General features: G+C 48.5%; 1 protein-coding gene across 4 annotated transcripts; it reads right to left on the reverse strand.

Annotated features, from left to right (window-relative positions):
* Positions 1 to 14,324: 14,324 nt before the first annotated feature.
* On the reverse strand, positions 14,325 to 48,246 carry LOC123111086 (outer envelope pore protein 37, chloroplastic). 4 transcript variants are annotated; one of them, XM_044531767.1, is made up of 8 exons: positions 47,839 to 48,246; positions 44,376 to 44,522; positions 19,764 to 19,853; positions 19,362 to 19,532; positions 19,184 to 19,278; positions 18,823 to 18,943; positions 18,539 to 18,695; positions 14,325 to 14,420 (listed from the first exon to the last, which is right to left on the reverse strand). In XM_044531767.1, the coding sequence occupies exons 1-7, from the start codon at positions 48,229 to 48,231 to the stop codon at positions 18,564 to 18,566; spliced, it is 1,149 nt and encodes a 382-aa protein (XP_044387702.1). In that variant the 5' UTR covers positions 48,232 to 48,246; the 3' UTR covers positions 14,325 to 14,420; positions 18,539 to 18,563. The 4 variants fall into 4 exon arrangements, with proteins under 4 accessions (XP_044387702.1, XP_044387703.1, XP_044387700.1 ...); XM_044531768.1 differs by lacking the exon at positions 14,325 to 14,420 and adding an exon at positions 15,683 to 15,702; XM_044531765.1 differs by lacking the exon at positions 14,325 to 14,420 and having other exon boundaries at positions 18,459 to 18,695.
* Positions 48,247 to 72,089: the final 23,843 nt, after the last annotated feature.

The raw sequence follows: 72,089 nt of genomic DNA on the forward strand, positions 1-72,089 counted from the left end.
AACAGTAGGTAAAACAACTAAATAAATGCCTTTTAGATTTTATAAAAATACAAACTATTTTAAATAACCACCAAAACTTTTGTGGCAGTGCCTAAATTTGCATTGTAAATTATGGGCCAAGTCTCTTATTTTACAAAACCCTTTTGTTGTTTAAATTAAATACTAAACAGAAACTATAAAAGAAAAGGTAAATAAACAAAGCAAAGGAAAAGAACCCCCCCCCCCGGCCTAACTAGGCCTCTTGGCCTAGCTGGCCGCGACCGGCCAGGTCGACCCAGCCACCCACCCCGGTCGTCTTCCTGTTCAAGCGACCCCGTCGCTACAGGCGGCGAGTCCCCGCCGGATCACCTCGCCGGTGACGCCCCGAGGGGATAAGGCCGACCCCTCGGGCTCCTCCCCCCTGCTCCACTCACATCGGCAACCACTCGCCCACACCCACTTGCCTCCTCTCCCTCCTGCTCCACCTCCCCCTCCAGATGCATCTCTCGCCGACGCGCCCGTCACCATCGTTGCTACGCCACCGCGGCAGCTGTCCTCTCCGCGTCCGCAGCTCGTGTCCACGAACCCCGCTGGCCTCCGCTTCGTCTTCTGGTGCCCTCTGCTGATAGAGGCGGAGAGTGTCCCGATCTTTCGATGAGATGATAACTATCGATTTGGTGGAGATGACTTTGACGATCCGACTACAAACGTGCACGACGTTGCGCCTTAGCAATCGCTAAACCAACTCCGAGAGGTTATTGACCACGCCGGAGCACAATCAACCTGACCACGAAGGTCTATTCCTGCAAGCAATCGAAGAACAAGCAAGAATATGATAAAAGCAATCTGAATATTGCGAGTATGTATGAAGTATTGATAAAGGTGGGGATCCGTAAGCGGTCTAGGTCTGGTCGTTGGACACAAACGAAGTACACGAAGTTGCAATGGCTAACTTTTAACTAAACAAATCCCAAGGGAAAAGCTACTAGATGGATCTACTTATATAGGAGCAAGGGGTGGCGGCCAAGAAGGTGGGAGGACGTCCCAAGTCAGCCTAAAACTAACCCTAGGTCATACAAGGCTAATGGGCCCAAGTGGTGGTGACGTAACACCTTTGGACTTGTAGTTTGACTCGGATTCTGGTGCAACGTCAGATTGTTTCGTCCATAACTCAACGCTCCGAATGGATTTTAAGGTGATTCCAATTGTGCTGGAAAGATCATGAAATCTACTTTCCAACAAAAAAAGAATCACCCAATTCGGAGTCCGTATGAAAAAGTTGTTGGCGTTTTGAGTCAGGTATGTCTGTGCAGTCCGAATCTGAATCCAGAACGTGAGAGACTTGGACTCTATCTTCTCTTGGCCCAAAAGTGACGTCAGAAGACTTTTTGAACAGCACCTAAACTTCTCCTTTTCCCTTATCTTCAAATGTGGATTGTACAAATGTCCCATACACCTGCAATTAGACAAAACACAAAAGTATGTGAAGTATTTTTGTTCTGGATAACATAAATATATTATTGAATAGTTTGCACTAGAAATCACCTGACAAATATGCATGTATGCAATATTTTCGGTCTTATCCAAGATAGTCATGTCCTCATCATCCTCCCCTTCTTGAAAACAAAGCCGTCCTCGGCGTTGCTTAATCTAAAATGTGGCTAACGAAAGAGACAAGGTGTACATGTTGTATATGTATACGTCATCCATTTTTACTTCCCTTGATTTTTGCATATATGACACATGAATAGATGAGTAACTTGCATAGTTCATAAAATCTAAAGCCAACAAATTAGCACAAGAACTAGAAGGCATGAAAATATTGCAACTCAGTTTGCACATATAAGTGAAGCTCTTATTTATTTCAAAAGATTGACAATGTTTATCATTAAACCATCCCAACATTGGTGAATAAACCTTATTTGAATCAAATTTACATGCTACAACATGCTTAGATAAGCAAACATGCAATGAGTCATTCGACACAGAATCATCACCAAGATTAGAGGTCATATCAAAATGATTAAACATTGATTCTTTTGCATCAAAAATTAATTCAATGGGTGCTCTCAAAATTGTTGGTATTTCAGTTGTTTGATCACATGGCAAAGTCAAATTATCAACATAATCCTCTAAAATAGGTGGTGTGATCAAAGTAGTGGGTAGCTCAACACATGATGTATTCAAGTTAACTAGGCATGCATCATTCTCATGTAAAAGTGGAAAATCTGTACCTTTGTCATTACCTCTTATAGTCAACTCAGATGATGCAGGCACTCTCGATGGTGATGTGTCACATGGTGGAGATGATGTAGTCCTCGCAACAACGGATGTGGTTGTCATAGTACACATAGTAGTTGAATAAACATCTGTATCAACAGTTGAAATGTGCATCGTGCGCTTGTTCTCCTTGTGGGCAACACGTCGTTTTATTTCCTGTTCAGCTTTGCAAGCAAGACGAAACAAATGGTCCATAGGATAACACTCTTCATGAATTAGTATCTCCTAAATATTATGGTTTAATCCTCCCCAAAATCTATCCATAAAATCTTCTTCACTTTCTTCTAAAAATGAGTGCAACAAAGTAGTTTGTAAATCATCATAATATTTTGTTACGGTGTCACTACCTTGTTTTAAATGTTCCAGTTTTTTAATCATGCCACGAGTATAATAAACATCGACGAATCTATCTCTCATGACATGTTTTAAATCATCCCAAGTATTAGGTACATAATCAGGGTGTAACCGACAATATTCACTCCACCAAACTAGAGCATAACCAGTGAAAGAACCAACCGCAACCGTAACTTTTTACGTTCATCAAAATTATGGGAAGCAAATATATTATTTATGTCTAACTCCCATTCAATATATAAAGCAAGTCTAAAATGGCCATTAAATGGTGGTATAGAAACATGAACCTGATCATGTGCATTTGGATATTTGTGCACCTCTCGTGACGGTTGTGGTATTTGCATAGGTGGTGGCATGTCTCCCGCGATCGACAAAGCCCATGAATTGACTCTGGATCCTGTCATGATTAGTAGAACAAGAAACAAAATCCAAAAACAATGTTCCTATAACTACTATGATGTGGTGGTAAAACGCTCACAGTAAAGCAAATATCAATGTCTTACAAGTTCTTACCATGCAGCAGGCGGTGATCGGCAACCAGCGGTGTCAAGTAACTCCGAATATTGAGTAAAGCGATTGCCAGGGGAGCGTACGTATACACGGTGTAGAAATATGTGGAGCTGGGTTGGGTATATATGGTAGCAAAAGATTAGCAATAATCAATTCAAAGATGCAATGCTGAATAAACGCTCAACGACGGTACTGTGCTGGTCCTAGGCTAGACCGGACTAGAGACGCGAGCCTAGAACACTAATGAGGTCACGGCGTAGCACAACTAGCATCAATGAAGGATACTAAGTAGCTCTTGACAACAAGATATAAGTAAAGATAATGATGAAAAACAACTGCCAAGCAGGATATACAACAACTCTCTCTCCAACTTTCCTCTTGAAAAGTTTGAGCCAATTTTCTGATAGATTCTTTCAAAGAATGCTACTAACTCAAGCTTTCCAATGCAAAAAGAATCACTCAATTCCGAGTTGATATGAGGAGTCAAAGAATTCTAAAACTGGCCTGAAAAATTGAAACAAGCTGTGTTCACGAACTTCAGAGGGCAAAAACACCTATTTAGAAGCCGATTTTGAGGTGTCAAATATTGAACTAGCTTCTGCAACTATTTAGATGCGGCTCGTCTCTAGCTTCAATTTGAGTACTCAGGGAGTCAAAACGGACTTCGTATGAGGAAGATACACCTATTTTACTGAACAGTGCGCAAAACAGATTCCAATCCGAATTCAGGTACGAGATTGATTCTAGATAGATCCGATTTTTTTCCTCTCTCTTTTTTTTCCTCACGTTTTTTCTTTTTCTTACTCTTTTTTTTTCTCTGACTTTTTTTTTGCTTTTTTTTCCTGTGTCTGTTTTTTTCCTCTTTTCAAGACAAATTAGATAAGATGCAGATTGGATCAGGCGAAGTGTGAATGACCTCAACTATGATTATGACAATGAACAGCGCGTAGCACGTGGTGGAAATTAATAGATGGGATGGTGGACAGCGGAAGGATAATGATGCAGCGGCGGCGTGACTAATGTGAACAGAACTCGAAACTCTAAAGGAACTAGACACTAAGACCAGCAACTGACACGACGATGCAACCGATAATTCAACTATGCAAGCAATGAATAGAAAAATTGCAAAGGTTCGGACTGGCTTGGATAAAGGATGAATAGATCTAACTTTTTTGTGTGGTTTTTCTTGGACAATAGGTAAGAAAATAAATCTAATCTAGGAAAACTGGAAATTCTCACCGAGCAACCTGAAAACTGATACCACTTGATAGAGGCGGAGAGTGTCCCGATCTTTCGATGAGATGATAACTATCGATTTGGTGGAGATGACTTTGACGATCCGACTACAAACGTGCACGACGTTGCGCCTTAGCAATCGCTAAACCAACTCCGAGAGGTTATTGACCACGCCGGAGCACAATCAACCTGACCACGAAGGTCTATTCCTGCAAGCAATCGAAGAACAAGCAAGAATATGATAAAAGCAATCTGAATATTGCGAGTATGTATGAAGTATTGATACAGGTGGGGATCCGTAAGCGGTCTTGGTCTGGTCGTTGGACACAAACGAAGTACACGAAGTTGCAATGGCTAACTTTTAACTAAACAAATCCCAAGGGAAAAGCTACTAGATGGATCTACTTATATAGGAGCAAGGGGTGGCGGCCAAGGAGGTGGGAGGACGTCCCAAGGCAGCCTAAAACTAACCCTAGGTCGTACAAGGCTAATGGGCCCAAGTGGAGGTGAGGTAACACCTTTGGACTTGTAGTTTGACTCGGATTCTGGTGCAGCGTCAGATTGTTTCGTCCATAACTCAACGCTCCGGACGGATTTTAAGGTGATTCCAATTGTGCTGGAAAGAGCATGAAATCTACTTTCCAACAAAAAAATAATCACCCAATTCGGAGTCCGTATGAAAAAGTTGTTGGCGTTTTGAGTCAGGTATGTATGTGCAGTCCGAATCTGAATCCAGAACGTGAGAGACTTGGACTCTATCTTCTCTTGGCCCTAAAGTGACGTGAGAAGACTTTTTGAACAGCACCTAAACTTCTCCTTTTCCCTTATCTTCATATGTGGATTGTACAAATGTCTCATACACCTGCAATTAGACAAAACACAAAAGTATGTGAAGTATTTTTGTTCTGGATAACATAAATATATTATTGAATAGTTTGCACTAGAAATCACCTGACAAATATGCATGTATGCAATATTTTCGGTCTTATCCAAGGTAGTCATGTCCTCATCATCCTCCCCTTCTTGAAAACAAAGCCGTCCTCGGCGTTGCTTAATCTGAAATGTGGCTAACAAAAGAGACAAGGTGTACATGTTGTATATGTATACGTCATCCATTTTTACTTCCCTTGATTTTTGCATATATGACACATGAATAGATGAGTAACTTGCATAGTTCATAAAATCTAAAGCCAACAAATTAGCACAAGAACTAGAAGGCATGAAAATATTGCAACTCAGTTTGCACATATAAGTGAAGCTCTTATTTATTTCAAAAGATTGACAATGTTCATCATTAAACCATCCCAACATTGGTGAATAAACCTTATTTGAATCAAATTTACATGCTACAACATGCTTAGATAAGCAAACATGCAATGAGTCATTCGACACAGAATCATCACCAAGATTAGAGGTCATATCACCAAGATTCGTGCAGCCGCTGCTGCTCCTCCACCGGCCGCGCCTTCTCCCCCTCGTTGGCACTCGCCCGCGCCTGCTCGGCGTATCCCCCAGTCGCCGCGCCCCTCTGCGGCCTGGCCGCGCCCGCACCGCGGTCGTCGTCGCCCTGCGCCCAGACGCGCGCTCCCCGCCACTGCATCGCCCGCGCCACAGCTCTGCCCATCGTTCCTCTACATGTACTGCTACTAGCTACTGTACATGTTGCTAGCTTTGCTATTTCCACAATGACTAACCTCATTTACAGCCTCTGATCAGCGGTTAAACAACTACTAACAGGCCTAAAAATAATATGAGTAGAAGGTATGCATGGCAAACTCCATTTTATCCCATCGGACCAAATCCTTTTGATGAATAGATTAAATCCTACAAAATTCACAAAATGACATCTTATGTTAATAACTCCTAACCTACTAACTTGTGTGTGCTGTGTGTGTGCGTCGTGCACGTGGCCGAAGCTGTGGCCGGCCCTTGGTTAGATTAGTAGTACTAGTTAATTAGTCCAACAGTAGATGACATGTGGACCCATGGTTAGTTTAAAGAAAAATAATTTTTCAGAAAAGTCTAAGTCAATGACATGTGGCCCCCTACACTGTTCATATGTGGACTAGTCAACATTTGACTGGGTCAACCCAACCCCACTGGTCCCACTGTCATACACTACGGCTAGAATAGCACTGGGTGACAAAAGTATTTTGCTGTTTTATTTTCAAATTAAAAGAATTCTGTGAATATAGAAAATCATTTTAAACTTTGTAAAATCATAGAAATTAATCTGTAACTCGGATGAAAATGTTTTCTACATGAAAGTTGCTCAGAACGACGAGACGAACCCGGAAACGCAGCCCGTTCGTCCGCCACGCATCCCTAACCTATTGAACTCGCAACTTTACCCCTCCGGCTCCTCTGCCCGAAAACGCGAAACACCGGGAATACTTTCCCGGATGTTTACCCCCTTCGTCGGTATCACCTACCACTACGTTAGGTCACCCCTAGCACCGCATATTGCCGCGTCTTTCTTTGTGTTACATTTGTTTGCTCTGTTATTTATTGTGTTCCCCCCCGTTACTTCTTTCCGGTAGACTCTGAGACCGGTGCCGATGTCCGTGTATTCGACTACACCGAAGATGACCCCTCCTTGCCAGAGCAACCAGGCAAGCCCCCCCCCCTTGATCACCAGATATCACCTATTCTCCTCTATACTGCTTGCATTAGAGTAATGTAGCATGTTACTGCTTTCCGTTGATCCTATTCTGATGCATAGCCTGACATTGTTGCTACATCTGTTGATACCTTACCTGCAATCCTAAATGCTTAGTATAGGATGCTAGTTTATCATCATTGGCCCTACATTCTTGTCAGTCTGCCTTGCTATACTATCGGGCCGTGGTCACTTGGGAGGTGATCACGGGTATATACTATACATACATACATACATATTATACAGATGGTGACTAAAGTCGGGTCAACTCGTTGAGTACCCGCAAGTGATCCCGATGTGGGGGCTGAAAGGACAGGTGGCTCCATCCTGGTAGAGGTGGGCCTGGGTTCCCGACGGCCCCGACTGTTACTTTGTGGCGGAGCGACAGGGCAGGTTGAGACCACCTAGGAGACAGGTGGGCCTGGCCCTGGTCGGCGTTCGCGGTTGCTTCATAATAACACGCTTAACGAGATCTTGGTATTTGATCTGAGTCTGGCCACTGGCCTATACGCACTAACCAACTACGCGGGAAAGATATGGGCACTCGACGTCGTGGTATCAGCCGAAGCCTTCTTGACGTCAGCGACTGAGTGGCGTGCGCCGGATTGGAACGTAAGCCTGCACTTGTATTAAGGGGGCTAGTTCTGCTTCCGGCCGCGTTCACAACGTGCAGGTGTGCAAAGGGCGATGGGCCCAGACCCCTGCGCCATAAGAGTTAGACCGGCGTGCTGACCTCTCTGTTGTGCCTAGGTGGGGCTGCGACGTGTTGATCTTCCGAGGCCGGGCATGACCCAGGAAAGTGTGTCCGGCCAAATGGGATCGAGCGTGTTGGGTTATGTGGTGCACCCCTGCAGGAAAGTTTATCTATTCGAATAGCCGTGTCCCCCGGTAAAAGGACGACCCGGAGTTGTACCTTGACCTTATGACAACTAGAACCAGATACTTAATAAAACACACCCTTCCAAGTGCCAGATACAACCCGGTGATCGCTCTCTAACAGGGCGACGAGGAGAGGATCGCCGGGTAGGATTATGCTATGCGATGCTACTTGGAGGATTTCAATCTACTCTCTTCTACATGCTGCAAGACGGAGGCTGCCAGAAGCGTAGTCTTTGACAGGATTAGCTATCCCCCTCTTATTCTGGCATTCTGCAGTTCAGTCCACTGATATGGCCCTTTACACATATACCCATGCATATGTAGTGTAGCTCCTTGCTTGCGAGTACTTTGGATGAGTACTCACGGTTGCTTTCTCCCCCCTTTTCCCCCTTTCCTTTCTTTCTGGTTGTCACAACCAGATGCTGGAGTCCAGGAGCCAGACGCCACCGTCGATGACGACTACTACACTGGAGGTGCCTACTACTACGTGTAGGCCGCTGACGACGACTGGGAGTAGTTTAGGAGGATCCCAGGCAGGAGGCCTGCGCCTCTTTCAATCTGTATCCCAGTTTGTGTTAGCCTTCTTAAGGCAAACTTGCTTAACTTATGTCTGTACTCAGATATTGTTGCTTCCGCTGACTCGTCTATGATCGAGCACTTGTATTCGAGCCCTCGAGGCCCCTGGCTTGTATTATGTTGCTTGTATGACTTATTTTTGTTTTTAGAGTTGTGTTGTGATATCTTCCCGTGAGTCCCTGATCTTGATCGTACACGTTTGCGTGCATGAGTAGTGTACGATTGAATCGGGGGCGTCACAAGCGCACAAGGCCCATATTGTCCTGGTTAAAGTTTTCTTCCCACTGTTTATAGTAAGCAGAGCGAACCGAGAACACCCCATTCTTTGTTAGATTCCATGCAACAAAATCTTCTGTCTCCAAATGAAATATAGGGATTTGAAAGATACATTCAGCGTCAATGTGCCAAAAATTCTCTCAGCTCAGCTGCTCATCCCACTCTCCAGTGATTGGGTCTAATAACTCACAAACCCGGGTTAGCACTTGATTGCCCCGAATTGTGATGATTTTCTTGGATGCACTATTTGGTATCCAACAATCGTTCCATATGTTTATCTTTGTGCCATCTCCCACTCTCCAAATGCAGCCGTTTTTTGAAAGTCTGGATACCTGCCCAAATACTTTGCCACACGTAAGAGGATCCCTTTTTAAGTTCACAGTTGAGAATGTCTCCCGTAGGATAATATCTTGCTCTAAGGACACGAGCACACAAGGAGCCATGGTTCTCAATGAGCCTCCAACACTGTTTGGCTAGCATCGCCAAGTTGAAGCTATGGACATCTCTGAAACCCATACCTCCTCTCTCCTTTGGCAAACACACTTTCCACCACGCGAACCAATGCATCTTACGATCATTTTCCCCATCACCCCACCAATAGTGCGACATTGTGTCAGTGATCCCCTTACAAACTTTTTTCGGGAATTTGAACACACTCATCGCATATGTTGGTATGGCTTGGGCCACCGCTTTCAGTAATGCATCCTTTCCTCCATAGGAGAGAGTCCTCTCTTTCCAACCATTCACCATAGCCTGAATCCTCTCAATAATGTGTTTGAAGCAGTCTACTCGATCTACTCCAATCATGGACGGGAGCCCCAAATATTTATCCGAGAGGGATTTGTCATAATGTTCAAAAATTGACAAACTTCGGCCTTTACCTCCACATCCGTGTTCGGACTAAAGAAAATTGAACACTTTGCTTCACTCAACAATTGTCCTGAAGCTGCACAGTATTCATCCAAAATCCCGCGTAATTTGTTTGCATTTAACGCATCTGCTCTCATGAGTATTGTTAGAGTTGTGTCGAATATTAATGTACAAGTTAGGTTACAATTGGACTTGGAATCATACGGTGTGTAGACAGGATATGGAGTCGTGTCCAAGTAGGACACTTGTATCCTAGGCCTCTCATATATAGCGGGGGTAGACACACGATGTTACCTATGCCAACATAATAGCACATGCTCGCGGGGGAGCCGGCGGCATGTGCCGGCGCCAGGGCGGCCGAGGTGCGGTATTGTGACGGTGTCACGGGGAGGAGCGACCGTAGTCAGGCCCGGGGATGTAGCCATATCGGTGAACCTCGTTAATAAATCTCGGTGTCGTGCTCGTGTGATTGCTTGGTCCTCGGATGATCAATGGTATGCCTCGGATCTATTCTAACAAGTGGTATCAGAGCTGGGCCCCAGTCCGCCCTGTTTAGGGGGATGGGGTGTTAGAGACGTTGGCCATTGGGTGTTGCCAGTGACTTTAGTCCCACCTCGGATATGGGAGGGGCTAGGACCACCTTATAAGGAGGAGTGCCACACTCCCTTCAGGCTAGTCTTTTGGGATGTGGTGGGCTCTTTGCTTGTGTGGTGTGTCCGATGTGCACCGGAAACGTCTGAACATATGCCGGAGGTTGGGAGCTGGGCCTGGGACGCTAACAATTGGTATCAGAGCGGCTGTATCTCGACGAGATCAGGAGCGTGCGGCGGCGGTGTAACATGTAGCCGCAAGGGCGCGCAAGCAAAGCGCTAAGGCAGCGGCCCAGCAGGTGCAAGCGTGTGCGGCTGGTGTGTTTGTGCGTCGGGTGTGGGGCGACGTGGTGGCCACTGCTGGACCAGGCGGAGACTCATCGGCAAGAGGCCAGGCGGAAGCTGGCAGACCTAGCGGACAGCAGCGAGACAAGATCGGCAGATCAAAAGCTGTGGCGGAGTTCGTAACGGGCACATGCGACGGCAGGAGCGCTGGGGCATGCGGCGGCCGAGCGCGTTGCGCTGACGGGCACGCGCGGCCTGCGGGCCAGGGACCCAAGCTGGCACTAGTGCTACGGGCCCTGCGGGGCTGGAGCTCGGTGTGGCCCATGGCAGGAGGCCTGGAAGAGCAAGGCTCAGTCCGAGCTAGGCAGATCCGCGTTATCGTACATGATGTATGAAAGGAGCCAGAGCTACATGCGGGAGATTTGTTAAAGGAAAAAAGATGCTGTTCTGCTGCGATCAAAGGGTGTCGCTTGGTGTGTTGTCTTGTCACCAGGGTGTGAACATTGATGGCCATGGATCCATCGAGTACGTGTGTAAAGATGAAAAGAATAGTTCAGGAAACTTGTGTGTGGTGGCTTGCTACGGGTAAACAAGAAGGTTCCGGATGCTATTTCTTTTGGAATTCTTTGCTTTGTACATGGATTGAAGATGGTAGGAATACAGCGACGGCGTTGTTCGGCATGATGGTCGAATGGAAATCAAGACAGGCGACATGTGTATAAGGCTCGGAGAAGTTTGGAGCGCGTCGTGCTGGGACCATGCATACACAGGGCGTCAAGCAAGGCACGGAGTGCGGGCGGACACAACGCATGGTGGAGCATGGTTGCAGTCGGATATTTTTGGCTGGTTCAGACTGGACTGTCTGACGGATCAACGGAGATGTCGGTCAAAGCAGAAGACGGTGGTGATTTCAGTGACGACGACATAGGAGCGTTATGCTGATGATGGCCGACTTCTGGGGCATGGAAACACGTGGTGCAGGCCTGAGAGCTTGTGCGGCTTCGACAGACTATGGCATGGGGTTGATTCAAGACGGTGCACATGAGAGCTTGGAGTCGACAGGGTGCGGGAGGGTGGCACGTACAACCACCATGGAGTCACGTTGAAGATGGAGTTGGAGTCTGATGGATGACTACACTCTGTGCTGATGGAGGGGCTACGACATAAATGCATGGAGAGTCGAAGCCTATTTCAGCGGGATACCGAGAGACACGTGGATCGGACTGGGGCCCAATGGTCCAATGGAGACGTGATACTCAGCATCGGTCGGTGATGATCGATGGTTCTCTGCAGTGGGAGTTGAGACAGTGGGGGCTAGCTACCCGGGAGACTCGACCAGGACAGTAGAGGCTCGACGCGGTGATAGCGGCGAGGCGTGCGGTAAGCACGGGACACAGCGACAGGCCAAAGCACTGGTGGTCAGACATGTGGCCAGACAAAGTGTGCAAGGGGGTGCTGAAGTAGTGTTGACGAGTACCGGATTCAGGTTGGTGACTGGGTCTATCGGTGCCGGTTGATGGACAGGAGTTGATCATGGAGAATCTGAGAAAGTGGCGGAAAGTCTGAAATTGTCAAAAAGTTGGGAGAGTACACGGCCGTATATTCTTTGGTGTTCAGTACACATTAAAAAGTGCGGATGACAAGTACAGAAGGAGGCGGAGTGCTATAGCTATGGGACATGTCAAAGACTACCCGGGAAAAGGATGAGACAACTGTGAATTTGACTCAGGGTGACACAGGGCGACAGTGAAATTCCTTCAAGTTTCAGACAGACGGTCAAGAAAGAGCGGTGATGTTGAGTTCAGGTAACTCTTGTATGTGACATCCAATATGTGAGTTGTTCATTTTCACGCAGATAAATTATCGGTGTGTGATGGCGTTGAACGGAAATTCCGGAAGTTGGGAGCACAAAGTAGAGTAATGACAAACTTAATTTTGCTCGAGTGTTGACTGTCAAGAAGACGAGAAGGGACTACAATTGCAGGTGGAGTCATATGGAGTCTGGGAGTAGCAGCGGTGCTCATGGCGTATCTCAAGTCCAATGTACATGGAGGTTCGACGCACGGACGAATTCAAGGTGGTGGAGAATATTCGCCAAGGTGGAGTTTGTTAGAGTTGTGTCGAATATTAATGTACAAGTTAGGTTACAATTGGACTTGGAATCGTACGGTGTGTAGACAGGATATGGAGTCGTGTCCAAGTAGGACACTTGTATCCTAGGCCTCTCATATATAGCGGGGGTAGACACACGATGTTACCTATACCAACATAATAGCACATGCTCGCGGGGGAGCCGGCGGCATGTGCCGGCGCCAGGGTGGCCGGGGTGCTCGTGTGATTGCTTGGTCCTCGAATGATCAACGGTATGCCTCGGATCTATTCTAACAAGTATAATTGAATCATCAGCGAACAATAAATGAGAAATTATTGACGCATCTGCTTGTTCTTAGTTTGCCTACAGGAAATAGAACCTCATGGTCAGGTTGATCATGCTCCGGCGTTGTCAATGATCTCTCGGAGTAGGTTTAGTGATTTGTTAACGCACGACGTCTTCGTACGTTCATAGTCGGATCGTCAAAGTCTACTCCACCAAAAACTATAGTAATCATCTCATCGAAAGATCGAGACCCTCGCCTCTATCTGGTGGTATCAGTTTTCCATGTTGATCGATGAGATTTTTCCAGTTTTCATAGTCTAGATTAGATACGTTCTCATACCTATAGTCCACGAAAAAGCCAAAAAAATAGTGTTAGATCATCCTATCTAAACCCATCTAGGCCTTTTTGCAAATTTTCTCTTCAGTGTTTTGTTTTGTTAAATTTGCGATTGCTTCATCGTGTCAAGTTGCTGGTCGTCATGTTGCCGCCGCACAAATGTTACCTCCACTGCCATATACCTCCACCACATATCCGTCGTCCCATAAAACCACCATATATCTGTCGCCCGTTCCATAAAACCACCACATATCCGCTGCCATAACACCATACATTTCTGATAAGAGAACAAGTCAACCTTTTCATGGGCATCATACTTGCATTTGAAGTGGTCAACATACTCCACCACTCCATCCCAAAATACGGTTGAACACATGTCAAGACCCCGACTCAATGCCACATCGATCTAGCATGTAACACCTCATATCACTTTGCGGCCTCACGCACGGTATTCCCACGGGTGTCGCCCTACCTTTACCCGGGACCGTTTGCGCCTTTTGGCACACGTATATGACAGTGTCGCTAGCATCTATATGATAAGGAGCCCGGGCTGACATGGCTAGTCGTAAACCCAAAGTGGCACAAACTTACAGGGACAGGCATCCATGACCCAGCATCGAACGTGTCGGTCATCAGCGAGTGAATTCAGGCTGTAGCACTGGGCTAGCAGGACTCCGGTGAACCGGGCTGTAGCGGGCTAACAGGACTCCGGTATTCATCGCGTGACATTTCCCCGAAGGGACAGACACAGGAACGAAGAAGGACACATGCCGGCCAGCCTAAGTGTTCCGGAGCAGTAGCAAGCTACCATTGGAAACACTAGGAGACATTTCCCGGTAAGAGAGGCTACTAAGGATAAACAACTAGATAGTCAGATCCCACACATACCAAGCATTTCAATAACATACACACAATATGCTCGATATGTGCAAACACAACATGGCATCACAACATGACTCTACAACTCAAGTATTTATTCATTAGGCTCCGAGGAGCGAGATATTACAAACATAGGTCTCATGACCCAACATTCAGAGCATACAAGTCAAAGCACAAGCGGAAGCTATCATGTCTGAGTACAGACAACTATAAATGAAAAAGGCTGAGAAGCCTGACTATCTACCAGATACTGCCGAGGGCACAAGATCGTAGCTGAGGTAACAAGCTAAACGTCGAAGTCCAAGCGGAACTACTAGTGAGACTGAAGTCTCTCTGCAAAAACATAAAATAGGCAAACGTGAGTACAAATGTACCCAGCAAGACTTACATCAGAACTAACTACATATGCATCATTATCAACAAAGGGGTGGTGGGGTTTAACTGCAGCAAGCCAGCTTTGACTCAGTGGCTATCCTAAACTACGACTGCAAGCGACTCTTTTGAGGTGACGCACACGAGTCCACATATTCACCATATCAATACACCACTATGGATCCGCTCCCGTCTCCCTACGAGAACGCCATCCATAGCACTCACGCTTATCTTGCGTATTTTAGAGTATCCACTTTCACTTTGTCTATGAACTGATATAAGCAATCCAGAAGTCCTTTTCCGCGGACACGGCTATTCGAATAGATTAGGTTAACCCTGCAGGGGTGTACTTCTTCATACACGCTCTCACCACTTACCGTCGTTTACACGACATGTACTCGGCAACCTTCAAACGGAAGCCCAACGTGGGTGTCGGCCACGACCTACCTAATCACCTAAGTCTCTAGTCCAGGTTTATCGCCTATTCGGGTTCCATCCATGAGGAGATCCGGCCGGAGTTTCGCTCACAGCCCCAAACGATGTGAACAGGGTTCCCGAGACACCAAACGGGCGCCTGGTACACCGTGCCACGTGCCTACCGCATCACAGCCCACCCCTACGGTCAGCGCTGCCCACGGCCTCCAGCATACTACAAACACCAGAAACTACTTGCAACTCCTGGACAGAGGACAAGGGTGATCAAGAAGCCGAGAGGGTCCATTGGTTTCGAGCCCAATGCGTGGTAGTAGCTGAATCATGGATCACAAACACAGAACTCAGTTCCTGAGGACGGCTGCAATGAGACAACCCACCATGTACTCCTACATGGCCTCTCACCGCTACCTTTACCAAAACGTGTTCACACACTTAGCTCACACACAGTAGGACATGTTCACACGCCTCTGATTCATCCCCGATGAATCAGACCTGACTCAACTCTAAGCAGTAGCAGGCATGACAAACAAGCAAGAATGAGTAGGCACAACAGGGCTCAAACAACTCCTACCCATGCTAGTGGGTTTCATCTATTTAGTGTGGAATGACAGGTCATGCAAAGGATAAAGGGGTTCAGCTACCGCAGCAAGTAACAGATGAATCGTTGTTGTCCTAATGCAGTAAAAGAGAGCAGGAGCGAGAGAGTGGGATTGTATCGGAATGAACAAGGGGGTTTTGCTTGCCTGGCACTTCTGAAGATAACATTGAGTCTTCATCAGTGTCAACGATCACAACGTCGGAACATTGTCTACCGGGAGGGAACAGATACCGGCAACAAAGAAGAACACAATCAATGCAATGCACAAAATGATGCATGCTATGACATGGCAATATGAATGTGCTTTGAGCTAATGCAACTAGCAACAGATTAAATGAAGTTGGTTTGAATACAAGATTCAAATTCAAACTCCATATGTGATTATTCAAATGCCATTTAATTGATTTGTGCTATACAGCAGCTATAAGTTGTTCTAACATGCATAAAAATGGTGCAGATGGATTCCTTGAATTTTTCTGATAATTTTTCATATATAAATTATTTAATTTGGAGTTACGGTTGAATTACTATGAATTTTTGAAGTTTTGAACATTTTCTGGAATTTCCTGAATATTTAGAATTAAAATAATTCCAGAAAATGATTTAACTGCGTCAGCCTGACGCCAGCATGACGTCAGCGAGTCAATGGCCAGGTCCAGGTCAAACCTGACGTGTGGGGTCCACACGTCAGTGACACAGGAACTAATCCCGGTCAAACCCAGCGCTGACTGGGGTTTGACCAGGGGTGGGGCCTACTGTCAGTGGCTATAGGTGGTTTAGTTAGTTGGATTAGCTCCTAATGACGGAGCCACGTCAGCTCCCGCCGGAGTTTCGCCGGCGACGACCATGGCCGACGACGGAGATGCAACGTTTGCTCGCTACGGAGCACCATTCGACGCGTGGTTTGCTCCTACGGGTAGCTGAAGATGCGCCGCATCCAACTGGGCGAGCGGCAGCGGCTGTGGTGGCCGGAGCTCGCCGGAAACGAGCTCGCGGCGGCGCCGGAGTTCGGGCGCCGATCGATTCGACGCTATGGTGCGCTACGGGAGAAACTGGTGGGTGCTGCGGGCTCCTGAGGTTGCGGTGAGCACGACGGTGGGCTCGGGAGCGAGCTGCGGTGGCTGTGGCCACGGCCACGCCATGGCCGGCGGCGAGAAGCTCTCGGCCGCGGTGGTAACGGCGGCTACGGAGGGAAATAGAGCACGGGGAGAGAGGGGTTCGGCAGAGGAGCTCACGGCGAGGTCGACGAGCAGCTCGGTGGGCTCGGTGAGGTGGCGGAGACGGCGAATCGACGAGCGGCATCCGGCGGCCGTGTGTGAAGAAGACGGCTCGATGACGGCGATGCAGGGCGTCCGAGGTCGCTTGACTCGTCGGAGAGGATGAGGGCGAGGTAGCCGAGCTACTGGGCACGCCGAGGGTCGAGGGGGAGGCTCTGGGTGCGGCAACGGCGAGCGGCGGCGATGAGCTCCGCTCGGGCTGCGCGAGAGAGAGAGCAGAGGAGGGGGAAGGGGTCGAGAGAGAGTGCGAGGGGGTTCCAGGGGGTGGCGTGGAGCTGCGGGAGACGTCCAGGAGAGGAGGAGGCAGCCAGGCAGGGAGGAGGTGGCCGGGGCGCGTGGCCGCGCGCGCCACCGAGCAGCTTCGGGGCGAGGGGGAGGAAGACGACAGGGGGAGAAGCGGCGGTGGGCTGGGCCAGCTGGAGGAGCTGGGCTAGGTGGGGCTGAGGTGAGCGCCAGGTAGTCCTCTGCTCTTTCTATTTTTGTTTTTATTTATCTATTTTGTTCTGTGTTGTTTTAGTTTAGTAATATACTAAACCATTTTATAAAATCCTGAAAATAGTTATGTGGCTAGAACTAAAATATACCAAACCACATAAAATGTTCCAGTAATTATTGGACATATATTATTTATATATCAAATATATATCCAATGCAAATAGCTATTTATTTAATTCAAAGGCCCAAAATAATTAACTCTGAGATACCAAAAATATTGTTTTGAGTTTTACCTCTTTGCAATATTTTCAAAGACTAAGAGAAACATTTTCTTGGACTTCTTTGAGGAGATTTTAATGTTGATCATTTTTAAAAGGTTTCTGAGGCTTTGAAAATTCCTCAATTCAAATTTCATTTGAATTAAAACATGATGCTCACATGAGGTCTAGCCTAGTGCATAACAGGACCAGGGATGTGACAACACATGCCTCCCCCATCCGGAAGTGTCATCAAAAAAGCTTAGGACGGAATAGCGAGTCATTGAGCTAGAAATAATAGTTGTAGAGTAGGCAATGGTTGTTTTCTTTATTACGATTCAACGCCGGAGCATGGCCCGGGAACGACCCCCTAAACATTGGCCGCTGCCTAGCAATGTGCTCATTGACGACCAAAGTAGCTAACACAACATCACTATAATCGTCAGACGATTCTTCAAACAAATATCAACATATGAAGTTATTTAGAAAAAACTCATCCAAGTTGTCCAGTGATGAAACAGTACATCAATGGATTGAGGCGGGCATGGACAAGTATCAGCCGAGTCGGGCAAACAGCCGAACTCCTTGCAGGAGGGTGGGTGGCGAGTCGCGATCGATGAATGGAGTCCATGGAGACGGAGGCAAAGGTTGTCGAACCTTGTGTCCTCCGACGATGACCTTAGAGGTAGTGGTGGGCTGTCATCGACCCTAGGATAGGCAGGCCATGGAAGAAGCGGCCAGAACGATGGCAAAAAGGGCGTCGACGGAAGAGGCGGCAGCAGGGGTGGGGCGATGGCGTAGAGGCCAAAAGTGGGATTGCGGCAGCGATGGCGATGGCAAAGAGGATGGGGTGGTAGTTGGGGGATGAATGGTCTATGTGCCATAGACGGGCCGGGCACCGCGGGTGCACTGTTCACTTTCCGTAATATTACACTTGTATATGCAAACCTCCTATCAAACGCTTCAGTTTAACTTCAACTGGCGACAAGGAGGAAAATACGTAACATACTAGTCCTTTCAATTTCCACACAAAGTGTATGCACATGCAATGCATTCATATTTCTTATTGTTGCTCACCTTCTCTGCGCAATAAATATCCAAACTAAAAATCCCATCTTTTCTTCACCCGGAACACTAGAGTTGAATTCTGTATATTGTTCTGAGGGACTTTTATCATGAGTTGGACTTTTGTCTTCAGGGGGGCTTCCTTTGTCTTGCCGCCTGCGTCGCCAACCTGCATTACATGGTGCAAATCTATATGAATCCAACAAAAATATATAGCAAAAAATAATAACTTAACTCCTATGATGAGCTAAATTAAGCTGCCTAGTTATTGTTGTCAGTTGTGAGTAAATCCTTACCCAAACAGATGCCCAGCCAAGCCTTTCGTCCGACCCATAACCTGCTTTCCATTTGACATGCTTACTGGCCTTTTGTTTATAGACAGCACTCCAGTAGTTTGTGTCAAAATGGTACCGGTAACTGAAGATGATAAGTATCGTTAAGCAATGGACGTAACATATAAACAGGGTGCTTCAAGCTCCCTGTGCATTGGAACGCAGAGCAAGGTTACGAGTGCACCGCTCAAAACAGTCTCACAGATCCAGGAGGCAAATCATATGATGTTTCTTTTCTAAGCCTAGATCAGCTACTCTACATCAACCTGTAGAGCTACTGGATTCCATCAAAAAGATGGAAATCATTCACACCATTTTTATTTACCTGAACTTGTCTGAAGGAGTTAACTGGCGTTTAAATGCAAATGATAGTGAATTTGATGGTAAAGTGAGGCTGGGAATAAATGATAGCTCATCATCCTACAAAATAAAACAAATGATCCATTACAAGCAACATGACGGAGCAAATATTCATTAAACAAGGCCAGCTTAGGGATGTTTACCTTATAGCGATACTTGATATTCATCATATTATCATTGTACAATGCAGTGCAAACTCCATTCAGAACATGAGACTTCACTATACCATTTACTGACAAAATTTTCTCACCCTCATCCAACTTCTTCTCCTTAACTGAAACTTCCCCGTTAGGAAACAAGAAGGTTGCTCTTGGCTACACACAAGAGATATCTATTATCATGGTATCTAAGTAATAAACTCAATTAGCACACTAAAAAGGGTTGCAACGTTCACATGGTCATTAGTACCAAGGATTTGACAGCTTCTGAAAAAATTGTCAACACAAGAAAGGAATGACAGCATACATATAGGAAGATCTTTGTGATTGCATAACACTAGCTGTGTTCAGCTAAAAAAATATTCCTCTGGGATACAAAATACTGACCAATCCATCAGGAGGAACCAGCGATGATAACTCAATTTTGCATGGTGAATCTCCCAAATTAGTAGTTACTGCCACTTCTCCTTGTCCCTCCTAAGAAAACAAATGATGTCACCTATCTTATATGATATATGATGTACACTATAGAACAACAAAATATAAGATTAGCATAACATTTTCTAACGTTGGGTAAGCCTTCCATTAGATTTAGAAGAACAAAGGAATATACTGACCATGTGCTAATCATTACTCATATTTCATTTAGAGCAAATAGAAGTGGCTAAAACTATAAGCTGAACGAGAAAGCTAATTTCCGTACGACTGGAATTTAGTAATATAGGCGCGAACGAATCGATAACCCTCCGATTGTCATCCCATGCTCCGAAGGATCGCGTATCCTGCGGCGGGAGGTTCTCTGGCAGTTCCACCAGGCGAGTCATGCAGCATGGGCCTGCGGCTCGTTGACTAGGTGGGCTCTCCACGCTCTAATTTTTTAGCTCGACAGAACCCAGACGCGAGAAAAATAAATGCACGATGGGAGACTCGATCCCGTGACCATGGATATAGATAGCGTTGATGACCAACTCCTCTTGGTTACATTGTTGTCCTGCCACAAGAAATCAAGCTACTTTACCATCGTACCACGCACGGTCCATTTTCAGCTTTACTAAGTCATTTAATATTGCTAATTATGAATGCCTCCAGTATACTAGTAGGCGCGCTAAGACTACCACGGTGGGAGTAACATAGATGGTAACATCACACATCTCTAGGCAAAACAGATAATGTGACGAGTAATTAATGAGGAAAGAGGGGCATGTGGTAACATAGCTACTCACTCTCTCTCAGTTTACAAGGCGTGCGCGTACGCCTACGTCGTCAATTTGACTAACCTAATAGAAGTCATATATTACAAAAAACATATCATTATAAACTTCAGATGTTCTATTTTCAAACGGTATATTTTTTGTGTTATATAGTTTATCTGGAAAGATAAGTTCCTGCCGACTGGACATTAGCAACAGGCACTGACGATGTCTATCTCCGTACGTTGGTTTCTGTTTATCGGGAAAAAAAAGGCAGCAATAGCGCTCGAACTCGGAACCTGGACGTCTACTAGACAAACATGCCACCCCCGCTGACCAACTGCACTGCCATTTGTGTTATGACTGGCGCTAGGTGTTCTATTCATTACCACAAGTAGTCCACTACTCTGGTGCAGATATCACTCGCAATTTTCCTCAAGAAAAAATTGGTAAAACTCGAGTTTTTTTTCTGGAAAAAAAAAACTGTAACACTCGAATTCAAGTACTTGCGGGAGGGAGAAAAATATTATTCCCATATTGAGATTCAAACTATAGTTACTGTAAACGAAATGAAGACTAGTAAGCTATTTGACTTTTTTACCATTCAAACCATTTGTATTAGTGTAAAAATATATTTTACTAGGATTTCCTCCTAGTGTTTTTCTCATCAGCGTTGCCCAATTCATTCACTTCGGAATTTTGTATTCAATTTTCTGTATCACAATTTTTTCGTTGTTGTTATCTTTCTAGATCACATCGCTCGTATTTTGATACGACAAAGCTAAAATCTGACCGATCAGAAACTCGCAACAGACCCGAACGATGTGGATCTCGTCCATTTCTCGATCGGACAGGGCTGGCGATCTTGTGATGATTTTGCGTTGCACTTTCCTGACTTAACCGCCGTAATCCTGCACACATTGATTGACTTCCGTACTAATTTGATCATGACCGGCCCGCTCTCCCGATGAAATCGCACGCCAGGCCCAGCCGTCCCCTTCTTTTCTCTCTCTCTCAAAAAATCTGGGTGCGAAAAATATAAGTGTTGGGTGTGGGAATCGAACCTAGCACGTGTTGTGCTTATACCCATCACCCTTGACATCTCACCAACTGTTACTTATCTAAAAAATGGTAACAAGGTTAAAAAATGGTAACAAGGTATTTGAACCTTTTTCCTGCAATATGAGCAAAAAAATCTAGTTCTTTTCTTGGATTTTTTACCAACCCGTATCGAGTTGATCACATCGTGGTAATTTTCACGCCCCGATAACTTTTGTGTGAATATCATAGTAACTCACACATCGCATACGTAACTTTTATGTCAAAATCATGTTAAGTTGGTGACTCACATATCACAAACCTCTAATAACTTATGTATCGCGGTCCTGATAACTTTGGCATGGGGAGTGGGGGTTGATTAAATATCCCCCCGGTAACTTTTGTGTGAATAGCATGATAACTCACACATTGCAGACGTGATAACTTATGTGCACTCACACGTCGCAGACATGATAACTTATGACCCCAGTCCTGGTAACTTTGGCGACCGGGGGGAGGGGAGTGGGTTGATGAAATATACCCCCCGGTAACTTTTTGTGTGAATAGCATGATAACTCACACGTTGCAGACCTGATAACTTATGTGCCTCGGTCCTGGTAGCTTTGGGGGGCGGGGGTGATGAAATATACCCACGGTAACTCACACGTTGCAGACATGATAACTTATGTACCTCAATCCTGGTAACTTTGGCGACCGGGGGGGTTGATGATACCCCCCCGGTAACACACACCACAAACCTCACAACTTTTGTACCCGAGTCTTAGTAACTTTGGCGATGGGTGTGGGATGTGGGAAGGTGTTTAAAAACACCTCCGGAAACTTTCGTGTAAATAGCTTGGTACTGTACGCACCTTATACGTGATAACTTATGCATATATACCACGGCAACTTTGATCCGGGGTGGTGGGAGGGGAGAAAGTAGTTTGAAAACATACCCCTCCCGATAACTTCCGTACAAATGTCACGATAACTTCCGACGCTTTGACCTATAACACATTTTTAAGTTTTGAAATATGTAGAATCAAGGACGCGTCCATTTTTTTCCTTCTAATGCATGCATCCATGTGCATGTGAAGAGAAAATTACAAGAACTATCTTTTATGTCCCAGTAATTTCTATATAAATAACATGATAACTTATATACAGCCGCATGATAACTCGTGTAGCACATGCGTGGTAACTTTTGACCCAAAAAAAATATCGTCGAAACATACCAACATGGGATCTAGTTTCGAAGGTCTCGTCGCGACGAATCTTTTATGTGAAAACAGTTTTTCAATCGGACCAACGGTTTGAGCTACAAAATATTTTAAATTTTCGCATTGGGAAGAATCTTTGATGACATCATCAATTTCGTTTTTTCTGCATGTATATGATTAGTAGCTGCTAATTAACTGCTCATGGACGGTGGACACCAGAAAAAAAGAAAGAAAACAAGATGAAGCTAATGCATGCATGCAAGCTAGGGAGGAATCGTGCGGATTTGTTGCTTAACTTCCGTACGTGCGGAAGTTAGCACAGTCCTAAGCATCTCCAGCCGTTGGCCCTCCAGGAGGCACCTAAAATCACCGCCCGGGGGCGAGCCAGCGCAAAAAACCGGCCTGGGGGCGAGTTGGCCCCCAGTCGCCGGCCCCAGGGCCGCCCCCAGGCGCGTTAAAAAAAAAGAAAACGTTCGGCGAATTCGTTTAAAACACGGCTAAATTCAACCAAACTTCGGCGAGTTCATACATATTTAAAAATATTTTACACAAAAGGAAAAAAACGCTATTAGGCCCGTCGTCGCCTCGCCGCTCCTCGCCGCCCGCCGCCCTTGAAGCTCTACATGCCGAGGCGGCTGTAGAACTGCGTGTAGTCGCCGTCGTCGTCATCGTCGTCGCCGCCACCTCCTCTGCGGCCGCCGTCCCTGCTGCACCCCTCCCCAGGTTGGCGCGGCGGGTTGGACGGTCCGGGGGCGTCCTCATCCTCGTCGCTGTCGAGGATCACCACGCCGTGCTCGTCCTCGCGCCCACGCCTGCGGGCAGCTATCTCCTCCAGGGCTCGGCGCTGCCGGACCATCTCGTCGCGGAGGTAGTCGTCCCGCGTCCACTTTAGGGCCTCCTCATTGGAGAAGCCGCGCCGGGCTATGGCGTCATACTCCACAGGGAGGTTGGGCTCCGGCTTCGGCCTGACGAGGACGAGGCGTCCAGAGGCAGGGGAGGGTCGGCGATGCGGACGCCGGAGCTGCGGGTGCACTGGCTGACCGGCGTGTCCTGGGGCTCCGGCTTGACGGAGGGGGGGCAGGGGGAGCCGGTCGAGGAGGACGCCCCCTGCCTCGGCGTCCAGGAGCTTCCACGCCGCCGGGAGGACGGTGGAGCGGGTACTCCAGCCTGGGCGTGTTGCCGCCCTCGATGTACTCGAGGACGGCCTCCAGCGTGCGGCCGGGCACGCCCCACCATCGGCGGCGGCCTTCGGAGTTGAGCCTCCTAGAGGGCACGACACCGTTGGTGGCCTCGAGCTGCTCGGCGTGGCGGCGACAGAAGTAGGGCTCCCATAGCGGGCTGTCGGGGACGTACCGTGGCCCTTCCCTCGCCGCCTGCGGCAGAGAGGCGCGGATGCGCGCGATCTCCGCACGCCGCGCCGCCCTGGTGGGCGGTGGTGGCATCGGGACCCCGCCGGCGCTGATCCTCTCACACCCCGGGCACCCGCATGTCCGGCGGGACCGGGTACTCGGCCTCAAAGAGGAGCCGAGCTTCGTCCTCGTGAAGGTGGCGGTGGCCGAAGCCGTTCGCGGCCGCGCCGTTGCCTGGGAAACACTCGGCCATGGCTCTGGAGACGGCGAGGGAGAGGGAGGAACGGGGAAGGAGCGGGCCTCGGCGGTGCAGTGTCTATGCGTTCACCGGCGCGCTAGGGGCGTCTTATATAAGCGGAGGCGCCGCGCGTACGCGTGGCGGGCGAGGGACGCGCGTCGTCCGGTCTTCACTGCGCCGCCCGTGAGGCATCAATGGAGGAGGCTGACCGGCGCGGCAGCGCACGGCAGCTTTGGCATTGATTCGCCACGGGAACCGAGGCGATGAGGACGACGAAGCGGCGAAAAGAGCCAAGTCGCTGCCAAGGAGGGCCCACCAGTTTTCACGCCAAAAACTTTTCGGCCGGCGTCCCCAAGCGCCCCCCAGCGCGCCGGGTTCGGCCTGGGTCCGCCGGCGCCAATTTCGGTCCGAGCCGGCGAAAAAGGGGCCTTTGGGGGCACGACTGGGCCTTTTTTCGGCGCCGGCGCGAAAAAATCGCCTGGGGAGGCCGTTCTGGGGGCGAGGCTGGAGATGCTCTAAGCTGAATGCCAACTTTAGAATACTGAGTGATGTTATATAATGGTAGAAACCACATCCCAATACCTACCGCAAGCAGAAGAACAGGATTCACACTCTGACGGTTGAGGGCGCCACTCTAACCGACCAAGCAGACTTGGCCGCGGCGGCGTTCGTGCACTTCGACTCCCTGCTAGGGACGGATCACCCCCGGGATTGCGTCCTCAACCTCGAGGACCTCATCGCGCCATCCAACCTCGACGACCTGGACGCCCCCTTCAGCAAAGACGAGATATAGCAAGCTGTCAAGCGACTGCCGGCGCACAAGGCGCCCGGCCCAGACGGCTTCACCACAAAGTTCATGCGCTCCTGCTGGCCTATCGTGAAGCACGACCTTGTCCGCGTCTTCCAGCAGCTATATGCGCTACGAGGAAGGGGTTTCAGCTGCTTGAACCAAGCGCTGCTTACGCTGATGCCAAAGCGAGCTGACGCAGCTGGGCTGGGGGATTACAGGCCCATTAGCCTAATCCATCTCGTCATGAAGATCTTCACAAAGGTGTTGTCCCTTCGACTAGCACCCAAGTTGAACGAGCTAGTCAGCCCCATCCAGAACGCTTTCATCCCGGGATGAAGCCTTCACAACAATTTCGTGCTTGTCCGGCAATCGGCGCGCCTTGTTCATCAGTTGGGCGCCCCGCGCATCCTCCTGAAGTTGGACCTTGCGCTGGCATTTGACTCCGTGTCATGGCCGTTTCTATTCGAGGTCTTGCGCAGGTATGGCTTCAGTGATCGCTTACTTGGTTGGCTTGCTACTCTCCTGTCGTCGGCAAGCACAAGGGTTCTCCTCAACGGCGTGACGGGACCCGCGATCTGGCACCGTTGCGGGCTTCGTCAAGGCGACCCTGTGTCACCACAACTCTTTGTGCTTGCCGTCGACACATTGGGGCGCCTCTTCCGTCGCGCGACCGAGCTCAAAGTCCTGCAGCAACTACACCCTTGCCGTGCACTCCCCGTCCTCTCTCAAAGTCCTGCAGCAACTACACCCTCGCCGTGCACTCCCCGTCCTCTCGTTGTACGCGGACGATGTCATACTCTTCTGCCACCCCACGACGCACGACACACTCGCCGTCCGAGAAATCCTGCAGCTATTTGGCCGAGCGTCAGGCCTTCGGGTCAACTTCCTGAAGAGCACGGCTACGATGATCCGATGCGACGGCGACATGGCTGCCCCGGCCATCGCCAACCTTGGCTGCCCAATCGCGGCGCTGCCCATCACCTACCTGGGGATCCTACTCACCCTTGGACGCCCATCCGCTGCACAACTGCAGCCCCTAGTCGACAAGGCCGCTGGCAAGCTCCCCGCCTGGAAGGCGCACCTCATGAACAAGGCCCGACGCCTTGCCTTTGTGAAATCGGTGCTGAGCGCGATCCCCATTCACCAACTTTTGGTGCTCGCGCCGCCAAAAAAGAACCTCAAAACTCTTCGAAAAAATCCAACGAGGATTCCTATGGCCTGGCCGCGCCGAGGCGCACGGTGGCAACTGTCACGTCAATTGGCAACGCGTCTGCCGCCCGACCCGGCTTGGTGGGCTCGGGGTGCACGACCTGGAGCGCACGGGCTTGGCCTTGCGCACCAAATGCCTTTGGTTCGCCCACACGGACGACAACAGGGCATGATCTGGCCTCGACCTTTAATTCACTGCAGCGGAGCGCGCCTTCTTCGCGTCCACCACCATGATCCTTGGCGACGGCCAGCGTGCGATGTTCTGGAAGACCGTTAGCTCAACGGCGCGCCATCTCGGAAATAGCGCCACAACTGCACGCCCTCATCCCCAAACACCGCCGGAAGAGCAGGACGGTGGCAGACGGTCTGAATGCGCACCAATGGGCATCGGACATTCAGGGCACCCTTGGCATCCGCGAGATCGGCCAATACCTGCTTACTTGGCATGCGATCAAGCACATCACAGTCACTGCCGAGCCGGATCGCCTGCATTGGAAGTGGAACGCGGCGGGTACCTACACAGCCCAGTCCGCCTACCTCGCCACCTTCCATGGCTAGACCTCCTGCCCTGCTTGGAAGCTCACCTGGAAGGGCTGGGCGCGTGTGAAATTCTTCCACTGGCTTGCCCACCTAGGACGTTGCTGGACGGCCGACCGCCTTGCTCGCCACGGACTGCCGCACCCTCCTCGCTGCCCGCTTTGCGACCAAGCGCCTGAATCAATCCAGCACCTAATCCTAGAATGCCCCTTCTCCAAGCAAGTGTGGCACGAGATATTGTCCTGGCTGCGCTTGACATGCAGCGTGCCCTCCAGCGAGGGATCCCTATCAGAGTGGTGGCACTCGGCGCGGCGAAACACGCCGAAACCCATGCAAAAAGGCCTCACCACCGCAACCCTGGTGATCCCTTGGATGACCTGAAGCATCGCAACGACTGCGTGTTCAACAGCGCAACCCCATCGACCAACTCACTGATCGCTCGGATCAAAGACGAAGCCAAACTCTGGGCAAGAGCTGGAGCCCGTGGCCTGCGTGCCATCCTCCCTCAAACCTGGGACGTCCACTGATTTATGACTGTAATCGTTCCTCTTAGGAGGCTGTAACAAACTCAATCTTTTCAATACAAAGAAACGCAAGCCTTTTGCGTTTTCTCAAAAAAAAATGTCAGACGAAAACATTAGTTATTTTAGCCGGCAGATTAGATGGTATGTATATTAATCATCAGATGCTACGGCAGAGAACCAAATCAGGAACAAGTTGCATGTTATTCTCGTTGTTCAGGGATATCTGTACCACTGGTCAAGCCCATAAATCCAACTTCCAACAAATTACCTATTGTTCACAAAGGAAACATGGTATTTTTTCTCGAAGATGCATGAGAACTGTGTATCATTGCATTAAGGATAAAATATATATTTACTAGGAAGACCCGACACACACCATTCAACCTAAAACTGCAATGGGAAAAACATGCACCTGCAACAAAAACCAACGACCCGAGTAACACCAAAAACGACCATTAGGTGGCAGCAGCAAAAAATGATTGTGCTTTGGTTTTCATAGGACACGACAAGACTACACAATGATTGTGCTTTTCAAACAACCAAAATATCAGTGGATACGATACCTTTTGTTTTAGAACAATAGGGAAAGATCCCAATGGACATAAATTCCAGGAGGAGCAGAAATAGTCACAAGCCGTGAACAAGCCTCAACAATTAATAGGAGAAAAATAGGTAGCATATACTGAGTTGTTTCTTTTCTACAATAGAAAGAATATCTCATTTTACAGTAGAATGTACAAACAAGTGTTAATTACTACATAGTATGCAAACATAACTAATGGGGATTCCCTAGCAAAATTCAGGTACATAATTTAGGCTCGATTTCATTAGTGCACATTTCTATGCCAAATAAACTGAAATAATCAGGTCATTATGTCAATAAAAACGAAAGATTTTTATATGCACGCATGCTCGAATTTTGTATGCACACCAAGAGGCTTGCCCGTTTTGTGCCCAGGAGGAGAGCATAAATCACATCCTACTGGACTGTGTTCTTGCGAGGGAGGTCTGCACCAGTGTTTACCTAGCTCTCAACAAACCGGATTGGGTCCCCCCGAGGGGATCAAGATTGGCGGAGTGGTGCACTAACAAGCTTGGGGCTGGCCTAGGCAGGTAAGGCGTACAGGTGATCTTCCTTCTAGTAATGTGGAAGTTATGGAAGCACCACAATGCCTTTGTGTTCGATGGAACTTCACCATCAATGTCACATAATAGAGGTTGAAGGTAGAACATGGAAGCAAGCGGGAATCTTAAAGGGAGATGTGGAAGCCTTGTTTGGGGCTTTGGTGAGGTGGGCTAGCATAAGAAATTAGATTCGAGTAAGAGGGTGGAGTTGGTGTTCATGTAATATGTAATCACCAACGTGGAGCGGCTCTTTACGATTTTACCCCATCCTCTTCTTTAATATATAGCCCTGCTCAAGAATTTGTCTAATTAACCTATTAAGTTGCCGATTAATCCCTACTCGTAGGGTCACCGAGTAGCCGGTAAAATGATGAATCGTCCGATTAATTGATTAACTGGTTGATTAACTTGCCGATTAGTTTATTAATCCCCTACTTGCCAGCCGACCGAGCAGCTACCAATTAACGATTTCCTAAACAATGATATATAGTAGGGCACACTCGTGCGTATTCGAGGAAAAGGAATCATTTCATGATCAAACGCAGGTCCGATATGTGACAAGTATGTGACTTTAGAAAAACCTTTTGGGGTTGACCTATAAATACGATGAAATAGATATAGTTGCTCATCAAGTTGCATTTGCCATAATTAATTCATCCTGGTGAACTAGAGACAAACCTTGGAATCGAAAGGTTTTAGACTTAGTAGAACTAAAACCGAGTACATGAAGTGCGGTTTCAGTACTACTAGGCATGAGGAGGAGATTAGCCTTGATGGGCAGGTGGTGCCTCGAAAGGACACCTGTCGATATTTGGGTCAATGCTGCAGAAGGATGGGGATATCGATGAAGATGTGAACCATCGAATCAAAGCCGATGAAGTGGCGTCAAGCTTCTGGCATTCTCTGTGACAAGAGAGTGCCACAAAAGCTAAAAGGCAAGTTCTATAGGACGGCGATTCGAGCCACAATGTTGTATGGCGCTAAGTGTTGGCCGACTAAAAGGCGACATGTTCAACAATTAGGGGTGGCGGAGATGTGAATGTTGAGATGGATGTGTGGCCACACAAGAAAGGACTGGGCCTGAAATGATAATATATGAGATAGAGTTGGGAGGAGAAGCTTGTCCGGCATCGTCTGAGATGGTTTGGGCATATTCAACGCAGGCCTCCAGAAGTTTCAGTGCATAGCGGACGGCTAAAACATGCTGATAATGTCAAGACTCAAGAGAGGTCGGGGTAGACCGAACTTGACATGAGAGGAGTCCGTAAGGAGAGATGTGAGGGACTGGAGTATCACCAAAGAAATAGCCATGGAGAGGGGTGAGTGGAAGCTTGCTATCCATGTGCCAGAGCCATGAGTTGGTCGTGAGATCTTATGGGTTTCACCTTAGCCTACCCCAACTTGTTTGGGACTAAAGGCTTTGTTGTTGCTGTTGAACTAAAGACAAACTAGGTATTTAGAGATAAGAATGAAGTGTTTTCCAAGTGGACAATAAATATTGCAAGTGCAAATGTTGAAACTTGGAAAATTGAAAAGGAGCTTCATGAATGCCATGAAAAATCATGAAAGTTGAAAAGCAAGTTAGTTGCATCTTGATCAACTTGTTACTGAGTGTTGGATACTAACTAGGCTTCAGCCTGTGCTACATCTCCTAGCCCATGTGGCCCATCTGTCTATTGGTGGACAGAGTATATAACTTGGGAGAGGGGGCTCTCTCTTGTAACCCTAGGACATTACAGCAGCTGGCTGCTGTCTCTTAGATTAGCCACTCCTTCCTTCCTTTCTACTCCCTCTGTAAACTAATATAAGATGATTTAGATCACTAAAGTAGTGATCTAAAACGTCTTATATTAGTTTACAGAGCATGGTATCAGAGAGGCTGGCCAATCTGCTGTAGGTAACAGCAGATCCAAAGGATGTTAAAGGCAGTGGTGTAGGTGGCAGCAGATCCAAAGGAGGTTGAAAGCAGGGTGTAGGTCGCAGCAGATATAAAGGAGATTGAAGGCAGTGGTGCTTGTGGTGGAGTTTGTGTTGCTGTGAGTGGAGATGGCACAGGATCTGGCCAAGGTAACTCGACAGGTTGGCCAATCTGCTGGCTGCAAAGGCAACAGATGGGTCACCCTCTTCTGATATTTCTGGGGAAGGTAGGAAGCAAGCCCCAAAGAGAGAGAGGTGGCCGATCTGCTGTAGGTAACAGCAGATCCAAAGGAAGTTAAGGCAGTGGTGTAGGTGGCAGCAGATCCAAAGGAGGTTGAAAGCAGGGTGTAGGTCACAGCAGATATAAAGGAGATTGAAGGCAGTGGTGCTTGTGGTGGAGTTTGTGTTGCTGTGAGTGGAGATGTGTCAGGACTGCAGAGGGTGCGAGTTAGTTTCAGTTAACTGTAGCTGTTCCGAAAGAGAGATGGACGGTTGAGATAGCTCCGTACGCGATTGGTTCGTCGCTAGCCGTTAGATGGCACTCTAGCGTTACTTTCCGTTACTGTTACTTTTCATGTCGTTGCCGTGAGCACTGCGCCTATAAAGACAGCCGGGTTGTGGCTGGCGGAGTATCGAATCTTCTCCTTGAATCGCCAAGATGGCCATTTACACTCACAGCTAATACACATACAGCCCGATCTAGGTGAACCTTCCCCAATTTGTTCCTCGAATTCCCCTCTCCTAGTTCGTTCCTGTTCTTAGGTCCTGACAAATTGGTATTCAGAGCAAGGTTATTCCTCGGCCACGAAAATTTTCATCCACAGTAAGAGTAATCCCACCCAATTCCCTCCCCTTTGAGTAGATCGGGACTGAGTTGAGCCGCGGCGGCGCGAGGGCAGCGATCGGTTCCAGGGTGGCGTTGGTGACGGCGATCTGTACCAGGAAGGCGATAGAGGCAGAGAATTGCTCGGCTGCAAACCAGTAGCGCGGAAAGGTTGCTGGAGAACAATTCTCTGGTGGTAAAATTCCTTGTCCATCACTGGTTCGTGCAGTTTTGGAGGAGAGGATCGAGAAGGCGGCAGGATCTGAGCAGAGGGCAGGGTTTCCGAATTAATTCGGCTGTAAAATTCCTTACCTCTCCCTCAGATCAAGGTGATGGGGCGCGCCAAGAACATCGATGAGGCGGATCTGCAGGAATTGTTGTCTCTTCGTGACGATGTTAGGATCATCCAGAAGGACCAGTCGCAGATGCAGGCAGATATGGCGAAACTGCATGATGAGGTGCATTCGGTCAGTTCCAAGCAAGGTGACATCTCCGTGCAGATGGGCAGTGTGGAGCAAGTGGTGCTGGACTTGGGCAAACAGCTCTCCACGATCAATTCAGTGTTGCAGGCGTTAGTGAAGGCACCAACAAATGGAAACACTACTGATATCCCTTCAAGCTCTCAACAGCAACCAAAATCACCAACAGTTTCGCAGGAACAGATGCAGAACCAACTGTTGAGAACAGAGCAACTAAGAAAACAATTGGAAACTGAGAAGGAAAAGACAAGGCAATTGGAGGAACTGCAGCAGCAGAACTTGCCTCCTATTAGAACCAGTAGACCAACTGCTCCACCAGGGTTTGCTCAGCAAGGGAGACAGGAGTAGTTAAGTCCTTTGGGCACTCCAGTTACAGCCAGACAACCCACTCACACACCTGCTTTTCAGCAATACTATCAACAAAACAGAGATAGACAAATGTGGCAGGGATATGCAAAGACTTATGAACAAGATATGCAGTGCCAATTCATGAAATCTCTGACTAAAGGACCTAAAATAGATTTTCCTAGGTTTGATGGGGAAGATCCAGTGGGATGGATCAGGCAATGCAACAAATACTTCCAGATGTCAGGGGCACCAGAGGAGTATAAGGTTTCCCTAGCTCAATTGTATATCATAGGTGAAGCTGATGTGTGGTTGAGAAGATCAGGGTTGCTGAAAAAGAAAGTATCCTGGAAGGAATTTTGTACAGAAATCAGTAAAAGATTTTCTGCTCATGGCTCTTATGATCTGACAGAAAAGTTCAATTCAGTGAAACAATCTAATAGCACAGTATCTGAATATACAAAAACATTTGAAGACCTTATGGCTGATGTACAAGAGGAAAATCCAGAACTAGGAGAATCTTGGTTTGTGAGATGCTATGTCAATGGATTGAGAGAAGGCATCAAATATCAAGTTAGACCACTGAGGCCTCAGACACTTACAGATGCTTACTGGCTAGCCAAGGATGTGGAACCTTGTCATCCTCCTGTCAACAGTAACACCAAGAGAACTAGTGCTCCATACAGCAATTATTATCCAAAGAGCACTGTTGGATATCCACCAAAACAGAGTACTACTCCTTCCCAGCAACAAATTCCTGTGAGACATGCTGAAGTTCCTACTGGTAATACCCAGAAGTTTAGGAAACCAGGAGAATGTTGGAGATGTGGAGATAAGTGGGTGCATGGTCACAAATGCAAGCTAGTTCCAAATGTACATGTTATGCAGCAGGAGACAGAGGAACAACCCACTTATGATCTGGAGGATCAACAGCTGGAAGAGCAAAATGAACCAACATCTGAAGGGGACCAAGCTATGTTCATATCTGCTTTTGCAATGGGACAACAAATAGCAGTCCCAACTCCTACAGTTATCATCCACATTAATGGAAAAAGAGCAGTTGCTTTGTTGGATTCTGGCAGTACCACATCTTTTCTCAATCAGGATTTTGCAATCAAGGCAAATTGCAACCTGCTGCCTGTTAAACCCAGGAAAATTGCAGTGGCTGGTGGTGGAATATTAGTATCTGCTGCAGTGGTACATAACTGTAAGTTTCAGATTGCTAAGATGGCACTTTCTCACAATTTCAGAACATTATCTCTTCCAAGCCATGATGCAATTCTTGGCTATGACTGGGTCACTGCTGTTAGTCCAGTTGCTTTTGATATACCTGCTCAACAATTCAGTTTCTCATCTGGGGGCAAACAAACTGTATCAACAGCTATGTTCACAACACCAGCTAGTGTGAAAGAGATTCCCCCCAAGAAAAGGGACAAATTCTTGGACAAAGCACCAGAAGTGTTCCTATGTCAGGTACATAACATACTCATGGATGCCCCTGAAAATTTTAAAACCCCTCCACAGATACAAAAGCTGCTCTTGGAATATGCTGATCTGTTTGAGGAACCTAAAACATTACCCCCTCATAGGGCATTGGACCATAAAATCCCATTAGAACCTGGAGCTGTTCCACCACAAATGAGATCTTACAGGGTTCCCCAACACCAGAAGAAAGAAATGGAAGAGCAGATAAGAAAATTGCTAGCTGCACACTTAATCAGACACAGTCAAAGTCCCTTTGCTGCTCCTGTACTGTTAGTTAAAAAGAAGGATGGATCTATGAGGTTGTGTACTAATTATAGGAAGCTCAATGCCTTGACCATTAAAAACAAATTCCCTATACCTGTTACAGAGGATTTGTTAGATGAGCTACATGGAGCACAGTATTTCTCCAAATTGGATTTAAGGTCTGGATATCACCAGATAAGGATGGCACCTGAAGATATACATAAAACAGCCTTCAGAACATTCCTTGGTCACTTTGAGTTTCTGGTCATGCCTTTTGGCCTTTCCAATGCACCTGGCACATTCCAAGAACTAATGAACACTATTTTTGCACCATATCTGAGGAAATTTGTGTTGGTCTTCTTTGATGATATATTAATCTTCAGTAAAAATCTCAAGGAACATTTAGAACATATCAAGCTGGTGTTGGACACTTTGAGAGAACATCAGCTCTATGCCAAGCTGTCAAAATGTGTATTTGCAGTACAACAAGTAGAGTATCTGGGACATGTGATTTCTGCAAAGGGTGTGGCCACTGATCCACAAAAGATTGCTGCCATAGTTGAGTGGCCTGTTCCAGAGAATATCACCAAACTTAGAAGTTTCTTAGGGATAGCTGGACACTACAGAAGGTTTATAAAAGGATATGGTGTCATATGTAGGCCCTTGCATGATTTGCTAAAAAAGGGAAGTTATTCTTGGCTACCTGAACATACTACAGCACTCCAGCAACTCAAGCAAGCACTCACTACTGCTCCTGTCCTAGCTCTGCCAAATTTCTCCCAGCCCTTTGTACTGGAAACTGATGCATCAGGCAAAGGAATTGGGGCTGTCCTCATGCAGCAAGGCAGACCCATCTCATACTACAGCTCTTCACTATGCCCTAGAAATGCTGCTATGTCCACTTATGAAAAAGAGGCCCTGGCAATACTAGAAGCATTGAAAAGATGGAGGCACTATCTGTTGGGAAAAGAGTTAATCATTAAAACTGATCAACAGTCACTGAAGTTTATTACTGACAAGAAAATAACAGAGGGAGTGCAACATAAGTTGATGATGAAGCTACTAGAGTTTAACTTCACTATTCAATACAAGAAGGGCATCCAGAACAGAGTAGCAGATGCTCTACCTAGAATTCTGCCCCAATGCATGGCTGTTTCTACTGCTACTCCAGCTTGGGCAGAGGACCTGGTGGAAAGCTATCAAAAAGACCCTGTGTGCTTGCAGCTATTGGAAAAACTGCTACTGGGAAAGGATCACACAGTGCCTGGTTACACCTTCTCAGCAAGCATAATCAGGTATAAAGGAAAAATTTATGTGGGCAACATACCTGAGTTAAGGAGCAAATTATTAGTAGCCTTGCACAGCTCTCCTGTGGGTGGTCACTCAGGAAGAAGAGCAACTTATCATAGAGTGAAAAGTATTTTTTATTGGCCAGGATTGAAAACTGATGTGGAACAATTCATTGCTGCTTGTCCCATTTGCCAGAGGGCTAAACATGAAAATTGTTTGCAGCCAGGCTTGTTGGAACCACTCCCTGTAGCTGATATGGCTTGGCAGCACATCTCCATGGACTTCATTGAAGGACTGCCAAGTTCTCAAGGGAAAGATGTAATCATGGTGATTGTGCATAGGTTCACAAAGTATTCCCATTTTATACCACTATCACATCCCTATTCAGTTCTGAGTGTGGCTCAAGCATTTGTGGATAATATAATCAGATTACATGGCCCTCCCAAGCTGATCATCTCTGACAGAGATAGAATATTTACTAGTCAACTTTGGAAGGATATTTTTTCTGCACTAAAGGTTGAATTGAGGTACAGCACTGCTTATCACCCACAAACGGATGACCAGACTGAACGAGTAAATCAGTGCTTGGAAACATATTTGAGATGCATGACCACCAATGCCCCTAAGAAGTGGTTTGGTACAATTCTACCTATCATACAGCAATCAAAATGTCCCCCTTCCAGGCCCTATATGGATTTCCTCCTCCTCTCATCTCAGAGTTGGCAATCCCTGGACCAGATGATACAGAAGCTCAAGACTTCTTAACATCCAAACAACAAATCATTCAGCAGTTAAAGGACAATTTGGTGGTAGCACAGAACAGAATGAAGAAGTATGCTGACACCAAGCGAGTGGAACGAAGTTTTCAAGTGGGAGATCCTGTGTACCTTAAAATGGCACCATACAGACTGGCAGCTTTTGGTTTCCGAGGGGCACTGAAGTTACAAACAAATTCTATGGTCCATTTTTGGTCATTCAGAAGGTGGGCAATTCAGCTTATAAACTGCAGCTACCCAGCAATGTGCAAATACACCCAGTATTCCATGTTAGTCAGTTGAAGAAGCATATTGGGGATAAATCCATTCCGGATCCCAACCTACCACTGGTTAATGCAGATGGATCGATCAAGACAGGACCAGAAGAGGTGTTGGAAGTTCGCCAAGTACCTAGACACAATGTTCCTGTGGTGCAGTGGCTCATCAGATGGATAAATCTGTCACCAGAAGATGCTACGTGGGAAGATGCAGATTTTATCAAGTATACATTTCCGGAATTCTTCAAGGCAACTACTAGTGCGTGGCGGGATGCATCAACAACAGCGCCGTGAGGACACGTCGAAGCTTAAGGGGGGAGCAATGTCAGGACTGCAGAGGGTGCGAGTTAGTTTCAGTTAACTGTAACTGTTCCGAAAGAGAGATGGACGGTTGAGATAGCTCCGTACGCGATTGGTTCGTCGCTAGCCGTTAGATGGCACTCTGTAGCGTTACTTTCCGTTACTGTTACTTTTCATGTCGTTGCCGTGAGCACTACGCCTATAAAGACAGCCGGGCTGTGGCTGGCGGAGTATCGAATCTTCTCCTTGAATCGCCAAGATGGCCATTTACACTCACAGCTAATACACATACAGCCCGATCTGGGTGAACTTTCCCCAATTTGTTCCTCAAATTCCCCTCTCCTAGTTCGTTCCTGTTCTTAGGTCCTGACAAGATGGCACAGGATCTGGCCAAGGTAACTCGACAGGTTGGCCAATCTGCTGGCTGCAAAAGCAGCAGATGGGTCACCCTCTTCTGATATTTCTGGGGAAGGTAGGAAGCAAGCCCCAAAGAGAGAGAGGTGCAGTACAAGCTTGAGCTCATGCCAAATGAGATCAAGCTGGATGGGGTTGGAAACTACCTGAGTTGGTCCAGGAGGGGGATGCTAATTTTTAGGATGAAATCGATTGAAGGGTATGTGTTAGGAAAGATCAGTGAAGCCCGAAGAGAAGCTGGGAGAGGAGTGGAAGAAATGAAATGCTACGGATTCACTGGTACTCACTTGATTGCTGAATTCCTTGACACCTGCTGTTGCAGCACCAGTGGAAGCGCTTTCCACGTCAACAGAGGTATGGGATGCCCTGTCAAAGATGTATTCAGGCAAGGGAAATGTTATGCTGGTCTCTCAGACTGAAGACACAATACACAACCTGACTCGAGATGAAAAAACAGTGAAGACATGTGTGGGAGAGCACCGTGCTCCAACAGGCCCGCAAAAACACACGGATGCAAGCACATTGAACGACTACCAGCCAATAAGCCTTATCCACCTGGTGGCGAAGATCTTCGCCAAAGTACTCTCCCTTTGACTTGCCCCCAAGCTGGATGGCCTTGTCAGCCGGAGCCAAAATGCATTCATCGCCGGTCAAAGCCTACATGACAACCTCGTTCTAGTCAAGTAATCGGCCCAGCTTCTCCACCAGTTGGGTGCCCCGCGAATCTTGCTCAAATTGGACCTCGCGCGTGCCTTCGACTCCCTGGCTTGGCCCTTCCTCTTGGAGGTCCTGCGCCAATATGGCTTTGGGAACAGGTTTCTGGAGTGGATCACTATCCTCCTCTCATCAGCGGGCACACGAGTACTTACGAACGGCGAGCCGGGCCCACCTATTTGGCACCGCCAGGGTGACCCGTCACCGCAGCTGTTTGTGCTCGTTGTCGACATCTTATGCAGGCTCATCAAGCACGCAATTGACTTGGGAGTCATGGCTCAGCTGCACCCGAGGCGTTCAATCCCCACGATGTCCCTATACACCGATGACGTGGTGCTTCTCTGTCACTGTTTGTCCAGCGACAGCATCGTCGTGTGCGAAGTCCTGATGCTCTTCGGCCGCGCCTCCGTCCTGATGGTTAATTACGTCGGGAGCTCCTCCTTGCTGTTGCACTGCGACAAAGACGAGGCGACGGCTGCGCTGGCGCACCTTTGCTGCCCTACTGTCGACCTACCGATCACCTACCTTGGGATCCCCCTCACAATATGCCGACCGACTGCCACCCAACTGCAACCCCTCGTCGATGGGATTGCCAGGCGGCTCCCCACATGGAAGCATGGAAGGCCAACCCGATGAACAAAACTGGGTGTCTCGCGCTAGTGAAGTCAGTCCTAGATGCCATCCCCATGCACCAGCTCCTCACCTTCGTGCCGCCGAAGAAGACGCTTCGTCAAATCAAGAAGATTAGGCGCAGCTTCTTGTGGGTTGGCCGCGCTGCCGCCAACGGTGGCCACTGCCACATCAATTGGCGCCGCGTCTGCCGTCCCATATCGCACGGAGGCCTGGGTGTTCAAGACCTGGGGCGCTCTTGCCTTGCTCTAAGACTACGCTGGCTCTGGTTCTCGCGCACTGACCATGAGCGCATGAGCGCGCCTGGAGTGGCCTGGACCTGCAATTCTCTGCCGACGAGCGAGCGCTCTTCTTCGCGTCAACCATGATGACTCTCAGGATAGGATCAACGGCATATTTCTGGGAGGACCGCTGGATCAATGGGCAGTCCCTAAGGGAGATCGCCCTAGCCCTTTACAACTGCATACCCAAGCGCCGCCGCAAGATCTGAACCGTCGCTCAAGGTTTGCGGGGACATAGCTGCTAGAGACATCCACGGGACCCTGGACATACACGAGATTGGCCAATACCTGCAAGTTTGGCTGGCGATCGAGCACGTCATGCTCTCGAACACCCCTAACCAGCTTGTTTGGAGATGGACGGCCTCCGGTACCTATTCTGCTAGCTCATGCTACCTCGCCACCTCCCAGGGATCCACGACTTGCTTCTTGTAGAAGCTCATCTGGAAGAATTGGGCGACGCCGCATGTGAAGTTTTCCCACTGGTTGGCCAACCAGGACAGATGTTGGACGGTTGATCGCCTTGCTAGGCGTGATCTCCAGCACCAGCCACGATGCCCACTCTGCGACCAAGCCCCTGAGACGATGCGTCACCTCCTTCTGGGGTGCCCCTTTGCCAAGCAGACTTGGCATGAAATCCTCTCCTGGCTACGGATGACCACCGCAGGCCCAAATCACAGAGAATCCCTCATGGACTGGTGGTTGCACGCCAGGCAAAACACGCCGACATTGATGCGCAAAGGCTCGCCTCCATTGCCCTCTTGACGCCATGGATGATTTGGAAGCAGCGCAACGAGTGCATCTTCGATGGCGCCCAGCCCCTGGTTCATGTCCTGGTCTCCAAGATAAAGGACGAAGCCGAGCAGTGGGCACGCGCTGGTGCCCCTGGCCTACGCGTCATCCTGCCATCCACCTGAGATGTGCACTAGTTTTCCTGTTTTTCGTTTGAGCTTACCCTCCTAGGAGGATTGTAACGAAACTCTATCTTTTCAATGCAATGAAACACAAAGGTCCTTTGTGTTTTCTTGAAAAAAAATATGTGGGAGAGCTGAGGAATGCATGGGTAGATCTGGACAACCTTGCCCCCTTGTTGCTGCCTCACTCTGAATGTGTAGCAGCAGCAAAAAAGTGGATCGAGGACAGAAGGGTACTGAAATTTTTGAAGGGGCTGCATTTGAGGGCAGGAGAGCTGCACCAATGCATCTGCCCCAGTTGCCTACACTAGAAGAGGCCATTGCAGCCATGGCACAGGAAGAAGCAAGGTTGAAACAGATTGAGAAAGTGGAGGTGGTGCCTAAACAGCTTACCATGTGTCAAATAGGCAGGAGACACGGGATTGTTACAACTGTGGAATAAATGGGCATCTAAGTCAGAACTGTTTTGTTCCCAAGATGTGGCCGTGGAAGGGGGCAGAGGAAATTACAGGGAAGTTAGAGGCAGGAATGCAGGGGATTCCAACAACTTCAGTTATCAAAGGAGTGCTAGAGCAAACATGTCAGCCATGGATCAAGGGCAAGGACAGTCTAGTTCAGGCCAGAATGAAGTGAAGAAGGCAAAGCAGCAGACTGATGCAAGCTTTTGGCATTTTGCCCACTTTGTCTACACCTATGAAGGTAAGGCTGAAAATGCCTCTATAGCAATGCATAGATTAAAATCAGAATGGATACTAGATTCTGGAGCATTAAACATGTTGCTGGTAACCTTGGGGAATTTGAATCGTATAGTCCATCTATGCATCAAGAAACAATTCAAACTGCCGATGGTACAACTCAGCCAATCGAAGGAACTGGAGTAGTTCAATGTACGACAAATATTAAGCTATCATCAGTGCTACACGTACCGGTATTTCCTGTGAATTTACTCTGTCTAAACGCATTGGTTGATCAAATAGATTGTCATGTAATCGTTGACACATATGTATTCCTGATTCAGGAGAGGCTGAGTGGAAGGAAGATTTACCGGTATTTCCTGTGAATTTACTCTCTCTAAACGCGTTGGTTGATCAAATAGACTGTCGTGTAATCGTTGACAAATATGTATTCCTGATTCAGGAGAGGCTAAGTGGAAGGAAGATTGGGACCAGAACCAGACATAGAGGCCTGTGGTACATGGACTATGATGAATCCGGCTAGCAAGGAGATTCAGCACTAGCTGCAACACAAAATTGTCATGATGCATCATTGTAGAATGAGACATGTAGCGTTTGATAAAAATGAGTAAAGTTTTTCCAGATGTAATGAGTGGAATTGATAAGAACAATCTTAAGTGTAAAGCATGTGAGTATGCAAAACACACTAGAACCACCTATGTAAGTAAGGTGCTCAAAAGTATATCCCCATTTATGCTTGTGCACTCTGATGTGTGGACAGTGGCGGCGGACCCAGTAGGGCAAGGGTTGGCGGCCGCCCTACCTTGATTTATCCGGTGCAAGAAGGGTGCGCGCATCGGCGCGGCGGCGTTGCCAATGGCAAGTGACCAAAGCCTGCCCTACCTCAGCTTTTGTCCGTCCTCCGCCACTGTGTGTGGACATGTCCTATTTCCTCTATCAGTGGGATGAAGTACTTTGTGACATTCATTGACTGTTACTCACGAATGACTTGGGTGTACCTTATGAAGCATAAGGATGAAGTGCTATCTTCTTTTCAGAATTTCTCTGCATATGTTAAAACTCAGTTCAAGGTGCAGGTCCAAATGCTCAAATCTGATAATGGGACAGAATACATCAACAAGTTTGGGGGGTTCCTATCTGATAACAGTATTCTACATCAGACATCATGTCCAGACACTCTACCTCAAAATTGTGTAGCAGAGAGGAAAAATCGCCACATCTTAGAAGTGGCTCTATCATTGATGTATACCATGAATGTTCCAAAATTTCTCTGGAGTGAGGCAGTGATGACTGCTACATTTCATATAAATCGCATGTCTTCAAGAATATTAGATATGAAATCTCCTTGTGAATTATTGCTAGGTGAGAACAAGTTGGTGATTCCTCCCAAGGTGTTTGGCTCTACTTGTTTTGTTCAAAACCACAGGCCCTCGGTAACAAAACTTGACCCAAGAGCTGTTAAATGCATCTTCATTGGCTATCCTACTGGACAGCGAGGATATAAATGCTGGAGTCCCTGCGAGCGGCACGCATTTGTAAGTCTTGATGTTACCTTCTGGGAATCTAACCCCTTTTATGGTGAGAAAACAGATTTGAGTGATGTATTTGAGGGGGTTGACCAGCTTGGATGTAGATAGGGGAGTGTCATAGTCGATCTAAACCCACCTGTTTGGGCATATGATGTATGATGTGTTTTACTGGCCTATAAGGGACGGTCGAACGTGTTGGGTACAATAGTGCACCTTGCAGAGATAAATCTACTCGAATAGCCGTGTCCGCGTGTTAGAGTATGTAATGGGCCTAATGGGCCCGTTACTCTTAGGGTTAATTAGAGATAAGGGTCGCTTACTTAGGGGTCAAGTAAGCCTTGCTTGGGAGTCAAGTAAACCTCTCTATATAAAGAGAGGAGATGTATCAATCTAATCAAGCAAGAATTAAGAAGGAAATCCCTTCCCTCTTTTGCCTGGCCGTGGGCAAAAGGCCCCCGGCCGGCCCTCTCGCGCCCTCCTTCTAGCAGCGCCATAACAATTTGGTATCAGCTAGCTTTGGTTCGATCATGTCTTCATCGCCGCCAAGCCCGTCTCTTCCACTGTCGGTCACCTTGTCGCCTCCGGCGACCACCACGACCGTTGCCCCGCTCCTGCCCGCGCCGGGGTCCTCCGTTGCGCCCGCCCCCGCCGTCCTCACCTGGGAGGTGCCCGGGGTGTTGCGGGACCTAACCCAAGCGGTCCAGGAGATCCACCTGTTCTTGGCCGGGTCCTACGGGCCGCACCCGGCTGCGCCGCCCATCGCCGCTCCCGCGCCGCTGTGGCTGCCGTGGCAGCCGCCGCACCAGGCGACCTTCGCCGCGCTCGCCGGGCCGCTGCAGATGCCATCCATCGCCACCACCGCCCAGCCCTGGCTGCAGTGGCAGCCGCCGCTCCTGGCGGCCTCAGCTGCGCCCGGCGCTCCGCCGCAGCATCCGCTGCCGCTGCCCAGCGCAGCACCGCAGCAGCCGCTGCATCTGCAGCAGCCACCGCCGGTCAGCTCCGCCGACCAGTATGGGATGCCCTACGACGGGAGTGCGACGACCTCGTTCCCATCAGCGCCGTCGCCATCCCAGGGCATCCACATCCAGCAGATCAAGTCCCCGCCGTCGCCGTCACCGCTTCCGTCTTGGATCGCTACCCGCCACGTGTCGGCGGCGGTGAGGCTGCAGGCTGCTGCGCGCGGCCTCCTAGCGCGTCGGCGTGTGCGGGAGATGCGTGGTCTGCAGCTGCCGCTCCTCCAAGTTGCCCTTCGCTGCGCAAAGGACCTTGATCTCGTCTGTTGCGTCGGGGATCTTGGGCATGTTGTTTCCCCCACGGGCGGCGGGCATGCTGTTTTCCCCGCGGGCAGCAACCTCAAAGTCTGCGACATCGGCGGTTGGGGGGGTGCACCCCTCCTCGTCATTCTCCATCGCAAGCCCTCCACTCTTCCCTGTGCGGTGCAGACCAACAGCCGTCCGGCAGGGAGAAGGCATGGTGTCACCGACAGCAGCGCACCGCGTAGCACCACTGCCTTCCGCCACCGGCCGCCGCGAGGGCGCCTCTGCTGGTCACTCTTGCGACCACTTCCAGGTGGTCATACACATGCAGTCCTTTTGTCCAGGTGGTGTCCATGGGATCCAGGTGGCTGTACATGTGCACGTCCGACGTGCGGATGATGTCCATTTTTTGTTAAGGGGTCCAAAATAAAGTGTCCCAGTCCATTTCAGGTTCAGAATAATAAAACAAGCCGAGATGTAAAAGGCTTGTTTTTAGGTGTTAGGTTTGTGTTGCGTCGAGTCATGGTTATAAGTTGGTTAGGCTGCAGCTCGAGGACAAGCTGCATGTTCAGGTGGGGTGTAGTGTTAGAGTACGTAATGGGCCTAATGGGCCCGTTAGTCTTAGTGTTAATTAGAGATAAGGGTCGCTTACTTAGGGGTCAAGTAAGCCTTGCTTGGGAGTCAAGTAAACCTCTCTATATATAGAGAGGAGATGTATCAATCTAATCAAGCAAGAAGGCCCCCGGCCGGCCCTCTCGCGCCCTCCTTCTAGCAGCGCCATAACACCGCGATTTTGACTTGGATCTTGATCATAGAACAACTTAAACCTTAATAATCTTAAAAACTTGCCAACCGTGTGAGTGCCTTGTGGGTTCTTCCTCGTGGGAGATGCGAGAGGGAATAAAAGGTAGTGCCCTTTGCTTTTGTTTAAGCCTTCTTATGGGACCCCCCCCCCCCAAATAATTAGAAAAGTATTATTGGGGTAGCTCCAATAACACACTATAGGGATGATTTAGTGAGGAACCATTGGAGATGCTCTAATAATATCAATTGCTTATGTTGCTTCCATAACAAGAAATGCATGCTGGAGCAGCCCACCCATCAGCTTTTGTTCTCTCTTAGGCGTCCTCCTCTTTCTCTTTCACCGGTGCTTTTAGCAGACAGCTGTTTCAATTGGTATGCCACGTGTCTACCGAAATTGTAAAGTAATGGTGTGGCAGCCACCATGGAAAACCACTTATGGCACATGATCTGCACTGGTTACGACCCTTGGACAATGGAAGGTTTACAACTTCACAGTTTTTAAGTTGAGAAGGAAAATCAGACTCAGAAACAACATTGCAGCTTCCTACAAAAAGCTTCTCAGAGACAATATTACAGGAAAACACGCGGGAGACGACTGCAACAACTCACATCTAGGTACAGAGCACGCACCTTTCTACTGTTGTACTTCAACTGGAAGTATCTATCCATGCGAATGCAGGAAACAGTGGAATCATCATATTCATGGTCACAAGAGATGGACAAACAGTGTGTCGAACAGCCAATATGAATGTAAGATTGCTCTCCATTCTGGTAATTCTGGAACATAATGCAGTCTCAGGTAGACGCACATTACTGCCATATATCAGAATCGGTATGATCCATATTATTGATGTCCTAACAAAAAACTATTACCAGCAGAAACTTTATAACAAGTAGGTATTTTGATAGCAACAGATCATGGGATGCCACCTAATTCAAAAAGATTAAAGTGCCAATAAAATGTGTTCCATTGACATGGATTTACATATTAGCTCTTCTCGTTGCTAAACTACTCCGCATCCTATAAATCCTATGCAGTGAACACAATACTTTTTAGCATGGGGCGATGTAGAGTATATGCGCTGGCTTGGACAGAATTCAGCAACCGCTTAATTGAAACTCCTCCAGCATATGAGATAACATACAACTATACTAGCGTTTTCAAACCATTATTCCTATGTGATTTTGTTCTCCCCTTGAGCTGTATATTCTGCATGAATACATAAGTTTTCAGCCGAACATGAATAGTCCACTAATGCAACACCTTAGAAAAATTTCTAGCCAGTATTCAATCATTTTGCTAACCCAAGTCAAGAGCTCCTCAGCACTAATTTTCACCGCATTGACACAACCCACTTGATTTCGTCTACCCTTTTTTCATAGAGGAGGATAATCCCAGGCCTCTACATCCATATATTATATATTATTAAAAACAATGCCAAGCAAAGCGAAACATTAAAATCAAACAAATCAGTTTACAAAAAATAAAGAGAAAACCGCTATCCACATTGGTCTGCCTCGCGGCAGGATCTCCACAATCCTGCCACAAACCTTATGAACCTGACCCATAATCCACCACTCAAGCGACATGTTAACAAAGGGCCAAAACTCCCACACAACCCCTTCAAGAGGGAAGCGGTGCTCGCGCACCAATGTTAGCTGGTCTAACCACAAAGTCAAACATGGGCTATCACCCCTGAAGCAGAACTTTTCACCGACATCTTCAACTTCGATTTCGTCTAACTTATTTTGTGAAAGGGCCTAAGGTCATATATTAAGCATCACATGTCCTTAAAAACACATACAAACAGAAAAACAAATTTACAATCAAATCCTTGGGGGTGCCAAAGTCTTCTTCCTCCTGCATCCACCAGAGCCGCGCCATGAGCATAGCTCGATGCCGCCTATGGGCCTCCGCCTCGATGGAGCAAACTATTTTTAAAACCAAGAGCTTGTAGAAGCAAAGGCCGAGAAGTCGTCAATGCAAACCAGGAGACGCTGACGGCCGCGATCTGCGAAGCAAATCGCCACTCGGAGAAGAAAATGCCAATAAGGGCCTGCGGAAACTCCGAAGACAACGAAAGACGGCCGAATCCAGATGGATCCACCGCAAACCTAAACCAACCGGATCCCGAAAGACCCGCCAGAGTTACATCCCCACCCCACCCCCCACCCCCAACAAAATGGGGAATGAGCAGGCAGAACATTATTCCTACACTGAAACAGCGCCGCCTTCTTGCTGCCCCAAACCAAACTCTAAGACTCCCTAAAGAAAACCTGGAAAAAAATCACCCATGCCGCTACGTGATAAATGTCGAGCTCGCCGACGTCCAGGATCGTGCATTGACTCCCTCTTCTCCGGTAACCTAGCGGTCACCGTCGAAGATTGCCACGCTAGAGTGCCAACGCCGTCGTTGAGCACCGCCTGATGAAGACCGCCACTCGAGCACGCATATACTTCGCCATCCCGCAACAGCCCTCCCAACTCCTCCACAAGCAGGCAGGACCTCCCCACCGCCAATGGCAACGGACAGGCTTTGCCCGACGACGTGCTCGGGCGGTGACGAGAGAGGGGGTACATGGGGCGGCAGCTAGGGTTTTGGTCTGTCTGCCTGGTCCACTCTTCCATGAATTATAGTTTTGGTGTTATTATGGATTTTGTTTTACTACCCAAAGTAAAAAAAACACTTCCAATACATCATGTCCAATTTTATGCCTCTAAAATTTAGGGCATCTCAAAGCGGACTCTCAAACCGCCGACAAGTGTCCAAACTGTACGGTCCGGACGTGTTTAGCCATCCAACGCGGGCCTGTATCGGTCCGCCGACCGGTCCGGGCGCGCTTTTTCCCGCAAACCCAAAAGAAACTTGGGGGGCTTTGCGTGAGTCGGACAGCAGCCACGTAGGACTCCGACACCCCCGGTCCACCCAAAACCCCTCATGAACCCCGCGCCTCCATCCTCCCATCTTTCTGTGCATCCGTTTTCTCTCTTGACTTTGCCGCCACTCCACCACCCCGTCCGCCCCGACACACCCTTGCCGGAACTCGACGACTCCATCACCTCCATCGCTACACTAGGGCTCCACGTTGCTTGGAGCGCCATTCCACGCCTCTCCTCTATCCGTCGCATAGGTACCATCCGCCCCTACGGTGCTCACCATGCCCAGCAAGTGTTCGGTGAAATGCCCGTGCTAAAATTTTTGTCCCTTCTTCTACGAAGCAATGGATTCGGATATGGACTACATATACGAGCACTATGTTGAGTCGTTTGACGGCTTGTCCGACGAGGAGGACTACACGGATGAGACGGCGATGATGCAGGCGGTCCTTGCAAACGCGGAGCGAGCGGAAGAGCATGTTCTCAATTTCAAGGGATTGATAAAGGTCATCGAGTGCTCAACCACAACATGGTGGGGGGCCATTTGAAGCTGATGGACGACTACTTTGCCCCGATTGTCCTAATCGCAGACAATTTTCGCCGCCGCTTTCGAATGCAAAAAAATAACTTCGATCCTCTCTACCATGGCTTCCGGTCCTTTGATGACTTCTTCATCTTGAAGAAGGATGTCGTGAGAAGGATTAGGTTCTCTGGTTACCAAAAGTGCACGACCGCACTGCGGATGCTAGCATATGGCACGGCCACTGATTCGTGGAAGATTTGATTGAGCCACTGAAGGAAGATCTAATTGAGCATCTGTGGGCGGTTAAAGGGGACAACATTGTTGGAGTGTAATATTTAAATTTGAACTGCTGCTGCATTTCAACATTTGAACATTTTTTAACTAAACTGAAACTAGATATGCAGCTACTTTGAGCGTGCGGATGTATGCGGACTTTAAAAAAAAATTGGGGGTGGATGTATGCCGCTAGCTTTGGATGTTTCCGGTCTGCGGACGGATGCGGTGTCAGGATCAACGTTGGAGATGCCCTTACATATCCAATATCAAGTCTCAGAAATACACAAACTATACATATTTAACAGCCTTTCCGTATGCTCAAATGCATCCGAGATAGTTCAGTTGAGCAACCACACTTCACAACGTCATCACACCGAAGAATCAATAGAAAAGCGGTGGGTAAGAAAAGATCGCACCTTCGTGTTGTGCGCCGCACTAAGGTGGAGCGATCCGGCAAGGTCGGCCGTTCCTCGCAGCACGGCGCCGCGGGAGGCGGCGTCGACGACGGCGGAGAAGTTCCGCCCCATGAGCGCCACCTCGGGAGTCGGGGCCCCTCCCGCGGCCCCGTGGTGAACTCGGAGACGGAGCTTGGCAAGGCCGTTGAGGACGCGGCAGGAGATGCGGTGGGAAAAGAGCTGGCGCTCGCTGTCGAACTCCGATGTCACCCCAATGGGCGGCCGCCCACGCAAGAAACCGCTCTTCGACGGGGGTGGGGGTGGGTTTGGGCTTGGTGCGACGTGGGAGGTGAGACCATCCTCTTCCATTGGTGGGGGAGGGGGTGGTGCGGAGAGGAGCGCGGGCGCCGCCATTGGACGGGATGCGACGCGGAGGGGAGAGGTGGCTATCCTTATGCACAGCAATCCAATGGTCGATTACTAATAATAAACAGTATAACACAGCTAGTTCGGAGCCTCAACAGCGATTTGGAGCTCTCAGCCATCGGATCATGTGTACGAACACGTAGGATTCGGCCGGTCGTCCAAATCGTCACGCACGTATGCAATTACCATGTGGCGGGCCGCTACTCCACGGATTGAGCCACAGTTCGCGTCCGCAATCGGGCCGTTTGTTTGAAGGCCCAATTCTGTTTCGCTTGGAGGTTCAGACCAGGTCGCCTCTATCGCCGAGCAGGTCTTCCAGTTATTCTCCGTTGCGGCGCTGACCCTATGCCCCGAGCTGTTCCTGTTGGAAAAAGAAACTGCTCTTCGTCAAGGCTGCGCAGCCGCCGTTCTCCGCCCCGGCGGTGAGCTTTTGCGGCTGGTCTGCTTCGATATAGGTGCCCTCCACTTCCCCCGTACTCTTCCTCCGCAGCACCCCCCCCCCTCCCCGGTCTTGGTTGGCCTGGCACTATCTCTGACCTCCCGCATCCATGTTCCTCACTCTAATTGGTCTTCGTCTATTCATCCTGAATTTGGCCGTGACATCATAATTATCAGCTTTGTTCCTCATATATTTAGTTTGCAATCCGCTTCCTTTCTCCCATTATCTAGCCCGCGACCTCCACTTCCTTCGGCAACCATATTTCTTCTTACCTAGAGTTAGTTTGTGTTCACGTACTGTCCTTCATCCCTGTTCTATGATTAGTTTATTACTCAGTCATCTTACTTGCAATCGTTTCTACATCTGCTCGCTGGTTGCCTGGTTCAGATTTCCTGTTTGGAGCTAGGCCATTGGAGATACTATGAGAGAAGGAAGAGGATCTTGTGTAGGGAACTGCGGCGTCCGGCGGCAGATGGCTGATCTCTCGCGACCAGTCTCTCCACGGACTGGCTTCTCCCTTCACAATGATGCATCAAGCTTCCGTGGCTATGGACGACCAGAGTGCATGGAGGTAGCCGGGGTCAGGTCGTGGATTCTGTGCAGGCGCATCACTCAGTAGCGGTGAGACGCTGATGGCTCGCGACGGGGAGGAAATTTTCACATCAGTCAAAGTCACCTGGGATACCACCAATTGAACCGGCCATGGGCCTCCGTATGTGGTCATCTTGCAACAATAGAATGTGACAGCTGTATGAAAATATTGTGATTTTTAGGATCACACATATTCATCTTTGAGATAATTTCTTGTGTTCCTCAGCCTGTGAGTAGCTAATTGTTTGTCTTCTCTCGTGATGTAAATGATTTCTTAGAGATTTTGTTGCTCAATAAATTTGTACAACATCGCAGGTAAATAGCTGAACATTTAACTTGTCTTGAAGAAATGATACACAGTATTCTCCATCTGCGTGGCTGCGCCACAACATTAACAATCAGGAGCCTCAAGCTTTATGAGTCAGTCTCCACATTCTCTAGACATGGTGTGCCTGTAGATAGACCATTTTTTAACCCGTACAAGTTAGGGTACATAAGATTTTCTTTTTCCAGTTTTGTGTCTATGTGATGTGCCAATGTTGGCATTCATTGTCATGCTTGAAACTCCATTGCAAATTAAAATCATAATTTTAGTCAAAGTCAAAGGGCTGATATTTTCTTTAATGCTCTCCACGAAAGGTTAGAATGTGATTAGTATGCCAAGTTGCCAACTTCAGGTGATATGGGTACCATGGTACCCTCAGTTTTGAATGGTAGTGCTGTTGGAAACCTTATTTAGCATCAGTGTGGTTCATTAAACTGATGCTTGTGAAATCACAATATTTGCGATTTAGAACTAAATGTAAATTTCTTTGACAGGATGGCATCACACATCTAATCAATGTCGGAAATCCTTTGAGGTTTTTGACATTTTCTCATGTGTATCATATAGAGTTTTTATTAAGATTATTTTCTCAAGATAGACGGGCGCGACAACACGCGCTTCTATGATCGAGCTGAGTCAGCAAGCTATAAGAAATAAACTAGTATATTTCTGCTTAGTGGAGGAAAGGGAAGAGGAGAGAGAAGGTAAGCGGACTCTTCGTGAAGAGCCAGCTCCTAGGCACTTTGTGAGAATGAAAGGTGGGCCACATAATAAAAAAATAGTACACTCTTTTGATCTATTATTGTACATGTTGACTATAAGATGGGCTGTAAATGACATGGCACTGGCTTATAGCCAGCAGCTGGCTATACTATTAACCATGTTCTGATGCGGGTACGCGCAGCCCGCATGCTCGGCTCTGGTCGATCCTTTCCAATGCGAAACTTGATCGACATCTGATCCTGCATTAAAAAAATTCGGGATCTAACTCTTTTCTTACCGTCAAAGTCTAGGTTATAACAACCTACCGCCAAGGTCCTTGGCGGTAGGGTTGCATGCCCTACCGCAAAAAAATCTAAATATGAAATACAGTGTGTGCTCGCGCCTACCGTCGAGCACCTTGGGTTGTACAGGCTACCGCCAGCCTGTTTGGTGGTAGGGATGTTTCCTACTGCCAAGGTCCCTGGCGGTAGGCTGTTACACCCTACCGCCATTGACCCTGGGGGTAGCAAAAGGGTCATATCCTGATTTTTTTGCAAACTAGGGTCAGATCTCGATTAACTTTCAGAAAAGGGTCAAAACACGAAATTTTGCCTCACTAGCAAATCTTGAACAACAAAATTCATTTAAGTGGTATACTATGAAATGATTTAACGTACCGCAAAAGATATGGCAGAAGCAGCATAATTTAAACATAGAGTTTGCAACATTATAACTCGACATAGTAGATAAACCTAATCTAAACTACTCTAGTCCTTGACATGAAGATAATACTAGACCGCGGAGTTGGAGAGAGTGAAGGCGAGCTGGTACTCCTCCTTTGCCGCCTCAAGCCGCGCAGTGGCGCCTTTTTCTCTGATCACGGCGCCTCCTTTGCCTCGACGAACTCGAGCTCCGACTCGCGAAAATGCTTGGTGGTCAGCCAAAGGACATCCCCGATGCGGTCGAACTCCCTCCACGCCCTCTGACCGCCACTACAAGAGAGGACGCGCTCCCTTGCCTGCAGGCATTCTCTCTTTCCTCAATTAATTATGTGTCACATCATCACAAAAGCCTAGATATGCATGATACCACTTATGATACTCCCACTACACGCATATTTAGATCATCTCCAACGCGGAACCAAGAACCGCATGCAACCGTCTGGACCACGCGGTTCAGACGTGTTTTGCCATCCAACGCGGGTCTGTATCATTCGCAGGCCGGTCCGGACGTGTTTTCCCCGCACTAGAGACAAAGTGGGGGTCTTTACGGGCGTCCAAACCGCTGTCACACCCACGTCTGATTAAGTTGGCCCACCAAAAACCCCATCCATCTCTCCCACAATTTCCATCGAACGCCCGCGCCGATTGCAGCGCCGCATTCATGACGGCCCAAAGCATGCAATGCCCGATATTGATGTCGTGTGACGTGACCGGACCTAAGGGCAACGTTGATGGATGCGACCACTCGGGTATCGCCACTTCAATGCGGACGCCGCATCCCGGGAAACAAACTTTGGCCCATGCGCCGTATTGAAGCGGGCTAGCCGCCGCTTCAGCTGGTCGTGGTCGCGGCTATTTAAACTACGCGCCGGCGATGCACATCCACACTATTGATTATCTTGATTGTTTAGGAAATATATGATAGACTAGGATTTGTTCTAACTTATCTTGTACTTAAAGATGGTCATGTACTCCTATATATACACCCACGAGGCTCAAGCAATACATCAACAATTACACCAACGTCCCTCTCTATCCCTCTTACATGGTATCAGGGTCAAGAGGTCTTGAGTTGAAGACTCGTTTGAGTGAGCCAGACATGAGAGGGGGATTGGTGGAATTGTTGATGTATTGCTTGAGCCTCATGGGCGCATATATAGGAGTCCATGACCATCTTGGAGTACAAGATAAGCTACAACAAATCCTAGCCTATCCTATGTTTCCTAAACAATCATGATAATCAATATCCCCTGCAGTCACAATGGTAGCGATGCAGACGCTGAGACTGGAGAAGAATCTGAAGGTTGTAAACTGACTGACATTGGATGTTGAGTATAATGATTGTATATGAAACATATGATATACTAGGATTTGTTCTAGCATGTCTTGTACTCCAAGATGATCATGTACTCCTATATATACGCCCACGAGGCTCAATCAATACATCAACAATTTCATCAATCTCCCTCTCTATCCCTCTTGCGCACACCTCCTCGTCTCCGAGCCACTCCTCTTCGCCATGCCCCTTGATGCGGAGCATCCTTCCATCATCCCTGTCGGTGTCAAAACCGGCGGATCTCGGGTAGGGGGTCCCGAACTGTGCGTCTAGGCGGATGGTAACAGGAGACAAGGGACACGATGTTTTTACCCAGGTTCGGGCCCTCTCGATGGAGGTAAAACCCTACTCCTGCTTGATTGATATTGATGATATGGGTAGTACAAGAGTAGATCTACCACGAGATCAGAGAGGCTAAACCCTAGAAGCTAGCCTATGGTATGATTATTGTTCATCCTACGGACTAAAACCCTCCGGTTTATATAGGCACCAAAGAGGGTTAGGGTTACACAGAGTCGGTTACAATGGTAGGAGATCTACATATTCGTATCGCCAAGCTTGCCTTCCACGCCAAGGAAAGTCCCATCCGAACACGGGACGAAGTCTTTAATCTTGTATCTTCATAGTCCAGGAGTCCGGCCAAACGTGATAGTTCGGCTATCCGGACACCCCCTAATCCGGGACACCCTCAGTAGCCCCCGAACCAGGCTTCAATGGCGATGAGTCTGGCGCGTAGATTGCCTTCGGCATTGCAAGGCGGGTTCTTCTCCAAATCATGTGTACCTGTTGAATAGCGTTCGGCTTCCTGTGAATATTGCGCTCCTCGGCTTCCACGCCCAATAATGGCCGTCTTCCACGTGTTGAACGAATGCGAAAAGTCAGGGTATTTTTACATTTACCCCCCTAGCTGCGCAAATGAGTTGCCTATAAAAGAGACGAGGACCTAGATCTGAATCACACCATCCTCCCTTCGCGAGCATTCATCAGAGCGCATCTGACAGAAATCCACTCCATCATGGACAGTCGACGCGGCTCCTCCTCTCGCCCTCCCAGCCCTCGGCCTGGAGATTGGGAGAGATGCTCCGTCCCGTACAACGAGTTAGTGACGCTCCAAACTAAGGGATTTCTTCCCCCAACCTTCATGGTTCCGGTTCGAGCCGGACTCGCCACCTATAAGGGCGGAAAGCAAGCGGAGAGCGTCCCCAGCCCCTCCAAAGGAGAGCGGGTATGCCTTGTCTCTTATTTGATGAGAGGGCTCGGATTTCCAATTCATCCGTTTCTCCGGGGGCTCCTGGAGTTCTACGGCCTCCAGTTGCACCACCTTACGCCTGCCTCCATTTTGCATATTGCGGGCTTTGTGGCCCTTTGCGAGCTGTTTTTGGGCATCGAGGCCCATTTTGCGATGTGGAAGAAGCTGTTCTGCCTTGTGCCCCGTTCTCAAGAGGGGTCAATATATCAAGTGGGCGGAGCCGAACTATGGCGCATCGCCGGGACCGGATATCTATCCGGAACCCCGAAGAAGGCGTCCGAAGACTGGCCTTCGGAATGGTTTTATGTAGAAGATGTCCCCCTGCCGGACCCTATTCGGATCGGCCTCCCTGAGTTCAATAATGCTCCTTTGAAGAAACGCCTAAGCTGGCGTCCATGGAGCCCTCAGAAGGAAAATGACAGGGACGTCCTTTACCTGATGAGCCGAATTAGGCTGTTAGCTCATTCCGGACTGACCATGATCGGGGTCATGGCCACATGCATTATGCGGGGGGTGCAGCCGCTCCAGTATAGAGGCCACCCCATGTGGGATTTCAACGGGGAGGATGATGCCACCCGCTGCGGCCGTAAGGGGCCGGGATCGGTCGCCGATCTGATGAAGATCGTGTCCGCATTGTACAAGGGAGAAGAGGAGGAATTTCTCCGCGTCAATCCGCAGGACGGATTTTCTATGAACAATCCTCCAAGCTGGGTAAGCGGACATTTATTTTTGCCTATCCGATCCATACTCCCATAGTCAAGTATCTCATTTTGTGATTTCGGCGCAGGAACTGCGCCGGGCCGTAAAGGATATAAACAGCCCGCCTCCACAACCCGAGGATCCGGAACGGTTCCTCGATCCGACCTCCCAAGAGGATCCGGACATATCGGTGGAGCTGATCGACGGGGTATTCCACCAACTGAGCATCGATAATGCCTTGGTCGCCATTACGGCCGATTACCCCGGAATACTTCCCGCCTCGCAGGTAACTGAGACCGAAGTCCCAATACTTTGAAAATGACCCATCCGTGCGTGTTTTTGATCACCGTATACCAATGGTGTTTCGCAGGGGAAGTCCTTGAGGCGGAAGGCCGAGCCTGCGACGGCCAGTCAACAAGGGACAGCAAGGCCCAACAGGCCGAAAAGAAGTGCAGTCCAGATTGAAACGCCGATGCAACGGTATGGCGTGTCATCTTGCTCCCAGGTTTTATTCCCGGGAGGCATACTAACGCTCGTGCTTTTTCAGGAAGAAGAGCGCTCGCCGGACTATATCCGGAGAGGTTGCCAATCAATCCTCCGCTCGCCAGGCTCCAAAGCCAGGTCCAGAAGCGGAGGCGAACACGAGGCGTGCGTCGGATGCTCCTCCGACAGAGGATGCCGACAGGTTATCTGCCACCAATTCCGAGGTGGAGAGTGCCATGAATCATAGGCGTCGTCGGACAGTTCTTCGTGACGCATGTTTCTCTCCAGAGGCATTGGATGCCTTCAATTCGGGAGATGCGCACCTCCGTGCCGCTCAAAATGGTCTAGCCAGAGCCACGGAGCAGTATGTAAAAGACATACGGGTGAGAAAATTTGACAGTTATATATGCCAGTAGCCCCCGAGACTTGAAATAGTTAGAATAACTGATTTAAGGATCATTTATTGTGCAGGATCTTACAGAAAAGAATACCCAACTGTCCCAGGAGCTGGAGGAGTGCAAAGCCCAACTTGAGGCCGCACTAGCCGCAACGGGGGAAACCAAAGAGACCCCCTCTGGTAATATATGCTTCAAAAGATAAGTAATTTGTGAAGTGCGGCGTGTGTATAAGTCTGACAATAATATTGCAGATGGCGCCGGGATAGATTCGGACAAGCAACAGCTCATGCGCCGGTTAAAGGCCGGCGAGAATGTGCTTACAAGGGTGAGGCAAGAGAAAAATAATCTCCAAGATGCCAACACCCAGCTGGGTGAGGAACTAAAGGATGTTCGTGCCCAGCTGTCTGACTCCGTTAAGGAGAATCGGCGGCTTCGACGCAGCATGTTTAGTAAGTGCTTGAACGAACTTTGAAAAAAGAGTTCGGCGAGGAAGTCGACTAACAGAGTTATGTCTGTAGGTATGCTCACAGGCCGTCCTGCAGAGGAAATGCCCGGTTCTACGGGTGACCTTCTTCCCGAGCTCTTGCAACTGCACGAACGAGTTCGGCAGGTGATGAAAGGCGTCGCCCAGGCCTTGTGGCCATCTGTCTCCCTGCCCGAAGGCCTTGGAGAGCTTGCAGAGAGGCTTCAGGGAGCGCGGCAGCGCTTCCGCTTATGGAAGATATCGGCCTGCCGTCAAGGCGCCAGGGAGGCCTGGGCCATGGTGAAGACGCGGTACACGAAGGCTGACCCAAACCACATGGCCGAGGTCGGACCTGCGGGGCCCGATGGGAAGGAGATCCCTGTGAGCTTAGTGTACGGCCAAGTAGAATTGGCCGCAAAGTATTCCCAACAGGACTGTAAACTAGACAGCCTGCTGGATGGCATTGAAGAGGAATATGCCCAGTCAAGTTGACTATGTAATTTAAGATGACATGTAAAATGCCTTCTAGCCGGATTGTAGATCGTTTGTCATAGCGGACCTTTTCGCTTCAACCTCGGGACCCAATAGTCCGGAGTGTGTCCGAATACCCTCGCGGTTATATAAGAACCGGGGCATGCGTGGAGACCAGGCGTAGGGGTCATTAGTGCTTTATCAGACAAGTGCCCAACTAGTTATGTTATATTACATGGTTAGTAAGAAACATCTTCCAGGGAGAATAGTTCCGTTAGGGGTTCCTTTCCCTGGGAGGCATGCCCTAAAGTGCATGTCCGGACTGCGAAAAAAGCAGAAAAACATCTGGGGGCAGATAAATAAATAGATAAGAAATCGTCTTTTAGTTCACCGACCGAATATTCCCTTAAGAACGCTAGCTTTCGGCTTCACCTAGTCTGAGGTACAAATCCGGTTGACCTAGCAGTAACAATCACAGAGGTGCTCCCTTTACCGCCTAGCCGAACAATCGGGAACGTAGGGGTAAGCACAGGAGCCAGGCAACCCAGCTTGGCCAAAACTTAAGTCATATCGATGCATATAATGGTGAATAAAAGGTACATGCGGAAGTGTGACACATGTGTTGGGCATGAAGCCCGTATAAATAAGCTTCTGTTAAAGAAGCCCCCAGGTATAATGAGCGTGGATAGCGCGTCAAGTGTGTGCGAACAATGCGCGAACAAGCTTTCAAAGGCTGTAATAGGAAAGGAGGGAGAAGGAGAGAAACAGAAGACAACTAATATGTAAAATATAGATGGAGGAAGGAGACGAACTCAGAATCCGGCGCTAGGCGTAGAATCTTCGGAGACGGGCTGCGTTCCATGGGTTCGGCTCGAGTCGGTTATCCGATGCATCTCGCAGACGGTACGCTCCACCGGTCAGGACTTGGTCGATGATAAAGGGACCTTCCCATTTGGGCTTGAGTTTGTCCTTTTTCTTGTCCGGCAGGCGTAGAACCAACTCGCCAACGTTGTAAGTTTTGGCCCGTACTTCTTTGCTTTGATATCTTCGAGCTTGCTGTTGATAGAATGCGGAACGGGCTTTTGCCACGTCACGCTCCTCCTCCAATGCGTCCAAACTGTCCTGCCGATCGAGCTCGGCTTCTCTTTCTTCGTACATGCGCACGCGAGGTGAGTCATGAATTATGTCACAGGGCAGAACTGCCTCTGCGCCGTATACCATAAAGAATGGTGTAAATCCGGTGGTGCGATTCGGAGTGGTCCGCAGCCCCCAGAGTACGGAGTCGAGCTCCTCTACCCAGTGCGTGTTAGATTCCTTGAGGGACCGCACTAATCTGGGTTTGATGCCGCTCATGATTAGACCATTTGCTCGCTCGACTTGACCGTTAGTTTGAGGGTGATAGACTGAAGCATAGTCGAGCTTGATGCCCATGTTTTTGCACCAGAGTTTAACCTCGTCGGCCGTAAAGTTCGTGCCGTTATCAGTGATGATGCTATGGGGGACGCCGTAACGGTGTACGACCCCTGATATGAAGTCTATCACCGGTCCGGATTCGGCCGTCTTAACAGGTTTGGCCTCTATCCATTTGGTGAATTTATCCACCATGACCAGTAGGTATTTTTGCTTGTGGGTTCCTCCTTTAAGGGGTCCAACCATGTCAAGCCCCCAGACCGCGAAGGGCCAGGTTATGGGTATAGTTTTGAGGGCGGTGGGTGGCATGTGGCTTTGATTAGCAAAGAGCTGGCAACCGACGCATCGTTGGACTAAGTCCTGAGCATCTGCCCGGGCCGTCGGCCAATAAAATCCTGTACGGAAGGCCTTGCCTACAAGGGCCCGGGCTGCGGCGTGGTGCCCGCCGAGTCCGGCATGAATTTCAGCCAGAAGATTCCGCCCTTCCTCTTCGGAGATACACCTTTGAAGGACTCCGGTTGTGCTTTTCTTGTAAAGCTCTCCCTCATGGACCTTATAGGCTTTAGATCGCCGCACTATGCAGCGGGCCTCGTTTTGGTCCTCGGGAAGTTCCTGCCTGGTTAGGTAGGCTAGGAATGGTTCCGTCCACGGGGCAATGACTGCCATTATTACGTGGGCTGAGGATGTTACTTCGTTGGCAGAACCACCAATTGTGTCAGAATGTTCGGTGTCGGGCAGTGCGGTTGGGTCCGGGTTGTTATTTCCGGACTCCCCCTCCCATAGTACGGATGGCTTGAACAGCCTCTCTAGGAAGATGTTGGGAGGGACGGCATCGCGCTTTGCGCCAATGCGTGCCAATACGTCTGCTGCCTGGTTGTTATCCCGGGCTATATGGTGAAATTCGAGCCCCTCAAACCGAGCTGACATTTTTAGGACGGCGTTGCGATAAGCTGCCATTTTCGGATCCTTGGCATCGAAGTCTCCATTTATTTGGGATATCGCGAGGTTCGAATCCCCGCGCACCTCTAGGCGTTGAATGCCCATGGAGACTGCCATCCGGAGGCCATGTAGAAGGGCCTCGTATTCGGTTGCGTTGTTGGAGTCCGTATACATTATCTGGAGTACGTATTGAACCGTATCTCCGGTTGGGGACGTCAGAACGATGCCAGCCCCCAGACCAGCCAACATTTTGGAGCCGTCGAAGTGCATGATCCAGTTGGAATATGCGCCGTACTCTTTAGGGAGTTCGGCTTCAGTCCATTCGGCGACGAAGTCGGCCAAAACTTGCAACTTAATAGCTCGCTGTGGCTTATAGGTTATGTCGAACGGGAGGAGCTCAATGGCCCATTTAGCAATCCGGCCCGTTGCGTCGCGATTGTTTATAATGTCATTAAGAGGTACTTCGGAGGCTACTATTATCGAACACTCTTGAAAGTAGTGTCGCAGCTTCCGGGATGCCATGAACACCGCGTACGCTATCTTTTGATAATGCGGGTACCGTGACTTGCATGGAGTTAGGATAGTGGACACGTAGTAAACTAGTTTTTGCAGGGGGGAACTTGTGTCCGTCCGTTTCTCGTTCGACAACGAGTACCGCGCTCACAACTTGATGAGTTGCCGCGATATATAATAGCATTGGTTCGCCCACGTTGGGCGCGGCCAGGACCGGATTTGTTGCCAATATGGCTTTTATTTCTTCGAGTCCGGCCGTGGCGGCATCCGTCCACTCGAAGTGTTCGGTGCTTCGGAGGTGGCGATAAAGGGGTAATGCCTTTTCTCCTAAACGGGAGATAAAGCGGCTTAAAGCCGCTACACATCCCGTTAATTTTTGTATTTGTTTGAGGTCCTTTGGGATATCCAATTGTGACAGAGCTCGGATCTTGGCTGGGTTTGCTTCAATTCCTCTACCAAATACAATGAAGCCCAAGAGCTTTCCAGCTGGTACGCTGAAAACACATTTTTCCGGGTTAAGCTTAATGTCGTATGTTCGGAGATTATCGAACGTGAGCCTCAAATCGTCTACTAAAGTTTCGACGTGCTTGGTTTTGACGACCACATCATCTACGTATGCCTCCACTATTTTGCCGATCTGGTTTGCCAGACATGTCTGAATCATGCGATGATATGTTACGCCGGCGTTTTTGAGACCAAAGGGCATTGTGTTGAAGCATAATGGGCCGTATGGGGTGATGAATGCCGTTGTGGCTTGGTCGGGTTCTGCCATCTTAATTTGGTGGTAGCCGGAGTATGCGTCGAGGAAGCACAATGAATTGTGTCCTGCGGTAGCGTCGATAATTTGATCGATGCGGGGGAGGGGGAAGGGATCCTTTGGGCAAGCCTTGTTAAGGTCCTTGAAATCGACGCATAGGCGCCAAGATTTGTCCTTCTTTGGTACCATCACCAGGTTTGCTAGCCAGTGCGGATGTTTTATATCTCTGATGAATCCGGCCTCCAATAGTTTGGCTAGCTCCTCTCCCGTGGCCTGTCTCTTGGGTTCGGAGAAACGCCGAAGAGCCTGTTTGACTGGCTTGAATCCTTTTAGGATGTTTAGGCTGTGCTCGGCCAGCCGGCGTGGGATTCCTGGCATGTCTGAAGGGTGTCAGGCAAAAATGTCCCAATTTTCGCGTAGGAATTCTCGTAGTGCGGCGTCTACATCAGGGTTTAATTGTGCCCCGATGGAGGCTGTTTTTGTAGGGTCCGTTGGATGGACTTGGAATTTGACTATTTCGTCTGCTGGTTTAAAGGAGGTGGACTTGGATCTCTTATCGAGTATCACATCATCCATATTCACCGTGGAGCGCAGCGCAGAGAGTTCCTCGGATGCTAGGGCTTCGGATAGTGCCTCAAGGGCCAGTGCGGCTGTCTTGTTTTCGGAGCGGGGTGCTATGTCCGGGTCACTAGCAAGAGTGATGATTCCGTTGGGCCCGGGCATTTTGAGCTTCATGTACCCGTAATGGGGTATAGCTTGGAAAATTGTGAATGCCTCTCGTCCTAATAGAGCGTGATATCCGCTACTGAACAGGGCCACTTGGAACGTGACCTCCTCGGACCTATAATTATCCTGCATGCCGAACACCACATCCAGTGTGATTTTTCCAGTACAGCATGCTTCCCGACTGGGGATTATTCCTCTAAAGGTTGTGCTGCTTCGCTCAATGCGGCTCCAGTCTATTTCCATTTTTCGGAGGGTTTCCTTGTAAATGAGGTTCAATCCGCTGCCACCGTCCATGAGTACCTACTTGGTAGACTTCGGCAAGGCTGCGGAGTGTTCGTTTCCGCATATTATTTGATGCGAAAGTCTCGAAGACTGTTAATACCGTACTGGTATCCTTGGGCTGGTGCTCTGGAGTTAGAAGCTCTTTGTCACTTTTGGCCACCTGCCGTAGTATCCAACATGCTCTAAGGCTATGAGTTGGAGTGGCGCCCTCTGTACTATGAATTTTGCAGGGTCCATTGAGCCATCCTTCCAGTACGGTTCCATGCCCTATAGAGGGTTTTTGCTTTTTGGTGTTTAACCTAGGTGCCTGGCGATGATGCACCCTTTTATTTTGGACTGGGGTTGTATTCAGGGCCGGATTGTCCCAAAATTTGATTTCAGTTTTCTAGGCGCTTTCCATCGCATAGTACTTTCGTACTATGGACGCCAAGTCAGCGAAGCGTGTAATTTCACGACGACTTACGGCGTTAAGGATTCCCTTGTCCGTGCAATTATTGCAGAAGAATGAAATTGCGTCCTCCTCGCGGCAGTCCTTTATCCTGTTCATAACCAGGAGGAATCTGGCCCAGTAATGGTGTACTGTTTCTGCGGGCTCTTGCCGGATTTGGGATAGATCTCTTATGTTTGGGTGGGCGGGCGGGATTAAATTCGGAACCCCATCCAATATAAGACTCAGGGGCCAAGAAGTTTCTGAATTTGGGAGCTTGGGGTTCTTGGATGTTGTCCAATGAATCTAGCCCGCTGCCTGACTTTAGGTTCGGGGCTTGAGTGACGTCCTCCCCTCCGCGGGAATCTGGCATGGAGGGATCGGGAATCCGGACATAGCTAGTCCTTAAAATAGAAGAAAGGTCGCCGTATTGTTCCTCAACCACAGCAACGTGGTGGGTAACCTGGGGAGAGTTGATCTCTCTCAGATCGGGTTAGGCCCAATCTGATCGTAGTCTGTAGCGACTCCCAGGGCGGCGATGCGATCCAAGAGCTCGTTTAAGGAAGAGAGCTCCATCGGATCTAGCTGCTCGGCGAGTTTCGAGCTAACGTGGAGATTGCTTTCGATGACCTGAGAAGTCATCGCCGGCGCGGCGGCCGAACAGACGCTCATAAGGAAACCGCCTAGCCGGAGAGTTTGGCCAATAGCCAAAGCTCCTTTAGCAACAGTGTCGTCTTTAAAGACGGGATGAGGCATCCTTCCTGATGGCGACGGCACAGAGGAACTCTCAATGAAAGCACCAATGTCGATGTCAAAACCGGCGGATCTCGGGTAGGGGGTCCCGAACTGTGCGTCTAGGCGGATCGTAACAGGAGACAAGGGACACGCTGTTTTTACCCAGGTTCGGGCCCTCTCGATGGAGGTAAAACCCTACTCCTGCTTGATTGATATTGATGATATGGGTAGTACAAGAGTAGATCTACCACGAGATCAGAGAGGCTAAACCCTAGAAGCTAGCCTATGGTATGATTGTTGTTCGTCCTACGGAGTAAAACCCTCCGGTTTATATAGGCACCGAAGAGGGTTAGGGTTACACAGAGTCGGTTACAATGGTAGGAGATCTACATATTCGTATCGCCAAGCTTGCCTTCCACACCAAGGAAAGTCCCATCCGGACACGGGACGAAGTCTTCAATCTTGTATCTTCATAGTCCAGGAGTCCGGCCGAACATGATAGTTTGGCTATCCGGACACCCCTAATCCAGGACTCCCTCAATCCCCATGGACTCTACAACAACACACCAAGCACCACGTGGACCTATGACAAGAGCTCAAGCACGCGCAATGGAAACCGGGGTGAACTCCTTCCTACCCGACATGCATATGGGTACAAGTGGAACTTGGTTGCTACCTCAGCAAAATGCTCTATGTATCATTAGGTACGAAGAAGAACACTCACAAGCAGCTAAGGAGCACCACCAAGGAGGAGGGGAAGCACCCCAAGTCACCGAGGAGGAAGGAGGGGGCCAAAGGCAGTAAGACTACAAGTCCCAGGAGATCCCATGCCCATGGGCTACAGATGGAGCTACGACTATAGTACCCTGTGCGCACGGGCGTGTACCGTGCGCATGGGCCCAACTTACCCCGTGCACACGGGCCCTACAGGATGGCCGACTAAGATGGCTGTTGGGCCTCCACTTCGTTTGCTTCGTCCCCAAGCCTATATATTCCGTACCTAGGGTTATGTTTAGAGTTAGCAAAGGCAAATGTGAGATATTTGGGAGCTTTGCTCCTTCTACCACTCCATTGGAGATCTAGACCTCTTAGGAGAGGATCCACTTGTGGATTTCAAGACCTCCTCTTAGAGAAGACTATCATCAAGACCTCACCTCCTTAGGAGTGGGAAGAACTTTACCTAGTGCTTGTTTCCTTTGATTGTGCTTGTAATCATGTGGCTCTATGTGTTTTCTATTCTAGTGCATGTGTGATTGGGTTTTGTCGGAGTGAATTCCTCGTTGTGTTCTTGGTGTTCATCCCTTTTCCCCCTCCAAGTGTGAAAAGATCCATCTTAGGGTTTCACCCTACAACATCTTGGTATCATGAGAAAGGTTGATTCACATATTGGAGTCCCTACCCCCCATTTGCTAGCTTGATTTTGTTGTTTTTCGTCCTATTTCGAAAATCCCTACCAAAAATAGCCCCAAAATTTTTCTCGCAATTTGTTAGATCTTGTGATATTTGGTTGATTTGATCCACGAATTTGGTGTTTGACAAGTGGATCTACCCCTTAATATCTTTCCCCTCCCTTCCCACCATCGATTTTGGCCGGAACTTTGCAAAAATCCATGGATCTGAGGTGTTCTTGAGTATCCTAAACACCCCATGCGCACGGGCCATCGGGACCCCATGCACACGGGCATAACTTACCCCGTGCGACATGGACCACATAGAGCAGTTCGGCCATTCCCCATTTCCCACCATTTTGCCTTCCACCACCACACTTGTTCTTCCGCACTACTTCTCGTTGGTGTTTGAGCTTTTGGGTTGCCGTTTACACGTGTCCTAAGGTCTTTCTGCTACTTAGGCGCGATTTGACTTCATCACCATCGCCACTTGCCATCGGCTTGGACTCCACTTCGACATCGATCACTCCATCTTCATACCAACCGTAAGAAAGGACAGTAACCTCGACGACACCATAGTATTACCCCTGCCATTACCTTGGTAGCCTCAAGCCTCTTTTGCGTTGCTTACCCATCGAGAGTAGCAAGTTGAGAATTATCGAGCCATGCCTTAGTGCACCTTTAGTGTTACGCATCTCCCATGCATACACTACTTGTTATCTCACATTGTGGCTCGCATATCAAGCATTGTGGCATAGTAAAAAAACTTTTAAGCAAAAGAAAAAGAAGAGAAGCAAAGAGCTTGTAAGCGATAGCATCGTGCCTCATAGCATAGTTACATCATCCTGGCCACCACATACATAAGCATACTTGGGATAGTAGACGTCCCGTTTTCTCTTAGGTTAGTGCACTAGCGTATCTAGCCCATTAGAGCAAACAAGCTAGCATCTCTCTAGTATCCGCATAACAAGAGTATTCCCGTGCCCTCCCTCTTAGAGCTCACCCCTTGGTTGTGCGGATCCCATCTATCTTCTGTGTATGTGTTCCTAGTGATATCCTTGGGTTTGATCTATTTGTCTTACTCGCGACTTGTACATCTTTTCAACCTTTTCAACATCTTGACTAACATTTGATTGAATTGTTTGTGCCACTTCCTAACCGAGATCCTCTATAAGCCTTTTACTTCTAGGTGTGAGAAACAAAACCCGGTACCAATTCTACTATTGTAGCATCACGTGGGATCATACTTGTTACATCTACAATCTTCGGAAAAGGTAACTTTGGTTTTGTTCTCTCATTTTCCTACTCACCACCACTTCCTCATGATGGATAGGCCTACTTCTTTGGCAAACCCGCTCTTCGAGGATCAAGATGATGAACGTGACTACATCACCAAGAATCACTTCTTCATCACACAACGAGCTCTACATCAAGAGAGTGAAGCTTTGGGTGATTGCGTCAAGCAACTCGCCATCGATCTCCGTCAATCGGAAGCAGGACAACGGGACTACCTCGACGCCAAGCTCTCCAAACAAATGGAAGAATTCCGCAACATGATTGTGAGACTCGCATCTTCCTCAACCTCTTCACCAAGATAGCGTCACTCAAGTCACCACTCGTCATCATATTCTTCTTCCGATGCGAGTCCTCCTTGACGCGACGACACAAAATACATTCCATGGCAATGGCCTACAAGACCAAGTTCGAGCACGTGAGAAGGCGTGACGCCAAGAATGAGAAGCCATGGATCAAGAGCAACTACCACCACATCGTCCACATCAAGCATCTCAAGATGGCGATGCAACCCGGTAAGAGCAACAAAGTCATGAAGCTGAAGCTCAAGCGGCCCAAGACGCGCTCCAAGAGTCCACTCAAGCCGTTGCTCAATGCAACCGTCAAGTGCATGAGCAAGAGGAAGCACTTCATCAAGCACGACAAGAAGAAGCCACCCGACGTGAAGAACAACAAGAAAGGCGAAACCGGGCAATATGCCTCAACCTACTCTATGCCAAGAGCGCAATCATGACGATGATCCTCCTCCGCGTCAAGAGCGACACCAAGCGGATCGAGTGCTTGAAGATCCTCTCCCATGCCAAGAGTGCCATCAACACCGTCACTATGATGAAGAACTCCGCTACAGCAAGCCCAAGTTCACCATGCCCAAGTTCTCCAGAAGCAACGACCCCGAGGAGTATCTCTCATGGGCATTGAAAGTCGACAAGATAATCCATCTTCACAACTATGACAAGGAAAAGAAGATTGCCATGGCATCCCTCGAGTTTCAAGACTACGTCCTCATTTGGTGGGAGCAAGTGATCGAGCGTCGCCGCGAGAAGGACGAGCCACCCATCACGACTTGGACACAAATGAAAGACGTCATGCGAGCTTGCTTCGTACCTACATACTACACTCGAGATCTCTTCAAGAAGTTGCAACTCCTCAAGCAAGGCACTTATACGGTGGAAGAATACTGTCAAGAAGTGGAAATTGCCATGATAAAAGCCAATGTCAAAGAAGATGACGAGCAAACGATGGCATGCTTCTTGAACGGCCTCAACCACCCAATACGGAAGATCGTCGATTTCCTACCCTACTCCAACCTTCTCGAGCTAGTTCATCAAGCGACCAAGACGGAGCGACAAGTGCAAGAAGACTTCAAATTCATGAAGTACTCCTCCAAGAACTATGGCTCATACACTCAAGCTACATCTACTACGATTTTGGCACCTCCTACCTCGAGTAGAGCATCACCAAGTACTGGGGACAAGTCAAGTTCCAAGAAAGCAACGCCTTCCTCGACTTGTCCTCCGGCAAACAACTACAAGAACAAGACTCCTTCTTCATCGACACCACAGGATGATCCCGTTAAGACAATTTCACTCAAGTTCTTGACATGTGGTGGTCATGGACACAGGTCTTTCCAATGCACCAACTGGCGCACCATGATTGCAAATGGTGATGGCACGCACGACTCCATGAGTGAAGATGAGATGGAAGCTGTCGAGCACGTCGCCATGCACCGTCAAGTGAATGCAGAAGAAGATGCTCAAGTCTATTGCGACAATGATTCAAGTCCCACTATCATGATCTCCAAGGTCTTGACTCTTCAACACCACCAAGACGAAGACCAAAGGTGTCACATCTTCCACACCAAGGCCGGCATCAACGGACACTCAGTGAAAGTCATCATCGACGGAGGAAGTTGCCACAACTTCGCAAGTGAAGAGTTACGTTCCAAGCTGCAATTGGTCAAGAAGAAGCATCCTCGCCCCTAGAAGGTCCAAGGGCTTAGTGACTCTGGCACCATCCAAGTGGAGCACACCGTGCAAGTTTTGTTCAAGATCAGCGCCTATAGGATACCTTGGAGTGTGATGTGGTTCCTATGTCCGTGTGACATCTTCTCTTGGGAAGACCTTGGCAATTTGACCATAGCGTCATCCACAACGGAAGGACAAACCACTATAGCTTCAAGATGGAGGGAACGGAGTAAGTGCTACGACCTATGTCACTAAGCCAAGTGATCACCGACAAGCAAGCATCCACCCATCGTGGAGATACCAGTGAGAGTGTGAACCACCACAAAGAGAGTGAGCGACACAAGCCCAAATTGAGTGACTCTTCGCCAAGAGAGAAAAACTCAGTCCTCATAGCCACCAAAAGAGAGATGAGAGAAGTGTGTGAGAACCCATCTAGTGTCATCCACTATGTCCTAGTATGCAAAGATGAGGTGGCAAAGACTAACACTCATAATCATCTTCCTCTAGTGTTGTCTAATTTGTTGCAGGAATTCGCGGATGTCTTCCCCGATGAGCTACCTCCCAGTCTTCCTCCTCTACGTGGCATCGAACATCGGATCGACCTCATCCCCGGCACACCTCTTCCCAACAAGGCACCATACCGCGTCAACCCCGAATAAACCAAAGAAATACAAAGGTAAGTCCAACATCTCATAGACCATGGACATGTGCGTGAAAGTTTGAGTCCTTGTGCCGTGCCGGTCATTCTTGTGCCAAAAAGAGACAATAGTTTTCGCATTTGTTCTAATTGTAGACCAATAAATGCTATCACCATTCGCTATAGGCATCCCATTCCACGCCTTGATGATATGCTAGATGAGCTTAGCGGTGCCACCATTTTCTCAAAAATTGATCTTAAAAGTGGTTATTATCAAATCTGCACACAAGAAGGTGATGAATGGAAGACCGCTTTCAAAACAAAATTTGGTTTGTACGAGTGGTTAGTTATGCCTATGGGTTTATCAGAAGCACCCGAAACTTTCATGCGTGTTAGGCATTATGTACTTCGTCCTTACATTGGAGTGTTTGTTGTGGTCTACTTTGACTATATTCTTGTGTTTAGCAAATCCCTCAAAGAACATGCAGATCATTTTAGGTCCGTTTTGCCAACTCTTAGAAAAGAGCATCTTTATGCCAATATGGGAAAATGCACTTTTGGTGTTGACAAGATTGTTTTCTTGGGCTTTGTTGTGTCCTCCAAGGGTGTTCATGTTGATGATTATAAAATTGAAGCAATTGAAACGTGGCCACAACCCAATAATTTGCAACAAGTGCGTAGTTTCCTTGGTCTAGCGGGTTTTTATCGTCGCTTTGTGAAAGACTTTAGCACTATTGCTGCACCGTTGCATGCTTTGAGCAAGAAGAATGCACCCTTTGTTTGGGGACCATCTCAATCTACCGCATTTGATGATTTGCTTACACATGCCCTGATTCTTGCATTACCTAATTTCAACAAAACTTTTGAGGTTCATTGTGATGCTAGTGGTAATGGAATTGGTGGAGTTTTGATGCAAGAAAAGCGACCCATTGCATACTTTAGTGAAAAACTTTCCGGTGCTCAACTTAACTATCCCATATATGACAAAGAATTGTATGCTTTAGTGCGAGTATTGCATCTTTGGGAGCATTATATTTGCCCACATGAATTTGTCATACATACCGATCATGAGACACTAAAGTACCTTAAAGGTCAAACCAAGTTGAATAAATGACATGCTAAATGGAGTGAATTTATTGAATCCTTTTCTTATGTGATCAAGTACATTAAGGGCAAAGAAAATGTTGTGGCGGATGCTCTTTCCTGCAAGTGCATGTTAGTTACTCAACTTGAGTTGAATGTTATTGGCTTTGAGCATGTTAAAGATCTTTATGCACATGATCCTAAGTTTGCGATTCCTTATGCCAAATGTCTTGCTCACACTTGTTAGGAGAACTATTATATCAAGATCGGCTACCTTATGCGTGCTAACAAGCTTTGTATACCCGAGTCTTCGCTTCGTTTTTTACTTTTGCAAGAGGCTCATGGCGGAGGACTTGTGGGACATTTAGGGTGGGACAAGACCTTTGCCACACTCTACTTCAAGTATTTTTGGCCAAAGATGTTCCGCGACGTGGCACACTTCACCAAACGTTTCTCTACATGCCGCAAAGCTAAGTCAAAATCCCAATCTCATGGTTTACATATGCCACTTCCAATTCCATATCAACCATGGGAAGATATTAGTATGGATTTCGTGCTTGGTTTGCCTAGGACTAAAAATGGAAAGGATTTCGTATTTGTTGTTGTGAAACGATTCTCAACAATGGCACATTTCATCCCATGCAATAAGATAGACGATGCTTCACATGTTGCAAATCTCTTTTGTAGGGAAATCTTGAGGTTGCATGGAGTCCCAAGGACCATTGTGTCGGACCACAACATCAAGTTCCTAAGGTACTTTTGGGAGACAATATGCGCCAAGCTCGTCATCAAGCTACTATTCTTGACGGCCTATCACCCACAAACCAATGGCCAAATGGAAGTCACCAACCGGATGCTATCTACTCTCCTACACATGTTGATAAAGAAGACATCATGGAGCGGGAGGAGTGCTTACCTTCGCCGAGTACGCCTACAATCGAGCTCGACACTCTACCACCGGCAAGTCCCCCTTCGAGGTTGTCTACGGCTTCCACCCATTGTCCCCATTGGGCATTCTACCTCTTCCGCTCCAAGAACGCGCAAACATGGATGCAAGTGCAAGGGCAAGCTTTCTCAAGAAGATACATGAAGATACAAGGGCAACGATCGAGCGTCAAGTACATCGCATAGCCACCAAGCTCAAAATCAACAAGACACCAATGGTTTTCCAACTGGGAGATCTCATATGGCTTCATCTTCGCAAGGACCGCTTCCCCAATGAGCGCAAGTACAAGTTACTACCACAAGCCGATGAACCCTTCAAGGTGCTAGCACGCTATAATGACAACGCCTACAAGATCGACATCCCACGCGACAAGTACAATGTCAGCGAAATCTTCAATGTCAAGGATTTGGCCAAGTACCATGGTGATGAAGATCACAATCCGCGGACGGATCTCTCCCAAGGGGGGGGAGATGATACGGAGCATCCTTCCATTATCCCCATGGACTCTACAACAACACATCAGGCACCACATGGACCTATGACAAGAGCTTGAGCACGCGTAATGGAAACCGAGGTGAAGTCCTTCCTACTTGACATGCATATGGATACAAGTGGAACTTGGTTGCTACCTCACTAAAATGCTCTATGTATCATTAGGTACGAATAAGAACACTCACAAGCAGGTAAGGAGCACCGCCAAGGAGGAGGGGAAGCACCCCAAGTCACAAAGGAGGAAGGAGGGGGCCAAAGGTAGCAAGACTACAAGTCCCAGGCGACCCGTGCGCACGGGCCCCCAAGACCCCGTGCCCACAGGCTACACATGGAGCTACAGCTGTAGCACCCCGTGCGCACGAGCCCTACAGTATGGCTGGCTGAGATGGCTGTTGGGCCTCCACTTCGTCCACTTCATCCCCAAGCCTATATATTTCATACCTAGGGTTATGTTTAGGGTTAGCAAAGACATATGTGAGATATTTGGGAGCTTTGCTCCTTCTACCACTCCATTGGAGATCTAGACCTCTTAGGAGAGGATCTACTTGTGGATTCCAAGACCTCCTCTTAGAGAAGACTTCATCAAGACCTCACCTCCTTAGGAGTGGGAAGAACTTTACCTAGTGCTTGTTTCCTTTGATTGTGCTTGTAATCTTGTGGCGCTATGTGTTTGCTATTCTAGTGGATGTGTGATTGGGTTTTGTTGGAGTGAATTTCTCTTTGTGTTATTGGTGCTCATCCTTTCCCCCCTCCAAGTGTGAAAAGATCCATCTTAGGGTTTCACCCTACAACACCCCTCCTCCTCTCTGAGCCCCAAAAACTCCACCGGCAATGCCGAAGTCATGGTTCTCCGCGCCGGCAGGCAGTGGTAGTTCTTCATCAAGCAAATCTTGGTGCCGCTGCCTTCTCTCTCCAAGCCCCTCGGCATCCAAAGCGGCTGACTCTTCTGGCAAGGAGGAGATCATCATCTCCTCCGGTGACGAGGAGCACCAAACACTATAGTAGCAGCTGGAGCAGCGGTCCCGCCTCCTCGCGGAGGCCGCTCCGACAGACAAAGAATTTGTTCATCATATGGAGATCATGATGGAGCGTTCCTCCGTCACATGGGCCCGGTGCCACCATCTTTGGCACGCATCAAGGACGAGCCATCGTCCCCGCCATGCCACTGCATGATGCGCGAGCTGGAGTCCCCGCTACGGCGGGTCAAGGAGGAACCTGTGTCGCCCCTGCGCAACCACGACATCCAAAACGGGTGACATGTCAAGGAGAAGCCGATGTCGTCCCCGCAAACCCACAATGTCCAGATCATGTTGGGCTCTACGGTAGGGTGCGTCGACTGCAAATTAAAATTTTCCTATGCGCAGAACAACCTGGAACATGCTATGGGAGATGGATCATAGTTTGTTACCACTAGACGCGCAATGCCGTGCAGCGAAAGAACAGTTCGGGCAGCGCGTCTGCATGGATCGTCTCCTCCTCGTTTGATCTCCCTCGAACATCCTGTCGTCCGATCCCAAGTACAAGTTCGCCAGAGTGGCGCAAGTGCACCGCCTCTAATGGTATCCGCGCGTGTAGGAGGAACACCATGCGGCGGACTGCTAGGTCTGATCACACAGTCGGCGGCGAGTGGAGGTGGCTATTCACAACACATGCAAACCCTAGTGACAGTGCCGAAGCGATCAACCAAATGAGTGTGCCGCACCTCCATTTTATATAGGCGTCCATCGCGGGCTCAACACTTGGGCCTCGCATGGACCCTAAAGCCCACAAGTCTACTCGGCCACAATCTGAATATAGCTCGGATCACATCTGACCAGTGTCCTCAGATCCGACCTCGTAGGTTCCTTCACAAGCCGCAATGTATTCGGCTTCTGTGGTAGAATCGGCCATCGTATCTTGCTTGGAACTCATCCAGCTCACTGCGCCTCCGTTCATGACGTAAATCTAGACTGTGATCGACAATCATCTCTGTCAGTTTGGAAACTAGCATTAGCGTAACCCCTTACGACGAGCTCTTCCTCACCTCCATAAACTAGGAACATCTCTTTAGTCCTTTTCAGGTACTTCAAAATAGTCTTTACCGCTGCCCAGTGACTCTCACCTGGGTTGTCCTGGTATCTACTTGTTAGGCTTATTGCAAAAGCAACATCAGGCCTTGTACATATCATGGCATACATGATGGATCCGATTGCCGAGGCATACGAAATCCTACTCATCCTGCTTTGCTCATCAGATGTCGAAGGACTCTGAGTCTTGCTTAGCCTTATACCATGTGAGAGTGGCAAGAACCCTTTCTTCGCCTCAGTCATGTTGAACCGTTTCAACACTTTATCTATGTACGTGCTCTGGCTCAAGCCGAGCAACCTCCTCGATCTA

The sequence above is a fragment of the Triticum aestivum genome, chromosome 5B (genome assembly GCF_018294505.1).
Source record: "Triticum aestivum cultivar Chinese Spring chromosome 5B, IWGSC CS RefSeq v2.1, whole genome shotgun sequence".
In the NCBI taxonomy this organism is placed as follows: domain Eukaryota; kingdom Viridiplantae; phylum Streptophyta; class Magnoliopsida; order Poales; family Poaceae; genus Triticum; species Triticum aestivum.

Bases quoted from the DNA above. Each gene is read 5' to 3' on its own strand.
- LOC123111086 (XM_044531767.1), bottom strand. From the start codon at position 48,231: ATGGCGGCGCCCGCGCTCCTCTCCGCACCACCCCCTCCCCCACCAATG. The intron at 44,523-47,838 runs GTGCGATCTTTT...ATTATGTTCCAG, and splicing joins GTGCGGCGCACAACACGAAG to AATTACCAGAATGGAGAGCA. The intron at 19,533-19,763 runs GTCAGTATTTTG...TCTTGTGTGTAG, and splicing joins TGGTTCCTCCTGATGGATTG to CCAAGAGCAACCTTCTTGTT.